This window comes from Erigeron canadensis, chromosome 1 (assembly GCF_010389155.1).
Source record: "Erigeron canadensis isolate Cc75 chromosome 1, C_canadensis_v1, whole genome shotgun sequence".
Taxonomy (NCBI): domain Eukaryota; kingdom Viridiplantae; phylum Streptophyta; class Magnoliopsida; order Asterales; family Asteraceae; genus Erigeron; species Erigeron canadensis.
In genome coordinates this window covers 7,401,232-7,473,320 of record NC_057761.1, presented here as the reverse complement: position 1 = coordinate 7,473,320, position 72,089 = coordinate 7,401,232, and the positions used below count along the sequence as shown (strand labels likewise).

The 72,089-nt window shown below is 32.6% G+C and overlaps 7 protein-coding genes and 1 pseudogene across 8 annotated transcripts; 5 read left to right on the top strand and 3 right to left on the bottom strand.

Annotated features, from left to right (window-relative positions):
- Nucleotides 1-2,544: 2,544 nt before the first annotated feature.
- On the top strand, nt 2,545-10,177 carry LOC122603149 (annotated as a pseudogene).
- Nucleotides 10,178-10,796: 619 nt separating this feature from the next.
- LOC122585983 (lysine histidine transporter-like 8) lies at nt 10,797-13,657 on the bottom strand. Of its 2 annotated transcripts, XM_043758098.1 has the most exons (6): nt 13,519-13,657; nt 13,092-13,284; nt 12,562-12,698; nt 11,854-12,284; nt 11,377-11,508; nt 10,797-11,282 (listed from the first exon to the last, which is right to left on the bottom strand). In XM_043758098.1, the coding sequence occupies exons 1-6, from the start codon at nt 13,637-13,639 to the stop codon at nt 10,797-10,799; spliced, it is 1,500 nt and encodes a 499-aa protein (XP_043614033.1). In that variant the 5' UTR covers nt 13,640-13,657. The 2 variants fall into 2 exon arrangements, with proteins under 2 accessions (XP_043614033.1, XP_043614032.1); XM_043758097.1 differs by having other exon boundaries at nt 13,092-13,657.
- A 3,333-nt stretch (nt 13,658-16,990) lies between these two features.
- Nucleotides 16,991-17,392, top strand: LOC122603053 (auxin-responsive protein SAUR68-like). Its single transcript, XM_043775698.1, has one exon. It carries the CDS (start codon nt 16,991-16,993, stop codon nt 17,390-17,392), a length of 402 nt encoding a protein of 133 aa, XP_043631633.1.
- Nucleotides 17,393-22,411: 5,019 nt separating this feature from the next.
- Nucleotides 22,412-22,768, bottom strand: LOC122602962 (auxin-responsive protein SAUR66-like). Its single transcript, XM_043775606.1, has one exon. It carries the CDS (start codon nt 22,766-22,768, stop codon nt 22,412-22,414), a length of 357 nt encoding a protein of 118 aa, XP_043631541.1.
- A 9,046-nt stretch (nt 22,769-31,814) lies between these two features.
- LOC122598512 (alanine--tRNA ligase, chloroplastic/mitochondrial) lies at nt 31,815-38,771 on the top strand. The gene is made up of 13 exons (XM_043771110.1): nt 31,815-31,972; nt 33,708-33,830; nt 33,925-34,133; nt 34,224-34,402; nt 34,818-34,896; nt 35,328-35,462; nt 35,549-35,698; nt 35,781-35,891; nt 35,962-36,879; nt 37,233-37,505; nt 37,580-37,789; nt 37,878-38,035; nt 38,309-38,771. The coding sequence occupies exons 1-13, from the start codon at nt 31,879-31,881 to the stop codon at nt 38,643-38,645; spliced, it is 2,976 nt and encodes a 991-aa protein (XP_043627045.1). The 5' UTR covers nt 31,815-31,878; the 3' UTR covers nt 38,646-38,771.
- Nucleotides 38,772-42,890: 4,119 nt separating this feature from the next.
- On the top strand, nt 42,891-44,822 carry LOC122585030 (expansin-like A1). Its single transcript, XM_043757130.1, has 5 exons — nt 42,891-43,043; nt 43,496-43,605; nt 43,707-43,885; nt 44,150-44,282; nt 44,383-44,822. Exons 1-5 carry the CDS (start codon nt 42,920-42,922, stop codon nt 44,626-44,628), a joined length of 792 nt encoding a protein of 263 aa, XP_043613065.1. The 5' UTR covers nt 42,891-42,919; the 3' UTR covers nt 44,629-44,822.
- Nucleotides 44,823-55,363: 10,541 nt separating this feature from the next.
- On the top strand, nt 55,364-60,497 carry LOC122611078 (cytokinin riboside 5'-monophosphate phosphoribohydrolase LOG5-like). The gene is made up of 7 exons (XM_043784042.1): nt 55,364-55,545; nt 56,867-56,964; nt 57,075-57,105; nt 57,320-57,419; nt 57,513-57,583; nt 58,916-59,059; nt 60,258-60,497. Exons 1-7 carry the CDS (start codon nt 55,426-55,428, stop codon nt 60,372-60,374), a joined length of 681 nt encoding a protein of 226 aa, XP_043639977.1. The 5' UTR covers nt 55,364-55,425; the 3' UTR covers nt 60,375-60,497.
- A 543-nt stretch (nt 60,498-61,040) lies between these two features.
- LOC122611070 (serine/threonine-protein kinase BSK1-like) lies at nt 61,041-66,675 on the bottom strand. Its single transcript, XM_043784030.1, has 9 exons — nt 66,197-66,675; nt 64,985-65,120; nt 64,113-64,246; nt 63,747-63,852; nt 63,203-63,288; nt 62,584-62,772; nt 62,323-62,493; nt 62,129-62,242; nt 61,041-61,428 (listed from the first exon to the last, which is right to left on the bottom strand). The coding sequence occupies exons 1-9, from the start codon at nt 66,611-66,613 to the stop codon at nt 61,171-61,173; spliced, it is 1,611 nt and encodes a 536-aa protein (XP_043639965.1). The 5' UTR covers nt 66,614-66,675; the 3' UTR covers nt 61,041-61,170.
- Between the last annotated feature and the right edge of the window lie 5,414 nt (nt 66,676-72,089).

Below are 72,089 nucleotides of genomic sequence, written 5' to 3'. Positions count from 1 at the left end.
CAAAAATTTTTTGGCTCCGTCACTGCTTATTGTTAAAGGAAAATCAAAATTGGTAAAGGATATTGTCCCTGCAAAATGGAAATCTTTTCAGTTAAGATTTGAAGCCAAATACTCGAAAAATAGATGATGGATTTGGTAGCTACAATTTCATAAATTTGTTTACAACACCATTTTTTTCTTTGTCATGGGTTGTTATTATGTATAACAATAACTCTATTGTGTACGAATTCTGCTTCCATCATGAACCAATGATCTACAATGTATTTCAAATCAAAGGTACCTTCATCTTTTAGTATGTAACGGTGATTTCCACACACATATATATATGCAAGTTCAAAGAGGTGGAGTGAATCTGATAAGATGAGGTTACTAATGATTCAGTTTCCATAACTTAACACATCCTGGTTAGATCCTTCCATAAATAAAAGGACTAAAGTTTTCACCTCTAGAGCTGTAGTCACGAAGGGTGGGTGGTTACTGGTTAGGGTTGTGGGTAACAAGATTTTTCAATGGTGTAGCTGTGAATGTGTTAACTGTATCGAAGTTAATTTATATATATATATTGTTAGTTTTTGGTGACTGAAGGAAACTATAGAACGACCAAAATAAAAGCATATATGGACTGTGAAAAATGTGAGTATGATCCTCGATCAAAGCTACTAAAACACAAATGTACATGCACAACACTTACATCGAGTTTCTGGTTTATAATATTCGATTTACAATTTACAGTTAACGCATAATTACTTGAACTAATTTTAGTTCACAATAGAATGAATGGGTATACAACTGGTTTTAATATGTGTGATTTTTAATCTTATTATGTGTTGGGAAATCATATACATTATTTTTGAGTTGTTTTAAGATTAGTATTTGTAAATGCAAATACGAAGTAAGCAGTTTTTCATCTTTTTTTAGTGAAAAGAAGATAGTAGTCAGTTTACTATACAATGTCAAAATGGGCGGGTTGAGTAACAGTCGTAAAAGGTTTATACAACTAAACCTGTTTTGTTATCCAAAGTGTATGAAAAAGATAACTAATCCTTGACTTTTTAAGGTAGATGCAAAGGTCGATGGATCTTTCTCTTTCCACGTAGGAAAGATGATTTTATGTTATTCATTTCATTTTGCCACTGGACTATAAGTGCAAACCTAATTATGGGAGATTGTTTCAATCGTTGCCTCTGCGTCGTTGAAGGAGATGATAAAGCCTGGAGCTATGGCCGTTCCATCACCTATATTTATTGGTGTGTCTACCATCCTTTTGTAACTGCTAATAAGTGCCACTACACTAACTATAAAATCGATTGCAAGGAAGATTTTGAATTTTTCAATATATGGATCGAGAAAGGAATCTTCAAAGTTTTCAAATTTACCAAGTTGGAGCTACTACTAACCTTCCCAGGGCATTTGCCAATGGTGGCTATATTGCTATGCAAATTTTTGTTGCAAAATGTGCACAAGGGGATGGGTAAAAAAGTCAGTTAACTTTTCCAGCTACAGTGCTTGGGTTTTCATAGAATAGGAAAAGTTGATAACATGTTACCAAAGGTTACATCAGATCTAAATTATTTGGATCGGGGTCTGTCATTTTTTTTTAAAACTGCCTACTTTTACATTGATGAGATATTTACATATATTATATACTTCCAAACTTCCAATAACAAAAATTTATTTTATAATTCAAATACTTAGATAACTTCGCATATTATAGTAAAATAGTTAGTTAATCATTAATATCATAATGGATTATAAGAAACGTGTAGGTCATCACACTCAACAAGTTCTAAAAACTTACCTGCAATTTTCTCCTTTTTGACCCATTACTAGTGACGGCTTAAGGTTTTTAGAGGCCTCAAATGAGATTAATTTTGGGGGCCTAGTTCATTACCATATAAACTAAAGTAAAAAAAAAGTAGCTCGTCTTTTGTTATTGAACTACAAGTAATAAAAAAATATACAGATGTTGATGCAAAAATCAAAAAGGCGTTACTGTAATGCAAATTATATAATGATACTTAATCCAAAATTCAAACACTAAGTCTAATATACAAGATTTTGAGGCCTTGGAAATTTGGGGGCCTAAAGCGATCGACTAGTCCCATAGTACTGTTGAACCACCTCAGCTCATTACCCATATTTTGTAAGTACTGGATCAATTGCATATGTTATGATATATTTTGAATACTACATAAATATATAATGATAGTGTAAGAAGACGCTGCTATATATGAGTTTGCAAACGGGTGATGGTCTTATACCTTTGAATCCCGATGCACCAACTAGATAGGGTAAGAAACCATGAGATTTTATTTGTATCTTTAATTTAACCCCACTAGGTTGTATCATGCTTCAAGCTTTCATGGCTATAACAATATTTGCTGATAATGTAGTTATTATGTGGTGTGGTTCGATTACGTTCGTCATGTCTTTCTGTTAATTAAATTTTATAAATGCATCTCCTATATACAGAACATAGCTATTTGCATTAATTGGCCCATATATAAATCTGTACATAGCTATTTACATAGCTAATTATAATGCATGGAGTACATATCTGTACATTATCTTAACCAACTAACATGTAAAAGTAAAAAGAAAAATGTATCGTTTATATATATAAGAGTTAATTGCACAAATCATCCCTAGAACCATTTATGTTAGTGTATAGATTTGGACTGGTTTTGTTATATATTGTTTGGTCTGAGGTGGTCCTAAAATGCACTTTCCTGGCACCATTTATGTTAGTGATAGATTTGGACTGCCTAAGTTATAGCTTTGTTTTTTAGTGGTGTTCATGTCCAGGCACACTGCTTGCCGATTACTGAAAGCCACCAGAAAGCTGGGGTTATTGGAGCAACTTTTACAATAGGCCATGGGTGAAAAGAATGAGGAAAGTTTTTTTCTATAGTATAGAGTATGTTTGCCCGTACATTTGTTGACTTAGATGTTGGATGCTCCCTGTTAATTATGCAAACCACAATCTTTCGAAACACAGTGGAGATCACACACATTTGAACTGAAAAAAGTTGGTTCAACTTAACTTTCACAAGTGGGAAGTGACAGAAGGGAGTTATGGAAGTGATTGGAAGTTTTGGTGGCACACCTATGACACCAGTGACCAGTGTCACCTTTCCCTTACCAAGGTATGGTCCCCGACACTATACATACCCCTTGCATTAGTCGTGCTTAGGACTTTTAAAATATGATCACGTAAAATGAACGTATGTCTGAAAAGTATTTAAGCCTACGGGGTCACACGTTCAACACGAATGTAAATATAATTGATTAATATATTAAATGTAAATTATTAATTAATTAGATCACAAAAAACTAACGATTGTCCGTTAAAAGGGTAATAGTTAACGGTACTTGATTAACGGACTTAACGAATGAGAGTTGTAATTAGGAAACAATTAGGAAATCCTCTAGAATATTCTATAGGGGGGCCGATCGAAATAGGTGAAGGAGGGGGTTTCACAAACCCTAAACTTGGTCATCAAGTAAACCTAATCCTATATATAGAGGCCTAAGTTAATTGTTTTTAACATACAAATCTTAAGGTTTTCTAAAACCCTAAAAATCTCTTCTTCTCCCTCTCTCTTGGCTTCGACTGATTCTACCAACAACAAAGGGTTTCGGGTTTTGGTTAGTTCGAGTTAAAGGGGTGTTAACAAAGGTTGTTCGGTTCGTGATCAAGTACTAGCATACCTATATTCTAACGTTGTGTGTGCGATTGTAGAGAGGTTTATTTTAAACCTTTTCCATAATGTTTCTTGATTTATTCTCTTCAATCTAAGACACACGTTTTCTATCTTGGTTAATTAATTAACTACATAGAATTAATATTCCGCTGCGTGCTTTGTGATTTGATTTGATAATAGTTATATAACCCAACAGTGGTATCACGAGCCTACTATGTATGTTTCTTGATTACCAATAAATCAAAACTTGAAGGGGGGTTAGGGTTCTTGATTTTTAAAATTTTCGGCTATATATATATATTTAAATTGATTTTGTAATTTAATTACATTATTTAAATAAGAAAACGGTTTTATTTAATATATATATATATGGTTCGAAATTTTTCCAGAAAAATAATATAAAAAAAATTGTTTTTTAGGGTTAATAATCCAAGTTTTGATTAATTGCATGTTTATGTGATAAATTGCTTGTATTTATATGGTGTACCTTTATTTTTAATGGTTAAAAAGAAGTAAAAATCATGAATTTTTCATGAAAATCATTCATGATTCTTACTTAGATATATTGATATGAAATCTTGATCATTAGGGTTAATTATGCTAGATAATTGAATAATTAATTGTGTGACTATGTGAATTTTTCATGTGATTTTTCTGCTTTGCGATAGTTCACTAAAAAATTCATATATTTTAATCCGTAATGAGTTAGAGGTCGTGCTTTGAACTGTAGATGCTCAACACATAGGGATAAAACTTTGTAGTTCTGGTCGAAGTCTGAATCGGACCAGAAACAGGTCTAAACAGGTCGTGAAGCTGCTGGAAATTTCCAGTGAGCAACTATGTGCTTATATAATAATTGATTGTTTTATATATGTTTAAGGCTTACGCAATCAAGGCAACTTGATGTATGTGGTCATCTTCTTTGAAGGGGGAGCCGACTTAGACATAATTAAACTATAGTGACATGTTTAGGTTGCCTACCATAACTCGTTGCATGCTTATAGTTAATAGTTTACTGTTTTGCATATTTATTGTGATATAAATTGTGATGCAAAATTGTTTTTGAGAAAATATAAACTTGACTAAGCAATATCGAAATAGAGATTTTTAATAAAATTTGAGTCTTACAACCTTGAGATACACCGGCTCACCCATTTGAACAAACTCTAAGAGAGGTATAAGTCGGAGTGCGTTAGCCTTCTTAAAGGGTGGGTTTTTAATTGCGTCCATCACAAACCTTTGCCCTTGCGCTTCTTTGTGCGTTCAAATGGAGCTACCGAGCTCTCTTGTGTTGTTAAGACTATAAAAATGATTTTATTAAATATTATGTTTAGAAGATATGCATGAATCTTCGAAACATAACCTTTTGAGCATACATCAAATTGAATGACCCAATAAACTTAAGTCATTTGCCATCCAATTTGTCAAGGACAAATGTGGCTGTTGTTTTACTCACTGATACACAGTGGTGAAATGGCAGTTCCATGGCAAAACCCATTCACTGGTACACAATGGTGCTCCCCCTCACAAAGACAATCAATATCAACCTTTAACACATTTCTCCCCCTCATGATGAAGTAGGAGATTGTGCATAGCGAATGATTCCAGTGGTGGAATCCTAGTGTCTCTGGCAATGGCTATTTATATGCTTGAGGGGAGATCCTTGCGAGGTGTGTAATATGGGTTCATTTGTTTGAAAGTAGAATGGGGTTTAGTTGGAATGGTTTTTGTTTTGATGAGATGAGGTTCTTTTGAGTAGTTGGGAGTTGTATGAGCTGGTTTGGAAGATGGTTGTGGGTGTTTAGTGTTTTGGTGAGATGTTTTGGTATTATAAGAATTTGTTTTGGTTTTGGAGGAAGGGTTTTTCTTAGTATTGTTTGATAATTTTGGGTGTGTGTGGTTTGATTGGGTATTTGAAGGAGTGGATTTTATTTTAGTTGGAGATGAAGTAGTTTGGTTTAGAAGATGTGATTCTGGAGCACAAGTTGAAGTATGATTCATTGGATATGACTTTGTTGCAAGTTGAGTTTCCAATGATAAGGAATGAGCTTGAAGGTGTTGGATTAACTTCAAACTTGTTTGCTCGTTATTCCTCGAAGAAATGGATATGTTTTGCAATTCACGATTGAGCTTCGAAAATTGCTGTTGCAAAACAAGTTCATTAACTTGGGTTCGAGTTTGGTTTCAATGAGCTCTTTGTGAGAAATATCCAACTCATTGGTTAAATTGAGAATCTTTGACTGCAAATGATCATTGTCTTTTCGAAGACTTTCCATGTTTGACAAAATAAGATCATTAGCAGATTTTAGCTCTTTGTTCTCAGATTTGATTCGGTCAACTTCAGATTGAAGACTTTTCATTGCAGACAAATGGAGATTATTAACAGATTTGAGCTCTTAGTTCTCAGATTTGAGTTGGTCACGTGTAGATTTACGACTTTTATCATATGTGTGAAGAAGGTTTCTCATTTTCTTGGTCATCTCTAAGAGTTGTTCTCCCTGTTGAGAGTTTACAAGATGACAAATTGAACTGTCTTTTTGAAAACATGAACACCTTTGATTTTTATGTAGTGGATATGACTCCATGTTTGGTTTAAACTCGAACTCTTTGGTTGACATTTTGAAAATGAATCTTGATGACAACTTAGTGAAAGAACAACCACACAACAATACTCAACAGAAACCGGTTTTGAGGAATGGATTCACTGATACTGGTATTCGAATGGAAGTACAAATACTGGTTTTCGCAAACACAATTGGACAGAGTTTTTGTTAACAAAATGATTAACGTAAGAACAAATACCGGTTTTGGAGTAAACCAGGTATTAACACATTCAAAACAACCTCACACAACAATGCTTTAGTAATACCGGTATTCAATATTAATGCACTAATACCGGTTTTCGGGGAAAAATTTGAAGATTATAACGGTTTGGAAATTGGAGAATAGAAGAACAAATACCGGTTTTGGAGTAAACCAGGTATTAAAACATTCAAAAAAAAATCCCACACAGCAATCCTTTATTAATACCGGTAATCAGTGATAAGAGCACTAATACCGGTTTTCGTTGAAAACCTTGAAAATTATAACGGGTTAGAAAATTTTGAGAAAAGGAGAACAAATACCGGTTTTGGGGTAAACCAGGTATTATAATAGCCAAAACAAGAAATTATGAACTAATACCGGTTTTCTACAATGGAAGTAGGAAAACCGGTTTTCGAAGATAAAGTCGAAAATTATGAAGAGTTATTAAATTTAGGAAATGGTAAACTAATACCAGTTTTGGTGTAAACCAGGTATTGAAAGTAAAAGAACAATGAAAATTTTGACGGAAAAACGGTACGAATTCCGATATGAATCCCGGTATTAGAATAATGGAACACACTGAGGAAACCCGGTATTAGACCTACGAAACAAGAAATCTGTAAACCGGTATGAAACCCGGTATTCAGAACAGAAAGTTTTTTTTTCGATTTCAAGACATTGTGAGTTGAGTTAGGATTTGAAACTTTATGGGTGATGTTTTAGGAAGGTAAGGAGTGGATTAATGCGAGAAATTCGATTACTTTAACATGTTTAGAGGATAAAGAACAAAGCTTTCGGTTTTGGGATAAAAACACAAAATAGCACACAAAATGAACAAAATCAATCCATGGATCTTTCACAAGTTGTGATTTTGCTCTGATACCAAGTGTAATGTATGCTTATTGTGTAGTGAACCTTTAGGTGAAATGAGGAAAGTAGGTATTTGAGAGAATGTAGGTATTAATACATGTATTGAATTAGTGCAAAAAGGTTGGTTTTACATTACATGTGGGGGTTTATATAGTCATATAAATTGCACTTAAACCCCCTTCATAATTACAAGCAAGTACATAGTGAATTACATGATAAACCCTTCATCTAAACAAGCTAAATAACAAGGACATTACTAATCTATATTTACAAAACATGTACTAACAAATATAAAAGCTAACATACAAAGACTTGGTTGGCTTTTGATATCATCTCTACAATCCCTTCTGAACTAGTCTACAAGATTCCTACTGGTTCCTGGCATTTCTACGGATTTTTCAACATGTTTAGACTATGGCGTTTACGCAGAGTTAGTGCCTTGTTTTCCAGGTACCCATCTACTCAGGCTTGCAGGGTTCCTAGGTTCTTAGACTAGAAGGAAATATTTCTTCACGGGACTAAGGGGTATCTGACCACTTGCCGTCATAATGAACCGGAAATAAGTTAAAATGGGTTTAGAGTGAGTCACGTTGATCAACTAACAGTTTCTTTTTCTTTTTTTCTTTTTTTATTCTTATGTGAGATCATCTTGGATATTCTATCGAACATTATATTATAACGATAATATTTAAAGTTTTGAGTTTTCCAATAAAAAAATATTGAAGGTTGTATGCATCAATAGTATTACCTTGACTCCTTATTGCACTTAACCAGATTTTATGGTTTGGCAAATCTGACCCGTTAGGGTGAAAACATAAGCGATAACGAGATACCAAGTAATGTGATGAACTCGACAACTCTATTCAGTTGAAAAAGAGCACAAGATACATTAAAGCCGTAATTTCTATCTGATCTTTTCATTTTCTTTTGGTGTTGGAAACAGATTGGAGAAAGAAAGGAGCATCAACTATTTTTGGGTTCGATGTGCCAAGCTTGCTTTTGTAAGTACTAATTACATGTGATGTAACAAAAACCAGCAATTTTGAGGTTACTAACATTGTGAAACATGATGATTGTAGGTTACTCTCTTTGCTGTACACAGTGCAGGATGTTTCTACTATTATCTTGCTGCTCATCATCATAAACCCGGCAATACCTGGATAGGCCTCAATGACGCGGATTTTAAGGAACAGAGCTTGGGGATCCGTTATGTAACATCCATGTACTGGTCCATCACGACACTCACCACCGTGGGATACGGAGATTTGCATGCACAAAACATAAAGGAGATGATTTGGGTCATCTGCTACATGCTTTTCAACCTTGGATTGACACCATATCTTATAGGAAATATGACCAGCTTGGTTGTCCACGGTACCAGTAAAACTAGACAATTTGTGAGTATAATTGTACAGTTGTGTTCGAGTTATCATTACTTTACTTGGTTTTACTGACGGACTTTGTATGTAGAGGGACACCATTCAAGCTGCCTCCAGTTTTGCTCAAAGGAATCAATTGCCTGTTCGGTTGAAAGATCAGATGCTTGCACATTTGTGTCTCAAGTTTAGAACTGATTCAAAAGGACTTCAACAACAGGAGACTATTGATTTATTTCCAAAAGCAATACGATCAAGCATTTCTCATCACCTGTTCCACTCGCTTCTAGATGAGGCCTACTTGTTCAGGGGTGTGTCCAATGACTTGCTCTTTCAGCTGGTACGTTACAGTCCATCACTTAACAAGTATATCTACTAAACATACTATTTTGTCAACATCTTTAAAATTATAACAAATGGTAATATTTTGAAGGTTTCAGAAATGAAAGCTGAATACTTTCCTCCAAAGGAAGATGTTATCTTACAGAATGAAGCCCCCACAGATTTTTACATTCTTGTAACTGGATCAGTGGTGAGTGTTCTAAAAGGAATTGTTGATATATTCTATTGCTTGTTAAACTCAAGCCTAATGTTCGATCATATCTTTAGGAACTACTGGTTATGAATAACGGAGTTGGACAGGCTGTTTGTGAAGCAAAACCTGGTGACCTTTGTGGTGAAATCGGGGTTCTTTGTTATAGACCTCAACTTTTCACAGTTCGCACTAAAAGATTAAGCCAGTTACTAAGGTTAAACCGAACAACATTCTTGAACATTGTTCAAAACAATGTCGGAGATGGGGCTATTATCATGAATAATCTTCTCCAGGTTTGTTGTAGTTCCTCTCCAATCAAGCATTTGTCTGTGTTTCTGCTAAATGAAAACTGCAATATTTCCTTTTCCGTGACTCTTAATCTAATCTATCTGATTGCTAATTAAATTCTTCCTTGTGACTCTAAAACGTTGTATGATTAATTGTATATCTGAAACATGATTGTTTTTTTTGCGAGTAGCATTTGAAAGACATGGACGATCCATTTATGGATGAAGTGTTGTTGGAAACAGAGAAGATGCTGTCTTGTGGCAGGATGGACTTTCCCTTGAGAGGTGACAATTTTCATAATCCTCTGTTTGGAATGATGTCCAATAATGCTCGAGAGGGTGAGAACAGTATAGACTTGGTGTCACCGAGGCCCAAAATTGTTGGCGAGAGGGAAAAACCTTGAAGGGTGGTTGTAAGTTGCCCCAAGAAAGGAGACACGGCAGGGAAACTTATCTCTACCAAAAACATTCCAGGAATTATTGGAAATTGGTGTAAAGAAATATGGTTTTTTGCCTTCAAATGGTGCAAACAAAGAGGGGGCTGCGGTAGAAGAAATAGAAAGAATTAGGGATGGTGATCATCTAGTTTTTGTTAGTTAGTGATTCAATACAGACAGATGAGGAATTAGAATCAGAAGAGGGTGGCTGCAGTATATGAAATAGCTAGAGGGGTACCATTTTTAGTATTCTATCATCTACCCCATGAAATAGATTTCTAGTAAGGTTTGCATATGAACTAATTATGGAGCAGAAGTGTTAGGAAACATTTTAAAGAATATAATCTAACTATTCAGGAAGTTGGAAAGTTCAAATTTCGAAGATTTGATTCTATTTTTATTGATTTCTGGGTAATTAAATAGGGCTAGTCATATGCCCGCTTTTTTTTTTTTTTAACAGCTAGTCATATGCCCGCTTGATGTGGCAATATAGTGGTGGTGGCGACGGCGGTGACGGCGACGGATTGAGCTCGATGACTCGACGAGAAACCTTTATCACCAACAGATTTGCAGGATAAATCTCACTCAACTAACCATAGTTAAGAACTAAATATGTAACCACTGATATATGTTCTAATAGATAACATTATTTATATCTGTTTATAGTTCAATGAATTTGGTTACAACATATAGAAATTTCTCTTCTATATTTTGCCATAATCAACATAAATTTAGATCAACAGCATTATTTCATTTGTTCTCATGAGAAAATCATCTTAAACTTATTGTGGTTTAAAGAATTTACCTTGAATACCAGTGTTAATAATAGTATAAACCCCTCCAACAATCACAAGAACACTTAAACCCATTCCCAAAACACCTAGCCCGAAATTTAACCACCAATCAAAACTATAGACTTGTAACTTTTTGATCTTAAGCCACATGAAACATGGATAAGCCAATGTCACAGGCAAAGCAACTCCTCCAATCAAACCACCTACCCCTCCCGCGAAAGGAAATGCAACTGCCAAAAAGAAGTTAATAAACCCAAACAATGAACGCATGACCATCCGGAACCACCAAGAGCATGGCTTTTTGAAACGTATCACATAAATCGACTCCATCTCATCAAACGCTGGCATTGCATATATCTGATATGAAGTAAGACAATTGATGATCACAAGCAAGCATACTAGAGCTTGGATAGACTTTGCTAGATCTTCTATGTGGAACATGAGCAATGCAGCCAACATCCCAGATGCAGGAATCTATATATATCAAGTAGTTTAGTTTTATGATATTATTAAAGGATTATAACAAAAAAAGAAAAAAGAAAGGAAGATTAAGGAGAGAAGAACTTACTAATTGGCCATAAGCCCAATATCCACCAATTGCAAGGGGGAATAATGATGCGGCTATAAGAGTATATGAAGCTTTGACACCCTTCCACATTGGGATTCTAGATGGATGTTTCTCACTTGATGGCATTGTAGCCTGTGTGAAAACAAAGTAATAAATTTGCATTATATATTTCAAAATCATTAAGGATGCAAATTCCATTTTTAACATATATATGTACATTGAGATGTTTTGTTATAAAATAGTCATAAAGTCAAATGCCATCTACCGTGGCGTAGTCAGAACAAGATACTAATAAATGTAAAATTAAACAACATATAGTAAATATAGAGTTTTATAAACGTTGTGGGTGATTCATGTCCTGATTGGTTGAAATTTATGCTGTCTCTGTGTTTACACTAATCTATACACTACTATGTTATTTAGACAATATTCTTCCAAGAAAAAGAAGTCTAATAATAATAAAACAAAATCACTTACCTGTATTTCTAGTATAAGATTGTGGCCTCTAAATGCGAAAGAAATGATCCCAAGGGCATTAAAAATGTTGAAGATCTTAGCAGAATTTGATGTAGCTTCTAATGGGTCATACGACACATATGATAATCTACCTTCAGCCACTGATACGACCCATATGGTCATACAATATCCAAGAGCTGTAATAGCACCAACGAGTGAGATCCCAGCAATTGAGTTCATGTTGGGTAACTGAGAAAGTAGCATTGCTCCACATGTGAAGACCAAGTACCACTCTGTTGCTGTCAATGTTTCAGCCCTACACCGCGAAGCACCACAAACAACTTGGAAGAAGACTTTGGTTGTTGATCCGGCGATGATGATTAGCGTTAGGCAAGTTCCGGCAGAAAGATATAGAATCTGAAATTTAGCTAGGGCGTTCCCTAACCTTTCACCTGATATCCATCGTTTACAGGCAAGATTATCATCATATGCAAGAGAGTTCTCTAGTACAAACATATTAAAGAGTCAAACATATTAAATAGTCAAATAGTTCCAAAACATACTAAAAAGTCAAACATATTAAAAGGTCAAATAGTTCAATTAGGCGTCTTACTTGTAAATTAACCACACACAAAAAGTTACTAGTTATTTCACTTTTCGGTTTCTAAATTATGACAAACCTTTCATATCTTGTGGCATTGTGGAGAACATATAAGATTGCTAGCTTACCAAAGGCTGCTTGTGCTAACTGCATGTATCTGCTGTATCGAATCCCAGTTTCAGTAGATTCATGGAGATTTACAAGCAAGTACAAAGTGTAGAGTTGCCATATGAATGCCATAACCAACGATATAATACCCCATGCCCTGTAACCAATAAAGAATATTTATTATTGAAATTTTAAGAGTTACGGTCGCGACAGCTGAAAATTTATAGTGTGTATCAAACTTTAATTAAACCGGTCTATTGTTTGTATATAACTTGTTAAAATAGACAAATGATGTAGCTGACTAAGCAAGAGGTGATACTGGATACACACGTACTATAGACATTTGACGTATAGTTTGGATACACTTCTAATTAAATCTTTGCCCTTAACAAAAACTCGTAAAAGGTTAAGCGGCTAATGTCTCTATCAACAGGTTCCCCGCCGCTACATCATTCTGTAATTTTAAGTTTTTTTATAGATACAATAGACCGGTTTAAAGTTTTGTTAAACACAAATCACACCATAAATGTACTTCTGGTCTCATGCTTACCAGCCAAGAAAAGTGAAAGCAACAGGGAGAATAAGTGCTTGAATCCCAATTCCAGAGCAAAGTGTGTGGAAGGCTGCATAATAAGCATTTCCATTCCTTGATTGAGTGATAGGAAGCCAAGCATCATGTGGGTCTAGCTTGGTGAGTCGTAGCACCTTTGTAAAAGGACTAGCTAAAGGTGTCAAGAATTTTGGTGTTATATCCCTAGATTTGATATAACTAAGGGGTCTTCGAGATCCACTAGGAGGCATAGTGATGGGGCGGTCTGGTGTCCCAAGAAAAGGTGATCTGGATAGTGATGGCGAGTGCAATTGTGACGCTGGAGCAGAAAACACTGGTGGCGTTTGTGATAAATTACTCTTATGGCTCGTTTTAGTTTTAGTGGTCGTACATGAGTGCTCTGGTGGTTGAAAGAATGGTAATCGATATACGGATGGTGATTGGGGCTGAGAAGGAGGAGCCGAGATTGCTGGTGATGGCAAACCAGCGTCCCATGGCGAACTTGGGGATGTTGGGGAGGAGTTAACTTGATCACTTGACTCTGTCATGCTAGAACTTATTCTTACCTTATTGATGTCTCTTTATGTATCTTAAATATTTTGATCAATAACTACAAATATATAGAAATAGATGTCTTGATGAATTAGCTGTCCAATTAGGTTTAGACTGTTTAAACTGACCATAAAATTTGGCATTTCTAAACACTTAATTTAATAACTTTATTGTATACTTGTATCAAGTTTCATTTGTTTTAACAAATAATTCTAATCCAATAATTAAGACGAGTTTAAATTGAATCGTTACTCGAGTAGTTTTTGTAGGACTTAGTTAAATTATGTTAGGGTATATAGAATTGAGTCACTGACCCAGCAATGATTAAAGTCATTAGATGCGGAAGTTCTTCATGGACTTCTTTCTTTAAAGCTTCGTATATGTTCATAAATGGGCACGCCCGGTAGAGAACTATAGTGGCTTGATTACCATTCTATCTTTAGCCCGTCAGTTTAAATTATGCGACTTTCTTAGATCCTAATCTATTATTTAGACTTAATTATAAAGCTAAAAACTCAAAATAAGTCAAACTAATATCACTAATTTTTTCCTAAATAAGAATTAATATAATGTTTAGTGTGAAGTAATCTAGTTAGCAGGGTAACTAAATACTAACGAAACCAGATGTACTTAACTTAATTCCTTGAAAGTGTTTTTTGCTGGACATAAGAGCCTGTTACCAAAAAAAACTTCCTTGGAAGTCAATAACTCAACGTTAATTATACTAGGTTTTCTTTGGCCCCAAGTAATGTTTGAGTTGAATACAAGATTGTTTTGTTTATTTTGCACACAATTGATAATTGTTTTCAGCAAGAGAATGGTAATCAAGCCACTTAAACTCAAGATGCAAGAATGAAGGGTGATTAATTAAGAGCCCCATTGGCAGGTATCTGGCAGTAGCTTACTGATAAAATGAGGTTGGCCTAATCAATAAAAAGGATGACCAATTAAAAATCTTGCATTTTTAAATGAAGGACGTATGAGTAATTGGCTAGCCTCTTTAAAAAAGGTACGGAGCAACTTATACAGGCTGATAATAGTAGAACTGATTGAGACCACCAACAAAGAACTGGTAAAATTATGCTGCAAGACACAATTATATATATATATTTAATTTAACATTCATTTAGTTATATGAACTATCATTAATTGTACAGTTAACCTCGTATTAGAAAGTTGTTAGATGCTGCATGCAACAGTTAGTTTTGTTGATTTGGAAAAACGAATGTTATGATGTTACATGAAAATCGGACCCGGTACATTTTGACCTGTACAAATGTGTTTGAGTATGAGAGATGCAAACTAATATACAAAGTTCCAAAATACTTATTTTTAACAATACATTAAAGCAAATAGAACACTAGCCTCAAATCCTCAATGTCCAATTTAAAGCTTAATTAGTTTAGCTTGGAAAACCTTAAGCACTGCTAGCTAGTGATGCAACTTACAAACTCAAAATTAAGTATATACAACTTTGTCATCAACAAATTTACATCATTTGACTTAGGACACAACATCAATACTTAGAGAATATGCCTGCTTTTATTTTCAGTTCCCCGCCTTATAAGCTGTTAAACTTAATTTTTTTGATTGCATAGAATATTATTACAATTACGTTTTGGATTAAGGGTTAATTATCATCTTCCTTGTGTTTAAAATGTTCAGCCTATATGTTGTTAATTTAGACCATTATTCCACCTAAGTTAATTAATAATATTAGCTCAAAACATCAAATTTTCATATTTCACCATCTATCTAGCTAGTTATTTATATGGTTAGTATTTGAAAGGAAAAACAAACACAAAACAAAACAAAACGAAATGGCTTTTAGAATGTTGATACTATTTTCACCAACAAAAATAAGTGGCATACTATAAATATGCAGTTTAGGGTTTAGGCTATGAGTTTGATGAGATGTGCTGCATACAAAGTATAGGCTATGAAATCGATGAGATGGGCCGAATACAAAGTATCATTGCTGCAGTTTAGGCAGCCATGGGCTGGTACTATATATACATTTGGGCTTGCTAGTGGGCCAAAAACCGACCACCCCCTTAGTTACTACAAATACTACTTACTAACTCCTATTCCGATAGACTGATACTATTTCGTTGAATTATTAAATATTAATTCAATACTAATTCTATCTGTAGCCCTCGTTCTCGGCCAAATTATATAAGCCAATTTTGTGTGTGGGTTAACTCTCTTGGTAGCATGAAAGAAGTTTTTAAGGGGCCGAGGGGGGCCAAGTCCTTACCTTTTTCATTTAATAGGGTAGTTTATCTACAATTTGCTTGAAAATTTATTTTTTCTAGTTTATTTATGGGTCATGCACATAACTTTCAGCTCCCCAAAAGTAACATGGTTGCATCAGTGTTAAACACCCTGGCCTCTGAAGACAGAGGTTATGGGTTCAATCCTCATCCCATACAAAGGTTGGAGGGTCTTTTCTCTACCATTTAGGTAGAAAAAATGGAAGCAGTCTCTCTACTTAGGTAAAGGTAAGGTCTGCCTACATCTTAGTCTCCCACATACACCGTCAAGGTATTGGGGCTTAAAACCCGCGAAAGGCGGCACTTGGCAGTTTCTTTTATAACTTTCAGCTCCCCGTTATTATTTTTCTTAGTGTTATTGCTAGGTTTCTTTCTTACTAAATGGGTAAAGTTTCACCACTTTTTATAGAAATTCTTGTCTCTTAGAAAAAGATCAAACTTTAATCCCTAACGTTAGTGATTTTTAGTGTTCGATAGAGTATTGTTCTTTGGAGTAGTATAGGAATATATTAGTTAGATATACGTTATAAAGCATTTGGGTTATAATTCTATTATGGGTCCTCACAATATACACACTACACGTTACCGATACTTTTGGCCTTATATTGGGTACCTTATTAGGTGTTAGCGCATTTATAAACTAAACACACTCATATAAATTAACTAACCTTTCTAAATTAAAATGGCTTTTCAATTAAGTTCACTTTGATTCTTGTGGTTCATATGTAGCATCACTAGCAAAATGGATATGAGCCATTTGTTCTAGGACCCATGTGTCAACCAAATAAGCTCTTCCTTGTCATTCACAAAACAAAAAACACACCCACTATGTCTTACTTGCCTCAAGTAGATACATCTATATCACATGGTCTTGCCTCTCCATTTTACCCCTTTACTCCAAATTCTCATAAATGATATAATCCTTTTCTTGCCTTAACCACTATATATATTATGACCATTATATCACACTTTTGGCACAAAAACAAACCAAATCATAATTAAGCATTGTATTAATATTTTTTGTTATAGACCTTATTGTATTACAACATGATCAGCATCAAGAAACTAGTCAGAATGGCAAGAAAGTGGCAAAATCTAGCAGCAATAAGGCGTAAAAGTATCGCCCTTCCAAGAACAAGTGATGTCAGTCATAGTGATATAGCTAATGTTGACAAGGGGTTTTTTGTGGTATACACTTCTGATGGAATAAGATTTGTGATACCACTGAATTTCCTGAAGAATGACATTTTTAAAGAGCTCTTGGATATGGCTGAGAATGAATATGGCCTGCAAAACGACGGGCCGATTAGGCTGCCCATCAACGGTACCTTTATGCAATACACGATGTCTATAATAAAAAGCCATATGAGAAAAGATGTTGAGAAAGGACTTCGCATGGTTGTCACTTCATGGCAATGCTTGCCTAATTCAAACCGGCACTTTGAACGTTTTCAGACTCAGTTATTAGTATGCTAAATCGCATAGGAATTGTATGTTGTACATAATTAGCAATTAGAAACTAGCAATAATTTGTATAGTTGATATTGTAAACAGAATTGAGATCGATTTTAATGAACATAGGTCATACGATTTTAATATACATACGCATTTCATTCAAGTCATTACAGAAGTTGCTGATTTGCCAATCAAAGAAAAAAAAATCTTCATATTATACCCACATTTTTAAATTGGTGATCATTCACATGGTTTGGTCTGCTTTCTTTCTAGCATGTTGAATAAGTAACGTTGACGGCTATTTCCATTACCTTTATACAACATCGATCAGCCACACACACAAAATGGAAAAAAAGAAAAAGAAAAGATCTATTTGGTCAGCGTATACAGTCATCCTAAACTGATATCTTCTCTGTCACATAGTATAGGAGTCTTTATTTGTGTACTGTATCACATGTCTTTGCCTCACATATAGGTGATATAAAGTAGTTAAGAGTTACATTAAAAGAATTTGGTGTTGCTATGAAAGCTAGCTAGCTCTCAGACATTTTTCTTATAATTAACATGTTTGACCATGCTGTCTATACGGTTACCAGCCTTGCTAATAAAATGATCCATTTCTTAGTAGACCATTTATGCAGATTGCAGATCATCCAAGATCAACTTATTTGTGTTTGGTTTGCCGTACAAAGTTCATGCATCTATTTTTTTTGCTTGCGCCTTCCGCTCAGTTGCTATACTCTTCAAAAATCTGCATTTTTGGCACTATCAGAGTCCTATTGTGTATAATAGCAATGCACTTTACTATAGTTAACTAAAAAATCTATCATATAAGAAACATTTTACTTATTTTCGGTAACAAGCGTATTCTATATATTTTCGGTAACAAGCCCTTTTGTTTCCGGAGACTCAAGATCGCGTGAATAAAAAGGCTTCGCAAAAATGACTATAACTTGGGCAACCGGATTCTGTTTTGTGCGTATGACTAGTCAAAACGACTTTGATAAGGCTTGTTAATCATCTTTTGCACCCAAAAATGTTGTATTTTTATGAGTTATTTGCATTTTATGTTTTTATTTTATTTTTTGGACTTCATCTCACTTGGGCTAGCTTCGGCCCGTTAGTCCTTTTTAAACCCATTTGTAATTGAGAGGTATAAATCAGATACGCAATTGTTTAACATTAGCTGAAAATATTTTTACATGATCCTATTTTGTTGAAGTTCCATATATAATTCAATTTCTTTAACTATGTCATCTACAGGCAGGGGTTCTTTTATACTGTTGGTAAGATATATAGCGCAAAGTTGTACTACCAAATACACATTCATATAATCATTTTGTGTCATTTTAGATGAATTATGAAATGAACATATTTCATACTTTAATTCATAACTATACAAAAGTTAGTTCAATGTCATTAAGATGGGATTTAGCTAGGCACAGTCATGGTCATCCAAAAAGGCATTTTCTGATGGTTATTAATCAACTATGCACATGCTATTGTTCAATATCCCCCTCAGTTCACATAGTAAATTTTCCCATAGATACACAACCTCATCTCATTCCGACATATAGCACAAAACACGTTTTTGTAGATCTTAAAACAATCCACTATACATATCTTTTCATTTGCGGATACAAAGTAAAACAGGATGAGTAGCTTGATGATCCAGGCTTCAAAATTGGCTCACTTAGTGTTTTGCAGGTGATTGTTTGTACATATATTTGGTAAAAGAAAAAAAAGGGCGCGGCTGTGGTATTGTTGTTACTAAGTTTTTGAGATTAAATGTGCGCATAGTTCTCTTAATATATAATGTCATAGTATTTGACGACCATATATGGATCGACCTTAAAAGGAAAAGAAGGTGGTTGAAGTATCATCCAAACCTTAAAGAACAAGAAAATTACATCTATGCAGATTTGAGAATAAGGACTCAAACATTTGGAAAAAAAAAACTATGATATATTACTCGTATAAATTAGCTAGATCAAAACTTTTTTTCTGGCATTATCAATAAACAAGGCATTACATTTAAGAAATCTTATTGCTACGATGTATGTATGTACAACCTATATCTACAATATGTTGTGCTATACAACTAGAATAAGTAAATAGCTAGGAATACTCCATCTTCTTTCAGAAGCTAGAAATTGGCACTTGGAGATGATTTTGTTCTAGTTGAGCGTTAGAGAACGAAAGGCACGTTTCTGAAGTAATTATAGACGACAGAAGTGCTTTTTCGAGATTTTTGCACACACATCTTTCTATCAAAGATATCACATAATTTATCACTGTGGCTTCAAAGGGAAGTCTAATTGGCCCATCATGCAATCCATACTCATCCTCGGCCACTTTCAATAGTTGTTGGAAAATTTCATTCTTGAGATAACCCAAAGGCATCACAAACCGTTTCTCATCACATGTGTACACCGCAAAATGACCCTTGTCAATAGCTCTGGATGTGCTTGCTCTTGGAAATATAAATCGTCGTTTCTGCTTAAGGGATGGAACCCTTGTTATCAATTTCTTGGCGTTGATCATTTTGGAGTAGACTCGTTAATAAACAAGCCAAAAGATGTCTTGAATATTTGATTTGTGTTGAGGGAATTATGCAATTGCATATATATATAGCATTTGTTTATATACATATCAACATATACGAACTGTCATAATTGTTGGCTTTAAAGATGTCTAGAGAAAGGGCAAAGCAGGGACAAACAATATGATAGGTGTACCAAAACGTTGTATGTTAAACCTAACATCAACTATGGTTTTTGCAAGAAGAAGCACCAAACATAAGTAAGCCTGTTGACGGATGGTTGGGCCTAGACAATTACTAGTTCACACAATTAGCCTTCTTAGCTATGGTGAATGGTCTGAGCTAGGCCCTCACCTTTGGTTGATGGGGACAGATTGGATTTTGAATAGTGTTCTTGTGAACTAGACAAAAACATGTGATATATGTTCAACAATTTGGATTTTGAATAGTGTAGTAGTTGAAAATCAAGAAGTTATATTTAGACATAAATCTAAAGCAAATATATGGTTATCTATTAGTCACATATAGATCCTAGACACAGGGAGTATTTATTTTTTTAATCATTGACTGAATTAATAATGGATAAATAATTTCTGTATAGATTAAGTCATTACAGTTGTTTTTTGTTTATTAAGTCATGAAAAAAAACACTTTTGATGACATAATCGATTAAGTATTTTTGATTAAGTGATAACTTAATTTATTAAGTCTAAAACAAACACCACCCTAGTAACTATCACTTTATCTTGTAAGAGGGCCTCCTATGTTCTATTCAGTTTGTTCGTCCGTTTGCAACTTAAAATCAAGAAGTTATATTTAGACATAAATCTATAGCAAATATATGGTTGTCGATTGGTCACATATGGATCCGAGACATAGTAACTATCTATCACAGCTGTCAAGAGGGCCTCCTATGTTCTCTTCGGTTTGTTCGTTCGTTTGCAACTTAAAACCGATACCATGTCAGTTTTCAAATATAAAGTGATGAGCACGTAATTAATAGTGTTGTTTGATTTATTTATTTTTGGTAGAGATTACTCCAATGAACTATATTTTAGCAACATTTTAATCAGCATCGTACAAGTAATATGACCGATTTATCGCATTAGTTCATACACACTTCAAGTGGTGAATGTATTATACAGTTATCAAACTAACATATCCCAAGCGAATAGCACAACCAAAAGAAAAAAAATTACAGGAAGAAGAATATAATAATCTAGCGAGCACGGCTTTATTATGCAATCGAACGGCTCCAAGATATTCCATCCCTATTAGAAATCACAATCGATATAACGCCTTGTTCAATCTTGAATAGTTGGATAAATGGATGTTTGTTTTGGTATGGTGGGTGTTTGATTACATCATATAAATAAGAGATAAGGTCATAAATAGGGGAAAGGATCCTCTCAAGTTGCATTTCGTGCTCTGTATTTTTTTTCATTGCTAAATCTCCCTTAGCTTTTTATATTCAGAGTGCATACAACATATAACTCATTCTCGATAACTTATCATCTTTACACATGCATTGCAAGATATAACTTCTTCACCTACCTTTAGCAAATTTCAAACATGTGATACGTAGCCTTCATATATGAGCTCATGTATTCATATCATCATCGATCATCATCATCAAGTGAGTGTCACACATCACTCAATATAATTTTCTACGTACTTTGTAGCCACAAGGATCGTACATTTGTCACATTATTATTTGGACTCATTTAGATGATTTTTTATTTATTTTTGATAAATCTTACTAATTAAAAAAGAAAATAAATAAGATCATGTTGGATTAATCGGGCTCAATCATGGGTCATGAGTTACGGCCCAATTAAATGGCTTGGTTGTAGGTGAGATTGTTTGTGTGGTTTCTAGATAGAGTAATATTTTTGTAACTGTAATTGTATTTATTTTTGTATTTTGCATTGTTAGAGGCCTGATTATTTTTATATATTTTGTCCTTTAGAAGGAAAAGAAAAATGGAGGTGAGATTGTGCTCTGTAAGTTTAGTTTGATTTAGTGATAATCAACAATGTTTTGAGATTACAAAATCATCATACTATTAAAGAGCACATAGTAAAAGTAAATATATTATCAACTCGTATATATATAGAGACCAAAACTCATAATTCATATCTATGAAAAAATAAAAAATAAAAACACATTTGGGCCTTGAAAAATCAGCCCCTAACCGTCGTCAATTTTATCCTATGCCGAAACCACCCACGATTGTAACATGGGCTTTCATACGCCTTGCCTTGCCCCTCCTAGAAACCTACTTCCGTATAAGAAACATTATTTTGGTTTGGCCTTCACAAGTGTTGAGTACCGCCAATTATACAGAACTTGTGTACCGTACATTGCCTGTCATGGCATAAATGCAAGTACATACAATGTTTTTGACACATTGTTCTTGTCATCTAACATACAAAACTTGTATATATTCTAAATCCTAAGCATTGTACAAAAATTAAAATACAACTAACAAATATTGCCTAATATCCGTAAACTAAGCACCGTCTACCACTTCCACCCCTTTGATCTAACGAACAACGATTACCAGAAATCGAGACTAACAAAGCCTTCTCTAACTCTCTAGACAGCCCTCGCTCAAACACGTTGATCAAGTAATTCATGAGCGTAGAGTCACAAACTAGAGTAATAGGACCGTCTGTTGGAAGACCAAACTCGTCTTCAGACATCCTCAATAGCTCTCTAAATACATTTATGTTTAGATACCGCAATGGGATCACAAAACGATTCTTGTCGGTTGTGTAGACCACAAAGTGGCCCTTGTTTGCCATTCTTTCGTTGCGATTTTTGGATGCCACTTTCTGCCATTTTCGAGCCATTTTCACTAGCTTCCTTGGTGTCATCATGATCGATCAATGGGTTCTTTTTAGTTTTTTCTTCTAGTTTTAAAGTATTAGTGGAATAAGAGATGTTGTCAATGGAAATGGAACCGAAAGTTGTCCACTTATTTATAGTGTAGATGTTCTTGAAAAGTTGTCACATTCAGGGTATCTTTCATTGATGTCTGAAATGTCTCCTATCAAGATCATGTGATTCGTTAAATGTGTGTTAGGCAAATGGCAGAATCCACAATGAATTCATCACCATCTTTTTTCATGCTATATGATGATTTTTTTTGTGCAAAGTATAGAATCTATGAATATTATTGTTTAATAAAAATCGCATTTAGTTGTGTGAACCTCTTTCTTTAGTTAAAGTTTTTGTAAAACACTAGCAAATTTAAGAATATGATCATCAAATTGGTGTTTTCCCAAAAAGATTTCTAGGAAATAGAAAATGTCATTTTCCAACTTCAAATTCTAACGACAATTTGGAAAAATTAATCTTAAATTTAAAAAAATAATAATAATAATTTCTAATATTGGCTGTAGGGATATTAGCTATAACAACCTTATAAATCAGATAGGAATTGTGAATATCTATATATTAAAAGGATTAATGTGTAATTTTTCCTTGAAAAATCATGCTTGCAATTTGATGCAGATGTTATTAATTTATAAGTGTGTAGATGTATGTTCAAATTCACTTCTAAGAGCATGAATTGTGGTTATACCAAAAAGTCGTATTATATTACACTTCTAACAATCATATAAAAAATATACTCACTATACCCAAATTGTTATAAAAAAAAAAAAAATTCAAATAATCACGAACCTCACCTGAAATAGCATAGGTGGAACAATTTCACCCCAACGAGGTCTTACACCACACCACTGCCGTCCACTGGCAGTGGATAAAGTCTCGACATCGTTGACCACGACTCCGCTGATGTCGTCAGGCCATTTCATTTACTTTAATTGTGACTTTAAATTTTATATTTTCAATCTTGTATCTGTAAAATGTAAGATAAACAAACTTTTGCACATTTCAAAAGTGTGAAATTTTTTTATTGTTTTTATTATATTAAATTTTGCCCAAAGTGTTTTTAATTTTTTTAATCAAAATTAAGCTTTGGTCTTTGGTAGATAAGAGTATAATTCTTACAACTTTGAAAACATGTGCTAAACTTAAACTTGCAACACTAGCTAGCTAGTAGCTAGGTTACCACTCATACACCCACAAAAACAACGAAAAGTGTTCAATGCACGAAAGCAAACTTGAGCGTGTTCATAATTCGTCCTTGAAGTACTTTCACATTTCAAGTAATCTATTAACGAGTTTCGGCATATTCGAGTGGTCGAAATTTGTTGGGTTGGTAGACCATTTGGAGACACAATTCTTGTTCGACCTTTTATGTGTCCTAAAAGTTATATTTATGTGGATAACGACAATGGATGCCTAACCTTCAATAACCTATGACTTATGGTCCAAAATTAGTAGCCAAATGTATTGTGTACGTTTTGGTTAATGTAATCTAATCTTGACATTCGTATATGACATCGTACATGTTTTTGTGCAAAGATAGTACCCAAAATGGAACCTCATTTGACATATATATGTCTATATATTTTCGACATTATATTTGATATTTTTGAGAATTATATGGTTAATAGATCTTGTGCATTAGTAGTAGGAGACTAGTAGTTGTAACTTCTATTTCGTCAATCAAGATTTTTTAAGTTCAGAAGTCCATTATGTCGACTGAATTGCAAAATAATCAAAAAAATTTGGTTACTTTCTTCATGTGTGACTCAATAGTACTATGAGAATACTATGAGAATAGGCGATCGCTTTAGATCTTAAAAATCTGAAGGTCTTAATATTTTGTATATTATACTTAATATTTGAATAGGCGATCGCTTTAGATCTTAAAAATCTGAAGGTCTCAATATTTTGTATATTATACTTAATATTTGAATATTGGATTAAGTATCATTATATAATTTGAATCGCAGTAATACTCTTTTGGTTTTTGCATCAAAAACTGCATCTTTTTTATTGCTAATAATTCTATAACAAAAGTCGAGCTACTTTTTTTTACATCAATTTATATGGTAATTAATGAACTAGGCCCTAAAATTGATCTTATTTGAGGCCTTCAAAAACTTTAAGCCGCCACTGTTTTCTTCTCGTTTGAAAACATTGATTTAGCCTTGTCATTTTTATGAAACTCGGTATTAAATTAGATGTTTACATAAAATATAATAAAAGTATTGTGAAAAATAAGTAAAGTTCACTCGTATTTGTTTATCAAACAATTATAAGAAAATCAATAGTAACACAGAATCTATTTAAAAAAACCCATTATATTTAAGGTGCTCTTAATGGGTTCGTCGATTTGTTCATCACTTTCGTCACAAACCTTTTTCATGGAAAATGATATTTGTAAGGGGCTATTGGGAGCACACCCCTTTCAAACATAGCATATGTATGAGACCACGTATAATGCCATTGGAAATTGTTCTCTTTTTTTTTTTTTATCTTTCACCATACTAACACTATCATTTCTGTACAACAATGATATGACCATCACATGTAAACGTAAAAACTTTAAAACTATATACAAAAGCTTAGGACGCGTTTAGTTCGAGAAAATACCCCATATTTTTCATTTTTATTCAAGAAAAGCATGGAAAACAGGAAACGCGTTCAAATGATATTTTTCTTTAAAACGTATTCCAGGTAAATGAAAATCTCGTTTACACTTTTATAACAAAAATTAGAAAAGTGTTTTTTTTCTGTTTTTGATTTTCATCCTTTTATAAGCTAAAATCACTCATATCACTCCTTCCTCGGTCACAGTTACCGCACGCGGGTCTTCATTTGCCCCACCGGCGCCAATCTCCGGCCGGTTTCTACTAGATCTCCAGCGCCGCCGGTCTCCACCAACCCCATTGTGGCAATCTCCATCAACCCCATCATCAATCGTGTCATCAATTAAAAGTATAATGAGTATGTCATTGGGTATCTTTCTATCTTTGTTTCGATTGTTATGGTTTAGCCTTATATCGGTATGGTTACTATTATTTCTTTAATGAGTATGGTCGATTGTATGTGTGGTGATAGTATTTGATTTAGTTTAGTTTCAATTAGCTCGATGGTGACTATATATATGTTTTTATGCATATATGTATAAATGTGTATAAATATCTTGTAATGTTTAAATTTTAGGCGACATATATATGGGTGGACAAAATGGAAATAGTGGGGATACATGGAGTGGACTAAAGATTGTATGAAGTATTTTTTAGACCTTTTAGCCGAGAAAGTTAAGGAAGAACCCAATTCGGCACCAACTTTGAAAATGACCGATTGGAAGGAATTGGATGACAAAGTTTTTGTTAAGTCTGCATTGAGTTATTGTCCTGAAAAGATGAAAGCTAAATACCATCGGCTAAGAGCTATTCATACTAAATTTACTGAACTAATAAAAAGGACGGGTGTCACTTGGGACTCTAAAACTGTCCATGTGTTTGCTCCCGACGATGTATGGAAGGTCTTCATTCAACAAAACAAAGCCTTTTCAAGTACTAAGAAAAAGGGTTGCAAGATATATCCATTATTGAGCAAGGGTCTTTAGTAAAATTACTCATTCAGGTACTTTTCATAATGCTTCGACCACCGCTCCTCTAACTTCACCACAAGAACATAGACTTGAGGAAGATTGGTTATGTTTCTGTCTGGTCCAATACAAAGTCAAATCTTGTATTATCATCTAAGCATAGGTTAGTTTGATCGTTACATGTTACAAGTCTCATGTGTCGTTGAGTCAGGTCTGGTGCTTAGCGTAGTTGGTGAGCATGGAAACTACACTAAAGGAACTACATCATATATTGCAGTTTCCATGTATGCATTATGTATGCCTCATATATTGCACTAAAGATACTACATCATATATGCATTGTATTGGACCCGACTAACAGGAACTACATCATATATGTAACATCCCAATTTTAAGTTTGACTATTTGACCTTCCGTTAGTGAACATTAAGTTTTGTTAAGTTTATGTGCCCTATATGGGATTATGTGAATAAATGCATATGTGTTTATTATGATATGATTAATATGATGATTAATGAAAGTAATTGAAGTAAAGTTAAGTAATTAAATGCTTGTTAGAATGTTAAGACTCCCGATAGAGGTTTAAGTTAAGAAAGTCAAGTTTATAAGTTGAGGGGTCCTAAGTGTAACTTAAAGGGTTGTTGGCCAGGGGTTAGAAGGCAATTAGGCTGCCCTAATTGTCATAAAACATCTGCTTTTGTGCGTGAGAAATCCCCCAGTCGATCCCCTCCCTCTCCAAAGCAAAGTTCCCTCCAAGATTTCATTGTTCGTGCCGTATTGGTTAAGTTTTGTTAAGATCTTGAATCCCCGAAGTCATCTACAGATAATATAGGTAATATTCTCTTTGAAATCTGATCTTATAAGTCATAGATGAGTATTCAATCCAGGCCATAGGGTTTTGGTTGGGTTATTTGATTAAACGTTTACCGAATTCATGTTATTCGGGTGTTTGAATGATTGATTCATATTGTAAAGGATTAAAGGATTGATTGATGGATTAAACTTATTAAAAGTGTTGTTGAAAGGGTCAATTTTATGTCCCCGAGTCGATTTAAGGAGTTAAAGTTGTTTAAGGTTTGAATGGGTATTGTTCAAGAATGAAAAAAGGGGTTTTTTCCAGTCCAGCAGCAGGTGCAACGCACCCATGTGGGAGGTGCGGCGCACTGGCTTGTTCTGAGGGGAGGTGTTGTGTTCTGGTGTGGCACACCTAGTGGTAGTCACTGGGGGGGTGCAGCGCACCCATTAAGTAGGTGCGGCGCACCTAGTGTATTTTTGCTGAGTTTTGTCATTCGATGCTTAGATCATTTGTGCTTCATTATAGGTAGTCGGGAGCACTTAGCAAACACTATAATCAGTTCATAACAGGTTCATAAGTTGTACCAAGGTAAGATAACATCTTTTGTCACCTGGTGGTACAACAAAACACGTTTTTCATAAGTAAAACCTTCCAAACGTTTATGTATGATTAAAAGTAAAGTAAAGGGGATTATGGGAGGTTGATATGGGAGATGATGCATACCTTTCTATGATGAATGACATGTATATGCAGGTTGCAAAGGCATAAGGTAAGTTCCCATATTATGGAATGAAGATATGCATATGAAATGTGAATATGAACATGTTATGTTATATGATCATGATACGATGTTATGCTTAAGCTAAATGATCATGATATAATGTTATGCTTTTGATATGTGAACACATAATGGTGACATGTTTATGATATGATTACATGTGTGGCTTTATCACCTAGTCACTAGTCCTTTGATTAGGATTGTCATGTTCACGTGCACGTTAAGGGCCCTAAAGTAAAGATGATATGTGATTAATTTAGGTGAAAGTGTAGCCTATGTTAATATAAAGTAAAGATAAAAGTGATTAGTTTAGGTGAAAGTGTGGCCTAAACTAATGTAATAAAGAAGTCTCGAGCATATATAAAGTTGTGTTAAGCTTAACCCGTGCTAGTTGTAAAGCTAGTGCGTACGTGGTCACTTGAGTTGCTCTTTGTGGCATAGTTATGTTTGTTTATTCCGGGTGGAGTAACTAACCATCAATGCGTAAAAGTATAAACGGTTTATTCAGTTGGAAATGACTTTGTCTTTCCTTAACGACGCCGATGGACCCCTTATTGGTTACCCATCATGTTGGGTGTGAGGACTCCCTGTATGGTCTATGACCGCCTACACACAACCCCACATCCCTAAGTATGTGTGGCTTATGTCACATAGCCTACATCTAGGCAAAAGAAAATTAAAGAAATAAAGACATATTTAGAACTACGATGAATTCCTGATGTGTTATGCTATATGATGCTTATGATGTTCATAGTGTTTCTTATGTTTATGATGTTTATGATGCTCATGTGATATTAACATATAACGATGATATGCTTTTGTTAATATATCTAATTGACAAATGTTTTCAAATATGCTATTCATACTTAGCTAATTTATTAGCTAACACTTGCTCTTTGAAAATGTTGTGCCATCAAATTAGATGAGTTTGGAGCTAAAGAAAGGATAGCTTGGTGAGCATAGGTAGAGACATTAAAGACGATAGCATTTATGTTCTTGATGCTTAAGCTACCCTTAGCCTTTTGTTTGGCTACTTCATTTACGATATTATGATTAAAGACTATGTAATAATGCTTGACATTTATGTTGGTGCCAAGACTTGGATTTTCTTTTATTATTTCGATGATGCATATAGTAACACCAAATGTTTTCAAATGTTTTATCCGGTTGCGAATGGGCAGCTTTATATGAGATCCTTTTCCGCTATTATTAAACGCCGTTAGGCGAAAGTTTTTGGAAATCCAGGTTTTTAAATGACGGGTGTTACAATATATGCATTGTATTGGACCCGACTAAAGCACCAACAACACTAAAGGAACTACATCATATATTGTAGTTTCCATGCTCACCAACTCAACTAAAGCACCAGACCCGACTGAAAAACACGAGACTTGTAACATGTAACGATTAAACTACCCTATGCTAAGATGAGAATACAAGATATGACTTTGTATTGGACCAAACAAAAACAGAACCAATCTTCCTCAAGTCATTGTTCTTGAGGTGAAGTTAGAGTAGCGGTGGTCGAAGCATTATGAAAATTAAGTACCTGAAGAAGTAGATATACTAAAGACCGTGCTCAATAATGGATATATCTTGCAACCCTTTTTCTTAATACTTGAAAAAGCTTTGTTTTGTTGAAGGAAGACTTTCCATACATCGCCGGGGAGCAAACACATGGCCATTTTCAGAGTCCCAAGTGACACCCGTCCTATTTATTAGTTCAGTAAATTTAGTATGAATAGCTCCTAGTCGATGGTATTTGGCTTTCAGCTTTTTAGGACCATAACTCAATGGAAACTTAGCAAAAACTTTGTTATCCAATTCCTTCCAATCGGTCGTTTTCAAAGTTGGTGCTAAATTGCTAAAAGGTATAAAAAATACTTCACACAATCTTCAGTCCACTTCATGATATCCCCACTATCTCCATTTTGTCCACCCATATCTATGTCACCCAAAGTTTAAGCATTACAAGATATTCATACACATTTATACACATATACATAAAAACATTAATTTTCAAAATCGAGCTAATTGAAACTAAACTAAATCAAATACTATCACGACACATACAATAAAAAATACTCATTAAAGGAATAATAGTAACCAGAACCGAAAGAGGCTAAAGCATAACAATCGAAACAAAAATAGAAAGATACCTAATGACCATACTCATTATACCTTCAATTGATGACACGATTGATGATGGGGTTGATGGAGATCGCCGTAGTGAGGTTGGTGGAGACCAGTGGCGGTGGAGATCCTGTGGAAACCAGCCAGAGATCGGCGCCGGTGGGGCAAATGGAGACCCGCGTGGGGTAACTGTGAGTGAGAAGGGAGTGATATGGGTGATTTTAGCTTATGAAAGGGTTGGAAAAAAATAGTTTTCTAATTTAAGTTATAAAAGTGGAAATGGGATTTTCTTTTTCCTGAAAAACGTTTTTAAGAAAAATATCATTTGAACGCGTTTCCTTTTTTCCATGTTTTCTTGAAAATAAAAATGAAAAATATGGGATATTTTCTCAAATTAAACGCGCCCTTAATTTCTCTCAAAACTAAAATTCAATTTTCTTTCAACATTTCTCTCTTGTCTATGATCAGGCAATCACATTTAAAACCTAGTTTTATGAATAAGTACATATTTCATTTCCTAAACAATATATGATTTTAACCAAAAAATAAAAGAAAAGTAATATTTTATTTTATCTCTCTTTTTTTTTCCCTTCATAACTCATATATGATAAAAGCAAACAAAAACTAAACTATATGTTTCAATTAACTCAATTAAACGTCATCAACATCAAATCCAACCACCAACCATGGTAGATCTGGCAAAGATAGTTGTTGACGTCAATCTGATTAGAAAAAGCATATATATACGATCAATCTGAAAAAGTAAAGATAGTTGTTACCGTCTTGTATCTAATGGGACAAAAAGGGGATGATTGCTGCAGTCACTTTGGTCCAAAAAAATGCTACCGAAATCTTCATTGGTGATGTGTTCATAACCAATGATGAAGAGAGAAATGTTAGGTGAGGGAAGGAAGTAGGTGGAGAAATTGGGAGAAAATAAAAAGTGGAAGGGAGAGAAGAGTGAAATAAGTAGAAAAACACATGATAATGTTTACAGTTTACAAAAAAATTTAAAAAAAAAAATGTACGGACCACTCTACTTTTAAACATTAGCGGTGTGCATGGAACATATCCCTATTTGTATCATAACAATTGATATATTTATCACATATGTGCTTTACTAACTTGTCCAAGTGTGATTAATAAATTTTTGCTTGTGTTACTAATATTACTTCCCTTTTTCCATAGTGAACTTCTCATCACGTTACAAAATCGGTTCTTATCCCTTTAATGAGTGAGTGGGTCCATCTTTAATCCAAGTCACAAAGTATTTTATTTATATTTATTTTATATAAATGAACAACACTCTATTGTAAAAATAAAAATAACAAGTAAATGATTAAAGTATTGATGATCAAGTATAGTTGGTTAATTAGTACGGACCAGTTTGGTATTTTTAATCATTAAGTGACTGAATTGATAAGGTGACTGAATGAATATAAAATGTCTGTATAGAAAGTTGTTTTTTGTTTATTAAGTAAAAAAACAAATACTTTTAATGACTGAATTAATTAAATATTTTTAATTAAATTATGATTGTTTTAATTAAAACAATATCAAACACCACCTACGTATCTTTAACCATTGACACGACATCATAAAATTTGGAAGTTACAAAAAAAAGTAAACGCAATACTAAGCCAAGATTATTTTGAACGCAACTAAGAACACCCATGATAATTATCTTTTCTCCTAAACCAAAATCGTGTGGATTGCGTTTGCTTTATCTGTTTGTCACTCCCTCTCCCACTGAGCCACAAACAGAGAAAGAAAGAAAGAAATGGAAGCCTTGAAGCTTCAATGCTCATTTTCCCCTCCTCTCATTTCAAGAACCAACTTCCGCCCTGCCAAATGCTACCATCCTGCGTCCCCTGGTATCTTCTTCACTCAATTATAAAACCCCTTTTTATATTCCATAATAATAATCCTACATATTTATGGACTTCATATTTAGATTCCTTAAATGTTATATATATATACCTTTTCTTGAATTAGTTTATGTTGACTCCCCTGTACAAAATGTTTGAACTTCTTCGCATGTTCCAGTTCTTGAGAAGGGAGGGGGGGGGGGGGGGGGGGGGGTCAGGCAAGTGGCAACCCGAGAAAAGTCGGGTCTTTTGACTATGATGTAAACGGCCTAACCGGCTAATTGGGTGCGCGTTTCATACACTTTTTCCTTAGTCATGCCAACAGGTGTTTACCTAGTGAAATTATAGTAATTGATGTAAGAACATAGCACCACCATGTCAATTCTATAGTTGTTCAGAACTAGGTTTGAAACTTGAAGCTCAAATAATTAATTATCTTGATGGGACATTTTTTAATCTCAGCGTGCGGTGTGTTAACATAAAAACCGCCAAAGAATTAAAACAAAGTTGAAAGGGTTAAACTGAGCAGATAATGGGGTTAGTGCCTCATTGGTAAGGTCTTTGACCTTGGAAGGTTCCACCTTGGTTTGAGTCCTACTTCCTACATTTCTGGGGTGGATTTATAGGGGTTTTCTCAAGAGTCTTGAGGTTCCATCTCAGGCATTCGTGTAATTTAGAAGTAGCAGTAGAATAGTACGCCGTTAAAAAAAAAACGAGAAAACATAAGATTCTTGAACGGTTTTGAACTGCACAACATTTATATCAAAGCAATTTCGTAACGTTTGTGGACATCTATAATGCAAATAATGGAATAAGTAATAGGGATGCAAACTAAAGAATGTATGCAACTTTAATCCAAAGTATCCAACTTAGGGCGTTTCTATTTTGTGTATCAACCTTTCAAATATTGCTTTGGTTTGCTGACGTTACATCCATATAGTTTGTCATGTGGCATTCACATAAGCTATCATGTTAGCTACGAAAAAAAAAAAAAAAAAAAAAGGGGTAAAATAGCAGGATTTAAAAGTTAACAACATATAATGCTTGACATACTACGGATGTTGGGCTAGAGTTGGATACATTTCCAAGTACTTAACCGGTAACAGTTATAGGAAACGAAACAGTTGGACATTGGTTTTTTGTGGTTCATCAATTTGCTATATTCATGACCTGGATAGTATTTTATTATAATCCATAACTCTATGTAGTTGTGTTAATACATTTAAGGAAGGCAATTGTGTGATTAGGAGAAAAGAAGAAAAAATGAATTAGGTAGAAAACTTGTCACTCTTAGCTATTGTAAGTAGTTCTTAAAAAAGGTCATCCTTCATATCACGATAAAGATACTTTCACTCTTGAACCAAAATAGTAAACGGGTAAAAGGAGAGGTATTCCCGTCTACGCTACCCGGGGAAGTTGAACCTAATGAGTAATTTGCTAATGAATTCAAGGCTTATCAATGACTTGGGCGTGTATGTTTTTTTTCCTTGGCTTTGGTTACATGTTAAGTAAGAAACCGGAAAAGAAGAAACAAGCTAATCCCGCTAATAGACTTACGTGAATTGTAAAATTTGAAAAGCAATACTCCGAATTTGAAGTTGGAAATTGTTCTTTTAAAAGAAAATGAGGAGTATCACTTGTTAAGTGCCAGGAGATATAAAGTTAAATTACTGGTAATACTGATTTACATTCAACCGTAACTAGCCGCTAAATAAGCTTATGATACAGAATTTACATGCAGGTTTCAGGAGTTACAGAGATTCTATTGTACAAAGTTTAGCACTAATCTATCCTAATGGCTTTCTCTCTTCAAACTCTAAAAAGAAGGGTGCACGTGTCATACAGCTCATCAGAAATGCGTCAGGTAATTTCTTATATCATGCTTCTTGGAGTTGGAGCCATAACACTAATGTTGGACATTCAAAACACAAACTAAAACTATATGATGTTTATTTCAGCTTCAGTACAACCTCTGACCGAGGAACCTGTTGAGAAGACATCTCAAGATCTTTCCACGAGTGGTAATTCTATCCGTAGACGATTTCTTGAATTTTATGCTGCAAGAGGCCACAAGATTCTTCCGAGTTCTTCTCTTGTGCCTGATGATCCTACTGTTCTACTGACTATTGCCGGCATGCTTCAGTTCAAGCCTATTTTTCTTGGGAAGGTACTTGACTATGGTGACACGCTTTCTTCTCACCAACCTAAGATTGATCAACTCATTCAACTGTAGTTTATATCATCAAACAATGTTCAGGTGCCAAGACAAGTAGCATGTGCTACTACTTCTCAAAGGTGTATACGTACCAACGATATTGAGAATGTTGGACGTACGTCTCGACACCATACATTCTTTGAGATGCTTGGGAATTTTAGCTTTGGTGATTACTTCAAGAAAGAAGCGATCAAGTGGGCCTGGGAACTCTCAACCTTAGAGTATGGATTTTTGTTCTCATTCCTTCAATTCCACTTTTGTTTCTACCTTGCTGCTGTTTTATCTCTTCTTGGAAAACGCAAATGAAAAAGGACAAGACCGAAGAATTGCATTTCAAACTGTTAAGGATAACAACGTATAAAAATTTTCGAAGTGGTAATCTAATTTAGATTCTAAATCAGGCTCCATATTCACATAAAGTTTTTAGAACCCACGGTCTCATTTTCAGTCTTTCTCACGCCATATAGAAGAAAATGCAGATGCTGAAATGTTAAATAACCTGAAAGTATCTTAGAATTGTTGGGCCCTTGTAAAACTTATTATAAGCAGTACTATTATAAGTATTTAGAATACTATCATAATAAGGTAGAATTTCATCTAAAGTTATCCTTTTTCTTGATTGTGCTTTTCTTTCAGATATGGATTGTCTGCAGAAAATTTATGGATTAGTGTTTATGAAAATGACGAAGAAACATATGCAATATGGCACAATGAGGTGATAATTTTAATTTAACTTGATCTTCGGTTTCTTACTGAGCTAAGACATATTCACTCTATCCCTTAACATTACGACTAAACAGTATGTCCTAAATGGCTAAATTGCAACGAATTTTAGTTAAATGAATTGATCTTTTGAGCCACAATCATAGTATCATATACTCCAATGCACAATGGTACATGGAAGGAAGGTTATACAAGTGCATAACCTGGAAAAGAAGTTGTAGTGCAATATAATATTTTTTCTTGTACTGGAAAGTATCCTTCAGATTCTTGTTTCGTGAGACTAATGATGACACTCGTTAAGCACACATATCTACTGTTAGAACTTTCCAATTTAGGGAACATTTATTGCAGTTTTTATGGGACAAAAGGAGTATATGCTTGTTTGCCTATATATGTATGTTACTGTTGTCCCGTTTGCTTCAGATAGGTGTGTCTGCAGATCGTATAAAGAAGATGGGTGAAGAAGACAACTTCTGGACAAGTGGCATGACAGGTCCTTGTGGCCCGTGTTCAGAGATCTATTATGATTTCCATCCCGATAGGGGAATCTCAAATGTCGTGAGTCTTAATCTTGTTGGCGCTTTTGTTTTATATTGACCTATTTATGTTGTATCTTACTGGTCACTTTTAAATTTTATACATAGGATTTGAATGACGATACAAGGTTTATAGAGTTCTACAATCTTGTGTTCATGCAATTCAACAAAAAAGACGATGGTTCATTAGAACCTTTAAAACAGAAGAATATAGATACCGGCATGGGCTTAGAACGTTTGGCTCGCATCTTACAAAAGGTACCAAAAGAAGACTTCTTTTCAGTTTCTCAAATGAGGGAATTTGGAGAGTTACCATTTTTGTTTTGCAACTTTTCTACAGGTTCCCAACAATTACGAAACTGATTTGATTTTCCCAATAATAGAAAAGGTGTCGGAATTAGCAAATGTCTCGTATGCCCGTGCTGATGATTCTACAAAAACCAAACTAAAAGTACGCTTCTTCAAGATTCTCTATTATATACTAGTATTGATTAAAAGATAATTGGTTTTGTAACTTTCAGGTTATTGGTGATCACATGAGGGCGATTGTCTATTTAATATCAGATGGGGTTTTCCCATCAAATATCGGTAGAGGTTACGTGGTGCGAAGGCTCATTAGGAGGGCAGTACGTATGGGAAGGTTACTTGATATAAGAGAAGACGAAATGAGTAACCTCGAAGGGACATTTTTACCAATAATTGCTGAAAAGGTAATAGATTTAGGTAGTCAAATTGATCCTGAGTTAAAATCGAGAAAATCCCGTATTCTTGAAGAACTGAAACGAGAAGAGTTGCGTTTTGTTGTGACATTAGAAAGAGGAGAAAAGCTTCTTGATGAAAAATTGGACGATGCTTTAGCAAATGCAAAGATAAACAAGACCGAACCCTGTTTGTCAGGTAAAGATGCCTTTCTTTTATACGATACATATGGATTTCCGGTTGAAATAACTATGGAAGTAGCCAATGAACGTGGTGTTTCTGTGGACATGACTGATTTTGATATTGAGATGGAAAATCAAAGACGGCAATCACAAGCTGCCCATAATACTATCAAGCTCACGATTGAAGATGGGTCAGAGTTGACAGAAAACATTCCTGACACTGAGTTTCTTGGATACGATACCCTTTATTCCAAAGCAATTATCAAGGGGCTTCTATTGAGTGGGAAACCAGTAGCTCAGGTTTCTAAAGGAAGTGAGGTTGAAGTCCTACTGGATCGGACCCCCTTTTATGCCGAATCCGGGGGTCAAATTGGAGACCGTGGGTTACTAAAAGTCACCGAAACAGAAAGCCAAAAGACAGCTGTAATAGAAATAGCTGATGTCCAAAAGTCTTTAGGCAACATATTTGTTCACAAAGGTACAATAAAAGAAGGAAGTATTGAAGTTGGTAAAGAAGTCGAAGCTGCAGTTGATGCAAAGTTAAGACAACGAGCAAAGGTAGTATTGAACACCTCTTATATTTTTTCTTCCCCAACTTGGTTATACGTGGCCATTTCTTTCCATTCACGTATAAATGAGTTGCTTTGGGTTTAGCGGGAAAAGCGGGTCAAACGTCATCTGAAATGCTTCTATATGCATAAATCATCCCAAGTGGCCTTATTAAAAACTTGTTCAATTATTATCGGAATAGAATTGTATTCTAAATCATTATTAATACTTTATCCACTCTAAAAATTTTCAATAGCTAGTCAAAGAAATGCTTGCCCATCGGCCCAATATGACCCATTACCTAACCTACTCTACCCTATTTTGCTTTCCCTAAGTTATATAATTCTTCACGATTTCTACAGGTCCATCACACTGCTACTCATTTGCTTCAAGCTGCATTAAAGAAAGTTATAGGACAAGAAACGTCACAAGCTGGTTCGTTGGTGGCATTTGAGCGGCTACGATTTGATTTCAACTTCCATCGACAACTTCTTGATCATGAGTTAACAAAAGTTGAAGACTTGATCAATGAATGGATAGGAGACGCCACGCCTCTTCAAACTAAAGTGATGGCAATTGCTGATGCTAAAAGTGCCGGAGCAATAGCGATGTTTGGAGAAAAATATGGTGAAGAGGTATTTTAATTTGTTCACTTAATTATAGCGGGTTTGATTCTCTGTCCGGGCTTAACAAAATTATCATGTTTTAGGTACGTGTCGTAAATGTTCCTGGTGTATCAATGGAACTATGTGGAGGCACACATGTTAGCAATACTTCAGAGATTCGTGGCTTCAAGATAATCTCTGAGCAGGGAATATCCTCAGGTGTAAGACGTATAGAAGCTGTTGCGGGTGATGCGTTTATCGAGTATGTTAGTGAACGAGATAACTACATGAAGCAACTTTGCTCCACACTTAAAGTAAGTTTCATTACTAAATGATGAAGAATATATAGTCTATTAGATAAAATCTATTTCAATTCAATATTTTCGATCTTTTGTTGTGCAGGTCAAAGCAGAAGAAGTGCCAACGAGGGTAGCAGGAATCATGGAAGAATTAAGAATTGCAAAAGGCGAAGTTTCGGCCACCCGTGCTAAAACAGCTGTCTATAAAGCATCAGTTATTGCAAAGAACGCCTTTCATGTGGGAACTTCAACTCAAATCAGGTTTGTTTATCATTGCTATAAATTTGGCCCATGATAAGCTGAAGCAAATTGACTTTGTAAAAACAACTAACGTCAAAATTTTATATTACCATAAACTGTTTGAAATAATTAGCATCTTTTTGGAACATACATATGGTTTAGCCAAGTACACATTTCAGTGATGTTCATTTTTGAAAATATTTTTCTTTAAACTAGATTTTGCAAAGTGAAATAGAGCAGGTTTGACCTCAAAAGTCAATTATAATGACAATTTTGAACTGTGATCTTGTTCAGGGTGCTTGTTGAATCTATGGATGATACCGACGCTGATTCACTAAAAAGCGCTGCTGAATATCTTGTTGATGTTCTACAAGATCCTGCAGCTATAATCTTAGGGTCGTCTCCTAGTGAAGATAAAGTGAGTTTAGTTGCCGCATTTAGTCCATCAGTAGTTAGTATGGGGATCCAAGCCGGAAAGTTCATTGGACCGATTGCAAAAATTTGTGGAGGAGGTGGTGGTGGGCGCCCAAATTTTGCTCAGGCAGGTGGTAGAAAGCCGGAGAATTTGTCTAGTGCACTCGAAAAAGCAAAAAATGATCTTGTTTCGGTTTTATCTGTAAAGGCAAGCTAGCTATACACCATATATCTTAAACTTTTTAATTTGTTACAAAAAAAGGAAAATGAATCTTATAGCTGTGAAACATAGTTATATTGTACAGTCAGATTATGACATGCAAGGAAATATTTTTTACAAACATTTGATACCTCTTTGACATTTTACATGTTCGTTGACTGTAACATACAAAAAAACGGGTCGGGTTATAAATGTGGTTCCAATGTGGAATGGTTATGTGATGTTGAGCACCCAGAACTTGTTTAGTTAAATGCTTTAATGATATTGCAGGAGGATAAGATTCGAGACGAATCAGATGCTTATTTTAAATTGTTATTAGTGATTATAAAATCAGATTATCAGAACCATTATTAGGACTGTTAATACATTAAATGAGTAGGTTTAAATTGCAGTAGGTTTAATTAATTGATGTGTGATTCTTCTTCACCAAAGTTTCCTATGAATTATTTTATGAATGTATTTAGTCAATGATTTGAAAATTATCAATATTATAATAGTTAAAAGGTTTTAGTGACAGCCCAATTGGTTGATAATATTATCTAAATGTTCCACTTTTATTGTTTTAAACTTTGAAACAAAATCTGAACTAGTTGGAATTTATATATGGGTTTTGCTAAACGTACAATTTTGCATGATTCATTTACGTTATCTAATCTTCGTCCAATATCCGACATGTGGGGAGTACATAATAAGTATCCAACAAAACGAATGATCGATATAGATTATGAAAGCAACCTATAGTATTTAGTGACCCTTTTAGAGTGCTTTCTCATGCTAGGTCGATGCATCTTTTTTTTATGTTGTGTTCTCAAGTTTTATTTCTCTCCCGTCCTTCCCTTCTCTCTTTAAATGAAACTCGAAAATATGGAGTAAATCTTTTATACCTTTCTCTATTCAGTTGCTACGTCATTTTTTTTGTACACTTTTTTTAACAACTGAATTAATTATCCATTTTAGATGTAAAAATATTGTACTCTTTAAGAAAATATTAATTTTATTTTGATTCTCTTGACAATAAACCCAAACGATAATGTTTGTCTAGATGGACACTGACTCATTCTTAAGCACAAGCAGTATGATTTAACTATTTTAAGTTATACAATAGTTTCGTTGATGACTTGATGGTAATCCAAAGAACAGTTGTAAATGAGTTGTGTGACTATGGTCCATTTTAAGTGGGCCAAAGGAAAAGGATGGGCAAGGAAGATATCTATTAGCCAACAAATAGCTGGTTTTATTTTGGAGTTATTCAATATTGACTTTCTTCACATCTATCTTTGCTCTTAGGATTTGACCAAACTTCAACGTTTCACATTACTTTTGTGCCTACCCGTACCCTCACTCTAAAGCATTACCATATCCCAAACTTTACTTGCCCATCTAAATTAACAAGAGTAACTTGGTCAATTACTTTGTTCAAAATATTTAATATAATATGTGCATTTTCACTCTCTTTCTTTCTTTTTTTTTCCCCATCAAAATCATGTACTACTTTGTCTAGTTGTCCAAAAAAGGAGTGTGGAAGACTTTGCTTATCTGAAAGTCCCGAATTTAAATTCAGACATTGATGCTTAATTACTAACTTAAAAAAAATTAACTACTAATAATTAATATTTGTCATTAAAATATAATGATGTACTACTTCGTCTGATTTAATTTATTCGCAAACCAAAAATGTTCAACTTGATATGTAAATTTGAATAATTTAATGTAAGTTGTGATTACTACTAGAAATCTAGAATGTGAGTTTTGATTAATCAAATGTCAAATATTCCCTGTATATATTACATTGACTTTGTCATATAGGTTAAACTGTAAAGGATTAATATTTTAATAAAAAATATCTATATTGGATGTAAAAAAAATGGTTAACTTTTTACCTTTTTAGGGTAAACAAAAACAGTAACAATAGAATTGTGATGGATAAATTAACAATGAGAGATGTCATACATTATAACTTTCGATCCATATGTTATTGTTTGGACTTAAATGATCATGCAATTTGTTGTAACAGTTATAGAATGATATGTGAATTAAAATTAAGTTATAATGTCTTTATCATCTTTCCTTTAACCATCCTTGTTGAGTTGAGTAATATTATTCATAGAGATAGTGTGGAAACGAGCCAAAATGATTTTAATTCTATTGTCTCGACTCGATGTCGTATTCATGAAGTGTCTAGTTGTTTTAAGAAGTTGCGAATTTCTTGACCGTTGTGAACTTGTGGTGAATGAGCCTTTACCATATTGTACCTATTTTATTTTTAAAGTTTTGACATCTTGTAAAAGTGTTACTAATAAAATTTTAAGTAGTTATAGTTTCCGGGATATATATGTATTACTTAATAAAATAGATGTAAACATCTAATGATTTTTTTTTATGGATATTAAGTCTCAATATCTTGACGGTATATGACGGAAGTTGAGATATAAACAGTTTAATCATTATAGAAATGATAGAAATGAACTTTCAGCAAATCCTTGATTTTTATTTATAAATAAAAAATTGTTAACTATTTGATCCAACCATATCACCTAATAAGTACATAGGAATACAATATGGGTGTCGAACTAATTAATGCAATCAACAAAAATTTCCTACTAAACGTAGTATAATAATGATAGCAAACAGAAGAAGAAAGTCGGTGATGATGAGCTCCATTAGCATTTGTTTTCCACTGTCTCCACTCCGCGTAATACTCCTAAGTGCCACTTTTCTTTTTCTTTCTCACTATTGATATGTAATAAAAATTCAACACACCTTTATTGTTTGAACATATAAGGATATAGTCGACATTATTATTTAACAAAATATTATAAAGGTTTTCATAATGATTTTTACTAATATGATTACACCAACACAATTGTGAACTTGCATTTTACATTTGCTTTTTGAGTGGATTTGTTAATGGCTAGACACCTTATTAGATTAACATACAAACTACATTTGATTTATAACAATCAAACTCAAAACCGTCATACAGAAACCTTTGTAAAGCAAACCTTCTCATATCACTTCGAATAACTTAGATCGGGGATTATTGAAAATTGCATTTTACATAGAATTCATTGTTTAAACACAAATTTGAATTCACGACATGTAATTTATGACATTCAATATGCAATCTATAAATATGAGTATAGCTGATTTTTGATAATGACATCAATGGTATAAGTGAGTAAAGTGAGAAACCAAAAAGGAATGCATAAGAAAAAAATGTCCTCAAAAATCAAAACCGAATGCATAGTGTATATATCCCTTTTTTTTTTAGAACGACAAATATATCCGTATATATGCCCTTTAACCCATATATGTCTACATTCGACCCAAACATGTAATCAATAGATTTCCAAAGTCGGTATGTTTAAATCTTTCGATTTCTTTATAATAAGATACTTCTAGAACTAAAAGCTCATATTTAATTTTTGTTGGTTTGAAGTTTTTCTCGTGTGTTGGGTTACCGTAATCAGTAGGAGTTTTTTTTTCTCCTTTTATAATCCTTGCTTTTATTATTTCGGGATGAGTCTATATTAGTTGTATTGGCCTTTTTCTATGGTAATTGAGAGGGAACCACTTAGCCCCTTATACCCTTTTGAGTACCATGTCGCACTACCGTATATTGGCATCCCGATGACTTCCCCAGGTAATAGGTGGTAATAACGAATACTGGGTTGCGCCAATATTCGAACCCGTGCCTTATAGACTTCTAGATCCCTTGTGAAGGGGGTGGTGGCCACTGGGCCTTCAACCCAGTGGTTATTGGCTTTTTTCTAGACTTACACTGTAACTGTACTTTTGGCAGCTAGCACCTTGCTAGTTGCTTTCATTATATAAAATTTTGTTGTTTGAAAAAAAAATGTAATAGACATTCATTTCATATATGTAATAGACATGCATTTTGCGTTGGAAGATTGAGAGAGTAAAGGATATATCATATATGGAGTGTTATATAATATAGACAAATATTTTTACTGTCAAAGTTTAAAGGAGAAGACTTGGCAAGTCAAAATTGGACATTTAATATGGGACGGAGGAAGTATATAATATAATAGTAACTACTCCATGCCTGTAATTTATAATCATTAGAGAATACATTTACATAAACCAAATTTTAATGACAACCGTGTTGTAGTGTAATCCATTTCTTAATTGACCTTTACGCGTCCACTATCCAAAAACTAAAATGAACTAACCTATAAATAGACATGCATTTCATATATGATATATCCTTTACTCTCTCAATCTTCCAATTCTCACACAAACACAAAAATATGGATTTCTCCAATCTTTGCTTCCTCTTGTTTCTTGTCATCTCCATTTCTTACACAAATGCTTGTGATAGATGTCTTCATCAAAGCAAAGCTGCCTTCTTTTCTACACCTTCTCCACTTTCTTGTAAGATATCTTTGCCTTTCCATGTTCCAAGATCTTAACAAAAAACTTTTTCATTTCATTTCAAAGTCCTTAACCACCATTGTTTGCAAAAATTGTTGTAATTGAATATAAATATTACTTGGATTATATCTTTTCTAATTTTCCTTTTTGGAATTTTTATGGTAACTTGAAATAGCAGTCTCTCTACTTTAGGTGATCAGTATTCAGTATTCAGTCATGACCCATATGTATATATAATTGTAATATTCATTTCTAAGATTGACTCCAATAATATATATGGTGTGTACGTGTTTTTATATATATTGTTATCTTATATTTGATGAATAATCATTCTATCATTATGGCCCGTTTAGTTTTTTAACTTAAAAAATCAATTTTGAGATTGACCCATATAATATTTCTTGATATAATAAAATGGGTATTAATTAGTAGTTTTTTTGGAATCAATGCAGCTGGAGCATGTGGGTATGGTTCATTAGCTACTAGCTTCTATGGTAGTCACCTTGCTGCTGCTGTTCCTAGCATTTATAAATCCGGGTCGGGTTGTGGAGCTTGTTTTCAGGTTGAAATTTAAATAGTGCATTTTACATTTTTAACCTCGGTCTTTATCAAATAGTGGTGTTTTTGTGTGTTATATTAAGGGGTATGGACGTAATTTCGTAGGTGAGATGCAAGGATTCTAAGCTGTGTACCAAGACAGGGACTCAAGTGATTGTAACTGATTTGAATAAAAGCAATGAGACTGATTTTGTGATGAGTGGTAGAGCTTTTATGGCCATGGCTAATAAGGGTATGGGCCAAAAATTGTTGAAACTGGGTGTTACTGATGTGGAATATAAAAGGTTAGTCTTGATTATGTCATTGGTAGTTTGAAACATATACATCCATTCTAGACAATTTAGTTACCATTTAAAATCTATCAAATGCCTAAAATATACCATTTGTTTGAAATTGTTTGATGACTTGTTATAACATACACATTACCATAAAATGGTTACTTTTATATAGAAAACGTTTAGACATTAGGCTATATATATTGTTTGGATGGATGGATGGATGGAAACTATGATTTTGAGTTTTGACCCATTTTGTATAATGTAAAACAGAGTACCATGTGTTTACAAAGGCAAGAATCTGACTATCAGAGTTGAAGAATCTACTCAAAAGCCCAATTATCTTGCACTCAAATTCTTATACCAAGGTGGTCAAACTGAAATTGTGGGAGTTGACATTGCTCAGGTATAATATCTACAAAAACCATATCTATGCAGTATGCAACACATTTATAGTTTTGGACTTTTCTCTAATTTGTAGCTTGACTTTTTTTTTTTTCTTTTAGGTTGGTTCAACAAGTTGGACTTTTTTGTCCAGAAACTATGGGGCTGTTTGGGACACTAGTCGAGCTCCGGTGGGAGCTTTACAACTTCGCTTCGTTGTGACATCCGGTTACGACGGAAAATGGATTTGGGCTCAGAGTGCATTGCCTGCAGATTGGAAAGTTGGTGGTGTGTATGATTCTGGAGTGCAAATTGATGACATTGCACAAGAAGGATGTGATCAATGTGATGATCAGATTTGGAAATAGTTCCATATGAAGAAAAAAACACAACATTCTAATTTGGTCATATACAAACTATGGAAAGGTGCAATAACAATTTAGATATAGGATAGTAAGTAAACATAATGAAGTAGTATATGTATTAGGCATGAGTGGACTTGAAATTTATAGATGTAAACTTTGTTACATTACATGATAATATAAAAACTTTTATTCAGTAATATTGCTTATAGTAAAACTTATATGAATATGTTGTTAGTGCCGGTTGTTAATAAACAAAATCAAACAATTTATTTCTTTTTATTCAAAATGAAATTAACTTATACAGTATTTAATCAAATAAATCAATTCAAGATTGCCTAGTGGTTAATATCATGAGATTTTTACAAGAGGTTAATTTCATGTTAGAATCTCATCAAGAGGTTTCATGTTGGAATTTCACTTGGTATAAATGTATAATATTAGGGTGGTCAAGAAAGGTTCATAAATGACCAAGAGATTTTTTGGCACCAAAAGACTTGCCTCCCCGGTTAGGTTGCATATATTTATACATTAGACTAATCTCTTCTTATAAACTGAATAGAAAAAACCTTATCTGTATTACCTTTTTAGTAATTAGATTTTTCCTCCGAATATTTGTAACGGCTCATGGTCAACATCTCGTTGTCTAGGGTACGTGCATGGCTTCACCATTATATGGTGAAGTTCACTGATATCGCATACCGACTTTATGTTAAAAAAAAAAAAATTAAAAAATAAAAATAAAAAAAAGGGTCCATTTTGTTGCCTCTACAATTACACAAAACTAGAATGGAATAAAACAAGTTTTATTGGATCAACATAATAATATGATCCGGCCTCATTTGGGGGGACTGGGTATACTATATGGGCTCAAGCCCACTAGCTTACTAAATGTTGCCTTTCAATTAAACAGGCATACAGCGGTAATTGGACTACGCTTATACTCTTTGATAATCAGGCCCATTAGCTTATATATATAAGTTTTATCAATTGAAACTTGAAATTGAAAGGATTAAAATTTTTATCGTACATTATTTTCTGAACTTTCATAGTTCATTATTGATTCACTACAACCAAAATGTCTTTTAGTGATCCAGATTTTATTGACGCACCAAAAATGTCACCAAAAGGTAGTTTTAGCTTTTAGGGATACTTTTTAGAAAATGTTATACTTGTAAACTTTTACTTTTTAGTGATACAACTTGCTTCAAAAGTGTCGCTATATCTGACTTTGAGTGTTGCGTCTTAAAAAGCACAAGTAAAACTTAGTTTTCGCTTACACTTGCAAAATTTTAGGTAAGGGTGAAGTAAGATAAAAGTTTTTTACCACACCATATCCACACTTTTTATGTATCCATAAGATGTTTTTCATATTAGTAACACTTTTATTGCTTTTAAGTATCACTTTTATAATTTTTAGTGACACCCGACACTTGTTAAAAGGGTCCTTCAAAGACTCATATTTTGTAGTGTGGCTTTTGTTTGACTTAATTTATGGAAATATAAATGATATATCGAGGGTCAACCCGGGATGGGTCAAGTGGGTGATGGCTCAAGGCTAATTGTATCGTGGAGAAAATGACATAACATAACCTTAATGAAGAGAAGAAAAAAATTTGGCTTCGACTTTAATAGAAGAAGTTGCAAACATGTCTCAGTGGAGAAAACGACATAATTTATTAAAGGTAACCTTGAATTAATGTTTAAATATCTGATATTAAACAGCTCATATATTATCTACTAGCACGGTATCCGCGCAATGCGACGGTGGTCGTGGCGGCGACGTTGTGGTGGTGGGAGCCACTGTTGGTGGTGGAGGCGGCGTCAAGTGGTCTAGATAATTGATGTAAAAGTAATTGATTTAAAAGGTTAAGAAGATATTTTAAAAATGTAAAGAAGTGATAGCATAATTTAATCATTAATGTTATTTTAGATAATTTCTCCATGTAACATTTAAAAAGAGAGTTGTTGAATTTTTTTATTAGATAGTATAAAAGTATAAATTAGGTGTATAGGGGAATTAGGATTAAGAAATATGGATATTTTGGATATAAAAAAATGTTGAATTTCCTAAAACAAAATAATTCAATATGTTTCGTTTCGGATAAGGATCCTCTAAAGTTGTACCAACTTCATAGGTGAAATTGGTACAATCTCAACCTTTGGAATAAAATCGAAGGTCAGGATTTAACTTTGAGTTTTGAATCCTAACCTTTGATTTCAATCAAAGGGTCAAAGGTTGTCCAATTTCACCTATAAAGTTGGTACAACTTTAGAAAAACTTTATCGGTTTCATAAAGGGTTTATAGAAGAGTTTCCATGTGCTTACAAGACATATAGCTAAAAATAATTAAATGAAGTTAACACTTCATAAAATACGAAAATAATAATCTGGAAAGTTTATGTCCGAATAACCCATGCATAAATAAACTCATCCCCTCATGCCGAAAAAAATATATATATTTTTGTAAAACTTAATTTTGACACTTTAACACATTACATTATACTTGTCGTTTTGATGGAAAAAACAATAAACGATATAAATGATTTTAGTAAGTAAACAAAATTTTAAATATGATAAAAACTAATGAGTAACTGATTACATAGAAACCCGTTATTTGGTAGTTAGTAAGTAAACGAGGACCTGTCAGGTATAAATTTGACGAAAATTTTTAATCAAGTATAGGTTTGAGATGGGTTAAATTTGACTCACACTTCACCTATTGTCACCCGGCCTAATGATATGGCATGTTGGACTCTAAATTCTTAATCATCAAAACAATTATCAACTTGATTAAAAAATTTAAAAAAATAAATAAAACTCTTATAACAAAATGATTGGAAAATGGGCTCTTTTTACTTTAGTTTTTTCTTCAAACCAATCTATACATTTTTTATCTTACGAGAAAAACCTTAAAAACTCAACCAGTTTATAGATAGAAACTCTTTTTGTCTCACACTAGCCATCGAATAATTTTCGGTTAATTTAGGCTATCGCTATTTTTTATTGTTTTTTTAACAGATCGTAACATCATTTTAGCCTATTATCATTCTTGCTATTTTACTCATGTTATGCTTCTACTATTTAAAAAAAAAAATAGCCAATATTAGGCTACTAGGACCAAATCTTTGTCTACTATACACAGCAATATAATAATACACTTAAACTTGTGTCCATATACGTAATTCCAGGAACGAAATTAATTACAGTATACCGAGACTGAAAAGTCAGTTTTTAGGTACAATATAAAAATATTATTCTGCATGCCTCTAGCCTCAATGGTGTGACAGACAGTAATCATCTTATCAACCTCAAAATTAAATGCAAAAGCAATCATGATAAAAAAAAAAAAAACTTAAAGACAACCGTCTGTTTAACATCACCACAGTAAATATGTTTTAAGTAGTGGCGCCTTTGGCTTTCTTTTCATCCACATTACTAAGCAATCTGCTTTTAACAAGTTACCTCCCATCTCTCGTCAATTCAACCTTTTCACAATTTCTTTTTTCTTTAGCGAATGAGCTTATTCGACTAGAGCAAAGGAATTCCTGCATGACTGCCACATATATCTCTGGATTTTTCTAATAGTGACATGTTTTCCAGGTCTTTTCTTAGAGATTTTAACGATAAAAACAACATAGTCTATCTTGAGTCATGTACAAATAATATTATAATTATTCATATTTTTTATTAGAGTATATACATTATAAAAGTTTGTTACTTTTTTATGTGCATAAAACTATGTTAAACTGAATGTTTATAAAAATTTATACACATTAAAAGGTGTAAAGTGTTAAAAATAAGTGTTAAAAATCCACAATATTAATTAAATGTGGACTTTCATGTTTAATTTTGCATACCTTTTTTGTATACGATATACTTTTGTCCACATTAACTGGACAAATTATATATCAAAGTCCATAATTAAAATTGTGGATTTTTAAAACTTCAAACTTTTTATTGTAGATAACGTTTTACTTCCATATAGTTTTACACAGGTTAAAAGAGCAATAAACTTTTATTAAGTCTTACAGTAATTAAAAGTGTCGATAATTGCAAAACTATTTGTAATTTGTGACATTAACCGCCATTGTATGATGAACTAAAGTGTAATTTGGAACAACTTTAAAATAGGTTTATTCGATAAAGATTATTGTTGCTTTCTTGGAGTGAAATAATTAAGGTTCAATTTTAATACGAGTGATTTTAAAGTTATTTGGAATAATTTAAGAATGGATTTTTCAATTTTTTTAATCTTTATTATTTTGTTGAACATCGAAGTATTAATAAAACGATAGCTACTCCTATCAGAAGTACAAGATATTTTGATGATTACCGTTGATGTAAAGTAATCTTTATATATACTAAAATATAACTGATCTAACTTCATTAATTACTTCAATTTCTTCATATTAATTAAATTAATATATGTCTTAATTAATTTATACTTTTTAATTTTCTATCACTAATTTACACTTTTAATTTTTTATTAAAAGGTTAATATTTTATTGCTTAATGTTTAATCTAATAATAAAACATAACAAATTCGGATTAATACAAATTAATATTTATACCAATATTTTATTTTATATTATTAGTTTTTAATCAAATTAAATATAATATTGTTATTATTAGTAATTGTAATTAGATTATAGTTATGATAATCATTGTTATTATTAATAATTGGAATCAAACTATATTTATGATAGAGTCCTCTTATATAAACTACACCCTACAAATAAATTCAACACACGAAATCATTGAAAACCCCATGAACCCGCTGATTCTTTTATTGTTCTTAACAGTCATGACTAATAAAAATAAAATTTCTTTTTTGCAAGACATCAATGAAAACTCTGTTAATCGTGTAATCAAAGTCAAAGTATTGCTTCTTTGGAAGAGTTTGAATAAAAATCTCTGATACACTTTCAGCCTTGATATAATTTAGCATTTATTATTAAGATTCTTTTTAAATATGTTTTTACATTTAAAATATAAGTTTTTTTTTTTTATTAATATACTAATTTTTATATTGATAATGTTATAAACTCGTGTATTTGATACGGTTCTAAAATCTAGTTTAAGCTTTAAAACTAAATTTACTCCACGAGGACCAATCGATTTGATTTATGCTCGAGCGGTTTTGCATGTAAAAGGCTAGCTAGTAGCTTTGAGTTTTTGGACATAGTACCAAGACTTACATAGTTACATGTTGTTTTCATATGGGATTAGTTTCGAGGTTTTCATATGGGATTAGTTTCCTCGAATGTAAGAAACTTTACATAAATGTTTATAGTAGGAAATAAATAAAGTTGTGTGTATTATATGTAAACAACTTTGAAATAATGTTTATTGTATGTAAGAATTTCGTTTCAACCAATTAAAATCTAACAAGTGACACCTGTATATGGTTGCCACGTATGTTTTCTTACATACAATAAACATTTTTTCGAGTTGCTTACATACAATACACATAACTTTAGTTTTTTCCTATTATAGACATTCGGTCAAAGATAGTTACATTCCAGGAAATTAATCCCTTTTCATAGAGTACAAGTTATTGTTACTTCAGTGTTTAATTTGGATATTATTTTATTTTTCTTTTTTTTTATATGGCATTTTATTCTACTTCTACTCCTAAATTACACGTATGCCTAGAAATCAAGACTCTCGAAAATCCCCTCGAACCTAGGTGGATCCCCCCAAGATCAAAGACCTTACCAATGGGTCACCAACTCATTGGCTAATTTGGATATTATTATTCTGAAAGTATAAATGATCATTGAATATCTATAATTAATTTTTTTTCCCAGTAATTGTACTATTGACATAATGTCATAAGAAACGAGTAACCTCAAATTATCAAAACAAAGGTATTTTTTCGGTAGATGATTCCTCAAGTTAATTTTTCAACTCGAGTTAAGTTGGGAAAATTTTGACCTTTGAATGAAAATCAAGAACTAAAATTCAAAGATCATCTTATATTTGAATCTTGACTCTTGATTTTTATCTAAAGGGTAACTTGAAAAAAATTTCACCCATTTTCCCTAACGTTATATATAAGATGAAAAAAGATAGATTGATTTAAATATATACCTATAAATAAACCAAAAATATAAGAATTTAACATGTGGTTTCACTTAGGAGGTGTTTGGTTCACTGGATTGGAAACTGAATGGATTGAAATTTGATAAAATTGAAATTTGACTGAATTATAACATGTATGTGTCTGGTTGACCGGATTAATTGAAATGGAATGAAACTCATAATATAAATAACAATAATAATAATAATAATAATAATAATAATAATAATAATAACTAATAAATATTTTTATAAACTTTAAATAGTAGTACTTTTTATAAATTAAAAAAAATAAAGGTGTATAAAATATTATTAGTTTATATAATGTAACATAATTATTTTATAAATTAAATAAAACTCTTTATTAATTAAAAATTGTATATAAAATAAATATAAAATTTTATAAAATTGAAACAAATTTATATAAAGATATGACGAAATATGAAATAAATAGAAATAATCATTATATTAATTAAAATAATAATAGTAACAATTATTAAGTATAATTTTTATTATTGATATTATAAATAAATATATTTATATAAATTAAAATTTATATTAATTATAATAATAATAGTAAAAACTACTAATAAAAATTATATAAATATATTTTACAAAATAAAAAATAGAATTTATTATAATAATAATAATAATAATAATAATAATAATAAATTATTATTATTACTATTATTATTATTATAAATAATACTCGTCATTTTTATTAATAGTTATTACTTATATTTATGTTTATAAATAATAGTAATAGTAATTAAAAAAATACAACGTTAATGAAATAAAACATAATAATAATTTTTAAAGAGTAAAATTTTGAATTCCATTGAAAATCAAAACTTTCCATCCAATTTGCCATGAAATTTTGAATTCATTTAGATGATAAAATTCAAAGGATTCCAATTCCAATTTCAATTTCTTACGAACCAAACAAGTCCTTGAATTTAATCTGAATTCCATTCTATCAACCAAACATGATATGTAATGAAATTCAGATTCTAATTCCGTCAAAATTCCAACGAATTTCGCGAACCAAACACCACCTTAGTGTTATATTTAATCTTATCTTTTAATATGTCAACATCTTATAATTAAAATGATTTTTAGCTACAGGAGTTAAGTTAATTTATCGTTCTATTAAGATATCCGAGGATAAAAGAATTTTAATGCGTAATATGCATCATTTATCTTTTCGCAACCAATGAACATGTTTGACAAAAGCTTTTTGAAAGTTTTAATTTTTAATTTTGAACAATAATCTCGTATTACGTTTAAATTTTGTTTGGATGCAACTAACTATAACTTTTATTTGAAAATTAATGCTTTAAAATAGCGTTCCAGAATATTTTAAATTGGATGAAAACATTTAATTTTAAAATTTTACGAATAACTCTTGAAGTTGTAGTTATAGTCACCATACCAACGTATGTAAAAAACTTAAAAGCTTTGGTTATCAACCTTACTTAAAACCATAGTTTCAACTCAAACTAAAAGCTACTAACTAACGAATACTTACTATTTTTACCAAATATACGTAAATCAATAGTGGACCATAATCATGATAACTTATTTCTTAACTAAATCAAATGTTGATAGTCTTATTAGCTATATGATTTACGAATTGTTGATTTTATTTTAAAAGGAAATTAATAATTGAATATGGGTATATCACATGTAATTCAACTATTAGATTAATAAGGGGAAAAAAGGTATTTGAATGAAAACTCCTTGATTCCATGTATCATTTGGTAATAACTAATCTCTTAGCCAGACTATTATACAGGTGAATGTCAACTACTTAATAATTCCTTCATGATCTCAAGTTTGCCTTTGAGAAGACTCGAACTCAGGACCTCTCCTGGAAAATAGCGGCTGGTGGCCACTAAGCTATTACCTACTGGTTAAAATATTAGATTGATTAGGTCTCTCTTTATAAGGAACCGATCTAACCCACTTCTAACACTATTCATCACTTCCAGACACACCAAAAACACCCCCTCCTTATAACCCTTACTTCTAACTCACTTCTAACACTATTCATCCATTATTATATTATTTCATTTTTATTTTTCATAAAATTAAACATACACAATCTATTATAAATAAACAACATTACAACACTTAAAAAAAAATAAAACACATAAAAATTTATTCTAAAACTTAAACATTAAACTAGAAAACATAAATTGTGAAAAATCACTTTATTAGAAAAAAAAAACACTACGCATCAACGTTGACGGCCGTGTTCCGGGAGGTTCCAAACATGTTCAACCAGAGCATTGCGGAGTTCATGATGAGTCCTTCTATCGCGCAACTCCTCGTACATACGAAGCTGTGTTGAACACCTTTCAGACCACGTGCGAGTTGGGAGGACAGTATTAGCTATCAACTCTTCTTCAAACTCTGTAATTATGGCCTCGGGATTGAAAATTGCGTTCATCTTGGGAACAGCCCGATTGATTGATTCGTATTCGGTTGATTCATAATCAGAGCCAGAGGAGGAGGATGCTGATGAATCAGACATTTTTTTGGGGTGGTATGTGCTTAAGATGGTTTAAGATAGATAGAAGTATGTATGTTTGATAGTGTGAAATAAAAGGGTAGTGTGATAATGGTATATATAGGAGAAGAAAAAAAAAAACAAAACTAGCCGTTTTATATGAAATATTTTGAAAAAATCATTTTTTTTTGTTTGCAACGGATACAAACACAAGAGGGAGCCACCACCACCACTTCTACTGCGTTTGAAATTAGAAGCAACCCTCGGACGCAGCCTACAGACGCCGCGGTGCTAATAGTGTCTGAAGCTTCTTGCGCGTCGGACGCAGATTAGACGCGGGCTAGAAGCCCTATAAGGAGCGGCCTTACAAGGACGTATGATTGTATTCAGTATATACCAGGAAAATGATTTGTTTTATAACCTCGAGATATGTTTACAACAAGCTATACATATATTACGAAGAATTGTCCGAATATGAGAAGTTATATTCTTATCAAAAATATTGATATATTTATTCTTAGGGCAAGGATTCGCCAGTTTTAACATTGACTTGTAACATACATGTGTTCTCAACGTGCCCATCCAAACATGAGTCGAAGATAAGTTTAATAACTCATCCCCAATTTTGTATGTCGAATATGGGCAAGAAGTATGAATAGAGAAACTTATTCCCAAAGGGTCGAATGAATAACATATGGCAGGTCATGTGACTTACTTTATCTATTTATAGATAAAACCAAGGATGTTTAAGTCTGGACACATGCTTCTCTTTCACCAAAATGGAAAACAAACAAGTAGATTTTTTAAAAACGTAAGTTGTAGAGATTATCATCAATGGAGGTTTGCCAACATTCTACACATCAACATCCATGCCTCAAAATGTTTCCCTCCTTTTTTGTTTTTTTAAGAAAAGACAACAATTGTGAAAACAATTTTTCTTGTTGCCCCGTAATTACTAAGTGTTACTTTCTGTTTTCTTTTACATTAGTTGTCCTACCAAATAGAGTTGGATCTGTGTCTTGAGATCTATATAACTAGCTAGTTAATCTAAAGATAAATTAAACATTGTATTTAAGTTAGTTTATCTAACTTTAACATAGTAACCCTCTTTCACATTTATAAAAGAGAGGTCATACAAGTTATCTTCTTTACCTATTAGTGTGTAAATTTGGGAGCCAATATTTAGTTATTTACCACACAATATAACTTAGATACTGTACAAACTAAGGTTGTGAAACTCGGCCGATACAGTCGATTTTATTGAGTCGGATCGATCGTGTATCGGCTGACTGGCGATATGAGTTTGCCATACTCGGTATAAAAATCGGCCAAGGTTCTAGACTCGGGTCAACTTGGTCAAGACTCGGCCGTATCGGTCAAGACTAGGTTGTATCGGTCAAGACTCAGCTGTATCTGATCGGGTCAACCAAAGTCAAACTTTTTTTTTTTTTTTGTTAAAGCTTTTATAAATTATGTTATTTATTCTCGACAATTATGTTTAAGTTGAAAATTTTTGTTACGTTTAAGTTTGAACTTTTTTACATATTTTATACTTTTTCTTACATATAATTTGAAAACTAATATTTTATACATAAAAAACTCTTTGATCACCGATCCGATTCTGATCTAATTTTTAAAAAAATTCTAACTCCCCCTTTCCGATCCGATGCCAATTCCCGAGTTCCGCAACGTTCCTTGGTACAAACTAATAAAACATGTTTATGGCAAAAAACTTAATTTTGTTTGTAATATTCCCCTTTAAATAAAGTCACCCTTTCATAATGTTTTTTTCTAACAGTAAGTTAGTGATCAGTAATTAACATTCGAAACATCACAAAGACATACAATTGGCAATATGCGGAGCTTGGACCACACATGTTTGCTATGAAACACAGGACTCTCAAAACGCTTCTAATAATCCACTTCTACAAATATAGGAAGTAGGATTTGAACACATTAAGTTTCTCCAATGTCAAATATGTTATCAACGAGCCAACAACTCATTTACAAAGAGATAATGTGAAAAGCAATTTTATGTTTCGCTAGAAAATAACCATCTTTGAGGGACTATATATGCACAACACTAACATTTCATTTCTTTACATTTTAAACAACAATAATATCTATACATGGTGAGTGGTTAGGGTTCATCATCATTATTTCACATAGAAAGATAAGCTTTCAAAGGGTCAAAAGAGAATCTACGATGGAGAATGAGGAGCAACAAAATAAGTCAAGATTCAAAAGTGTTTGTGTGTTTTGTGGTAGTAGTTCTGGTAAAAGGGATGTGTATAGAGATGCTGCCTTTGAGTTGGCTCAAGAACTGGTATCATTAATTCTTTCTTCCATGCACGCACAAACATACACACATAACACATTTCTCTGATATTTAAATTAACTTTGTGATTATTAGATTATATGATTTCTTTTTGTATATGTTATGTTATAAGAATCTAACACTAGATCTTTTACAGAAAAAACTCTTTTTGGGACTTGCATTTTCACTTTCATTCACATTGGTTATTATCTAGCTATTTGATCAACAAATGGTGTTTAAGAAACAAAATATTTAATACAAAAACACATGAACTTCAGTTGTGTATGTAATAATGTAACTTAATTAATGAACTTCTTGAATATCAAAATGAGTTGGTTTTAGCTTAAATATCAAAATTGTATCTGAAAACATATAGATTTCAATCTATTTATGTTACATGTGAATGTGAACATTTGGTGTAAAATATGAATAACTTGACATAGAATGTATTCTATATATGTTTGTACTTATATCGTACTAACATAAATATAAGTATAAGTATATATTGTATTTTATAATGTATCTTGATTCTTGCACAAGTCAATCACTAACAAGAGATGGATAGTTGGATACTTGGATTTTACTAAAAAAGAAGAAATATTCAGTTTTCTAGCTTTGAGCTAGAATATTTTATATTTTTTCATTTTAAAAGGCAGAATATATTATACTCCGTATTTTCTTATTTTAAAGTTTAGATATTTCGCATGTCATGTCATTATATAGATAATACGCATACTTCAGTACTAAAAAGTTATATTGGACCTATCAAATCAAAACAAGTAATCATTTAATCTACAAATTTAGAGTTATTAATTGTTTTTACCTAATTGCATGTACTTAATTAGATGCTACGTACTAAACATCGATTAGAAGCATATCAAAGCGTGTACATATAGTTATGATAATAAAGCTTCAACAATTTCTTTTTATTTACAACTTGTATATAACTGTCTAGAAGAATAATTGTTATATATTACGGAGTATAAAAAATTATTAAGGGGTGTTTGTGATCGAGTTTTGAGTTGATTATCTGATTATTGCGTTTGTATAACGCAAATAATCGAAAAATGTGTTTGGCAAAATAACTGATTATCTGCGTTTAATTAGAAAAAAAAGCAGTTTTAAAAAAGCAGATAGGGACATGCTTTTTCAAAACGCAGTTTTTAAACGCATAATCTTTTATGGAAACGCAAACACAAACACCCCTTAATTAGTAAATTTACCATCACACACATATATTAATTATGTTAAAAAGTTTATAATTATTATTTTTTATATTAATTATTGTATATATGTACATATATAATTTTTTGGTTGATAATGATTGAAGGTAGAAAAAAGGCTTGATCTTGTCTATGGGGGAGGAAGCATTGGTTTGATGGGGTTAGTTTCTCAAGCTGTTCATTGTGGTGGTGGTCATGTCCTGGGGTATTATTTCCATTTTGTCTCCATATGTTTTATTTATTTAAAATAAAGTAATAAACACATGTTAATATCAAGGAAATTAATATATTCTAAGAAAATCTATATTTTTGCAGGGTCATACCAAGAGCTTTGATGGGGAAGGATGTAATATTAAATCACTAACTTAATTTCCAATTCTTAGTTTTATTTTTGAAGTACTTAATGAAAGAATAATGTTTTCTTATTTTTTAACAGCAAATTTTATTAATTAAAACATTAAAAATATGACAAGATAACTAATACATAAAGGAAACACAAAATTGTATCATTAAATTAGTTCCAATTTTTTTTTAAATTTATTAATGTGAACTAATTACAGAAAACTGGAGAAAGTATAGGAGAAGTTAAAGCTGTAGGTGACATGCACCAAAGAAAAGCTATGATGGCCCACCACTCTGATTGTTTCATTGCTCTTCCAGGCAAAGCTTTACTCTTTTTAAGTCAACTATCATGATTGTACAACACTTTAGTGCATAACATGCTTATATTGTACTACTCTATTATGCATTCAGGTGGATATGGTACCCTTGAGGAACTACTTGAAGTCATTAGTTGGGCTCAACTTGGAATCCATGACAAACCTGTAATGCATTCATTACTTGTACTTTGTGCATAAAATATGTACTTTGCTCTAGATTTTGTGTCTATAAGTTCTTTTTTAAATTAATTAAATTACTGTATATTATTTTCAAAAATGGAGGTTAGGGCATCTGGAATCAGAGATCGATGAAATGCTTTTTATGGACAAAAAAATCTTCAAATAACTTATTACCATTAGAATAAATAACTTTTTTCTTAAAAAAATTTGAGAATCTTCGACCTATTTGATCAATGACTTTTTTTCAATACTAAAAAGCTTTTTATGGACAAAAAAGTCTTTGAATAACTTATTACCATTAGAGTAAATAACTTTTTTCTTAAAAAAGTTGCAGAATCTTCAATCTATTTGATCAATGACTTTTTTCAATACACTCACACTAACTTTTGAATTTCATTATTAAAATACTTTTTATATCTTTAGCTAACACTCATAATTTAATATCATATATTCATATAAGGGACATTAAAAAAAATGTCTTTGATAAGTTGATACCATTATGAATGCTCTTATGATGGATTTTAGGGGAGGGGAACTTGCACCATTTGGCGTCAAGTCACACCCTAAAACGTCACCAAAAAATGGAGGGTAGTTAGCAGGCCTGTTGGTAAATATCTTTGAAGGCATTTTGTTTGATAACATAGAAAAAGGAATGAAATGAGACATAGAGAAAGAGTTAGGCGTCTTATACAAGCCGTACGACCAAATTTTTTTTTGCCAAGAAGCCTAAGTGGGGTGGTGTAATAGACGGCTTCATGGCATCTTGGAGGGATGCCGTTTCCTAAATCGCTTCCTAAAGTCGTCAAGTATGACGTCTTTACAAAAAGACATGAATTTGCCTCGGTTCATATGATAATGTGAAATTTAAAAATATCTGGTAATACGGGTAACACTGAAAATATCTTCTAAACTATGAGATCATGACATTTGATAAAATCAAAATTTGAAAATTAAAATAAAAAGAAAGTGGTTTGTCATGTTTTAAACTTTTTAGACTTTTTAAAAAGATTATTAGGCTATTTATTAAAAATATATATCATTTTCCACAAACAAATACTTTAATAATACGATTACGATATAATATATTGGGTTGTGCTAATTACTTCGAAAATTATATGTACATAATTTGCGCACGTGGGCGGAACTTCGAAGGTTGTTTACTTCGAAAATGATATGTACATAATTTGTGCTAATTACTTCGAAAATGATATGTACATAATTTGTTACAAGTTGGTCTCTCCAAGTATTTTAAGACGATATATATGTTAAGACGATTTTAGTCACGCAATTAAACAGTAGTTCAAATTGTGTGTGCAGGTGGGCTTACTGAATGTGGATGGGTACTACAACAATCTGCTCACATTCATCGATAAGGCAGTAGATGATGGATTTATCAAACCTTCTCAACGTCACATCTTGGTCTCTGCACCTAATGCCAAAGAACTTGTTCAGAAACTTGAGGTTTGTATGTGAGTGAAATTTTCATTCAAAAACTAATATTTTTGTTAAAATTAGAAAACTGTTCAAAACACATTGTGATTTGAATATAACACAATGTATTTTTTTATTGTGTTATGTAAAACACATTATGTTAGGTTTTAATCACAGTGTATTTTTGATAACACGTGAAAATCAGAAAATTGTTCAAACAGGTTGTGATGTGAACTTAACACAATGTGTCTTTCTAAAAAAAAATTTTAAAACACATTGTGTTAAATTCAGATCACATGTATTTTAGCCAGTTTTTTTGTTTTTACAAAAAATTTAGTTTTCAAATGATTAAAACCCTTGCATGTGATCATCAAATATAATTACACACATATATGTTTTATTTTTTTTTATCTTTATGTTATTTTCCTGAACAACTATATGCCTATATATTACCCCAAATCTACTGCTAGCAACTTATAAGTTATAAAACTACATTTTATAACGAAAAATTATCAATAAAATATTTAAGATTATCATTTAAAGCTTTTGACTATAAACATAAGATCAAAATCTAGTAGCTTATAATAAAATGTACAACAAAATTAACTAAAGCTAGACGGGTACGGTTTGATTTCTTATGCGAAACTAAAACGCAAGAAAAATTTGGAGTTAAAAAAATCAAAACCAAAGCCTGAGTTAAATACTGTAGATATGTACATCATTTGTCAGTATTTCAGATAATCTATTAAGGGTTTCTCACTTTACCCTTGTATGGCTTTTACATATTCTTGGCCGGAGGTTCTTATGGAAGCAGTCTCTTTACCTCTGGGTAGAGATAAGACTGTCTACAGCTCACCTCCCCCATACCCTGCTCAGGGATTGGGTACAGTTGTTGTTGTTTGGTTTCTCACCATATAATTTGTCTTGCAATTGAAATGAAAAAAATGGATACATAGAAAGTTGAAGGGATCAAGATGTAAAAAGATGATAGTTATGGGGAAATACAGTGGAAGTTTATAAAATAAATGTCTGGTCAGGGGAATACCAAAAAGGCAATAATTCATGAAATATCAAATATATTCATATAAATAGCAGAGACAAAATGTGTATGTAATGGAGAAGAATCTTGACAGATACAAATATCCATTTAGTTGGTCTTGTCTTTTATGTATTTGTTAAATTATTCTGTTGCTTTCATTTTAATTTAATAAATTTTGGGGGGGACCAGGAGTACATCCCTGTAAAAGATGGAGTAATTCCTCAGGCCAAGTGGGAGGTGGAGAAGCAGCCAGTTCCAGTTGGGTTCAATGCTTTGCGTCCTGAAATAGCTTTTGTAGACGCTTAGCCGAAGAAGAAACAAGGAGGTGTTGTTCCTAGGGTCTTTAATTTAACGTAACGTAGGGGCTTTAGAAGACTAATGAAGTGTATATACATGATCTCACTTTAGCTGCATCGAGTAGTTATATGGTACAACTTAGTAAAACATAATTAAAAGTTGTACCGTATGAATACTCGATGCATATTTGAATTTAAGCTAGATGTTAGTCTTTTGGAACAATGTGTCTTAGTTTTATGTATGGATGAATGGAAAATGAAATCTTTTGGATTATTGTATTTGTATATAAACTGTAAATCAGTTGATGCGAAAACATTTTAAGCTTGGGATTAGTCCAAGGCCCCGACCCAATGAATTTGATATATCAGGACAATAGTCAGGTACACGCCTAGACCCAGACCGGTTCTTATATTTTTTTAAAAAAAAGAAGACCTTAGATGACCGGGTCCCTAGACTAGGAAGTCCGATACAAGGACCACGACAGGGACCCATACCTTGCTACGCCTGAAGAGCCCTGAAGATCATTTTGGATTTTTGACTTTGAAATTGTTTTCCCAAATTCCAAAATGAGCTGGTAATTACCAATTTGAAGTTGTCAAAAAAGACTGAATGTATTTTTTTTGATATGTATTCTAACATGTATTTCTAATGCTACTATAAACACGAAAATACCTATGATCAACAAGCTTTGCATTTATTAAATATAACAACTTTTGTATGTCAAGTAACTCAAAAATTTGAAGTCAAGCACATTTGACAACAAATTATTTACCAATTTTAGTGAGAATGTGTACCCATGATGATATTATGAGCCCCGTCGATCCCTTTTTTGTTTCTTTTCTTCTAGTCCAGCAGCCTCATTTAACATATCGAGAGCGTCTTGATGCATGTCCAGCTTGCCCAGAGCCACTGATTGCATGTAGAAAGCAGTGGGCCAGTCTGCATAAACTATTTGTGCTTGCATGGCATCTCGAAGGGCGGCATCAGGTTGATCACAGAGCAAGTAGCACAGGCTCCGCCTTGCGTACACGGTTGGTGATATCATCGTTCCCACATCTATGAACTGCATATGCAGAATGCCCAAATAGAATTTCAGTTACAAAATTCAAAAAATAGATGAAAATTATACAAGCTGTTTTAACTAGTAAAACGTCAAAAAGTTGTGAACTTCTAGGATCATGAAAAGGTGTCTTAGTGTATATATATACACACATACATATATCGGATATCGTCATTTCAATTCTAGAGTAAATTGTCCCTATGTATAACTTAAGGGTGAAGCACGGACGAATTAATTACTGGTTTGTTTGCAGCTATATTTCTATGGATAACAAATGGATGATGAAATTTGTTTCATGAGCGTGTTATGTATAGTTGTGGTCAGTATCAAAGTGGTGAAAGTGAGTTTGACTAGTTCAACTCTTGTTGTATCTTCTATAGTTATCAAAACAAAGTGCACGAAATCCTCGAGGACCACTTGAAGCTTAACTTAAGTTCTAGGAATACGAGTGATGTTATTCACTATAATTGGTAACTGGTTTTCTTTCGTCTGGAGATAAGGTAGATTAGAAATATGCTTTTCGGGTCAAGATTAATTGTTAACGCCTACTAGGACCCAAATCACCTATTGAGTTACAGATTGTCACATCTCATCTTGGGTTGGGTCGATCTATTAATGCCTTGCAGTTCCAAAAAAACTTATAAAAGTGTGTTGAAATAAAAATGTCAAGATAACCTGTGCAACAACTTTCTTTTCACATTACCTGTGAATAGAAGTCGATGGCAGCTTTGAAGTCTTTATCACGGAATGCTTGGTCACCACGTTTCCTTGCCTCCAACATATCTCTCATCTGTTGAGTCCATTCTTGGAATGACAACTGAAATTGATCTTCCCGCCTTCATCAAACAATTCTAATCCATGTACCAAGAATATATCACAGGGTACAAAGCACATTACCTCATTGGTTCCAGTTCCATCATCATCACGATAGTGTGTCATAACCAAGATCTGATGAATTGCCGTAAGATCCTTCCGAGAACAAGCATCTCCTAAAGGCGAAAGAGGGCGTTGTGGAGTTGAAGGAGCTTCTTCTTGTTTCGAAATTCCAAGCATTACATGAGATGGAACCTAAAAAACAATAATTACAAAGACATTTCAACAAAAATGAGGATGAATAGTTGAATATCAAAGAAAGTTTCATGAGAAAGAAGTCCTTACGTCACATTTGGTTTGAAGAGGGGCAAGTGTTGCAACCAGATCTTTAATGCTAGGTCTATCTTTGGGTTCATATTGCAAACATTTGGAGGCAAGATCGACAAGTATAGTTGCTTCATCTGTTGAAAAGTTTCCTTCTAAATGCGACTCCATTAATAGTATGATATTTTTTCCACGGATCAAATCAAGCGCCTACAATAGTTGTTCAGAATAAAGATAATGAGCAATGAAATAAACAAAAATGTGGTGGACAAAGTACTATCAACCAGGTTACGTAACACCATGATAAAACTCTATTTCTTATGTTTACACTACAAAACATCACAATTATATTTTTCCAGAGTAGCTTCATGTAGGTCCGCCATTGTCTACATGTTTAAGTCTAGGCAAGAAACATTGATTATTGGAAAGATACAATATATTAGCACATAATTTAGATGGTGGACCAGATGCAAACTTCTCAAAGGCAAAAATGCTACTTGTAGAGTGCAACAACATTTCACGGTACCAATTTCCCATTTTAAATAAGTAATTGTGACCCACGCTCAAAAAGTGCGTCCTTACTCTCAACAAGAGACTAAAACAGAATGTTAAATTCTCTAATTGATTAGGAACAACTTACATGACTTGGAGGGATGTGTTTCCCACTTAGAAGATCTAAAAGGACCGTCCCAAAGCTGTAAACAACACTCTCCGGGGTGACTCTCCCTGCAAGATAAAGAATACAGGAGTGCATTTAGGAGAACCGTGGAAATATTATAATAGTGGCCATAGTATTTAATGTTTTCCATAGGTTGCATGTGCAGTAACTGTCTTGCAGAAGCAGAAGATGATATAACCATATATAAAAATATAATACCAACAAATGCATATGATCCATTGTTATGTCGTTATATCTGTCGTTATTTCTGATTAGAACGTATGAAAGATGGCAGTCATAGATTACGAAAAATTTGATAAGATGGCAAAAAAGGCACATTCTTCTGTTTATTATTAATATTATTTACTTGAAAAAGGCTCCACCGTTTCATTACTCAATCTTGTGAGTGATATTACAGGTTTCTCCGAGACTTGCCACTTATTTATAGTGACAGGGTAATTCCTACTAGAGTATAACATTTTAAGTGATTTAAAAAAAAAAAGAAAAAACAAATTTAATCAATTACCATGTTTGAGATATTCCGGAGGGGTGTAAGCAAGATTAGTACTATAACTTTTTCCATCCCTGCTGTTTCTCATTAATCCAAAACATGAAAGCCTGGGATCACCATCCTACAAAGTACAATAAAGCAATTAGCATATTATCTCTGAAAGGGCATCAAAGCTGACTATATAGAGATACGCGTATCTCTTGAAAACCAATATACTCGCTTCATCCAAAAGAAATGTGTAAAGTAAAATAAGCCTAACTGAATTATCATGATAAAACGTTTCCAAACACACAACGGTAATTGTAAAGAATTCCCAATTATACTTAATTTAATTTGGGACTGAGAACATTAGTATAAGACAATAATTAATTGATGAGGTACCTCATCAAAAAGGATCCTATATGCATTGAGGTCATGATATAATTCGCGGCCTTCTGTACTACAATAGTTTAAGGCTTCAGATATATATTGAGCAACCCTTATCCGCATAGCCCACTCAATTGTCTGGTTTTCCCCTATAAACATCATACAACCCATTAATATAAGAAATGAACCAAGCAAGTTGAATATGAAGTCTCATTTGGGCTGTAAACTGACTAGGACATAAAGGATACCATATTTGTAAGAAAATAGTTAATCCATTATGTGTCTCATATTTCTTCAAATGAATTTAATGAACTTTCTACTAAAATAAGTAAGATATTAAGGATTTTAGCAACAACTGTGGGAATGTAAACAAAATTTTGAACCACATAGGTGCTTTAGTTTTGATTCTTATTGGTGTCATGATGCCATAATCGTCGTCTGAGTTCATAGATGTTATTACTAGATAACCTTGATATAAATCAATGAAGAAGAGGCTATGCGACAAATTTGCAATCCCATGTAAAGCTTATATTGACAAAAAAAATTGACAAACTTTATAATCTCGTCTTAGTATATATTATGTTTTACAGAGAAAGTGAAGGAGATCACATGGTCATGCACCCATGATTAACTCTTAGCTGGAAAAGTATGTAAAATAACCATATATGAGATTTCGATTATACATATAGGTCTACTGTTCTTCAATTATCCAGTATATGTGTCCTATGTAAATTTCTGTAAAATTAGAATTGAAGTCACATCTTACATTCTTCTATTGCATATATATTTAGAGGCATTTATTGGATATATCGAATTGAATGACCATGATGACCTAAACTACAGAATGATATACAAGTGCATAAGTATATTACTACAAGTATACATACAATGAAATAGATGCTTAGCAAGAGTGTCATTAGGCATGTACTCGGCAACAAGCAACCTCTCTTCACCGTCACAACAGTATCCAATCAAATTAGCCAACCTTTTGTGTCGCAATTTGCCAACACCCCATGCTTCCTCCTACAAGTTCAAATAACCTGTCATTAATCTCCATTATAAAATACGTCACACACGTGACACGAGTCAAATCTTAGAGGAAAAAGGGAAAAACTTTACGCTCTTATTAATGTTAGCTTTGATTTCCTTAATAGTCAAAGGGACCAAAACTACCGTCTATGTATTCTAACATTAATTTAAATGAAAAGCCCGTGTAATAATCTGTCCTTCCAAACAAGTTGTATACTGCGTTTCATTTTCATTTATTTCTTGAAACGGGGAAATCATAAACTATGCCTACGATACGGTTTGAACCTAGAACAATGAAGTTAAGGAAACTGTTACCGCTAGCTAGGCCAATTGCATTACGAATACTCAAAATTTCAACAAACCACAACCATAGAAAAAAAATGAATACTCCTACTCCCCTCATACCAAGATTCTTGAAGTCAAACACAACACGTTACAAATGTGAAATGTGAAACCAATAAACAATTCTATTTTGTTTTATTTACTAATTTAAGCAACACCAACAAAATTCTAGTACCATATACACATGACAGTCTAACAAAACCAATTATTATGAACGAGTTTTTCAAACTCATACAAAGTTTTTGTAGCTTAAGTTACTTAGTTTGACTTTGGCGAAAATCATTTCCAAAATTCATACAAAAAGCCAAATTCCTTTTTCTTTTATATTTTTTTATATTTTATTTCCAGTTTATATTTACAAACGGCAAATGTTAGCTATTAGTCGTTAGTTTTCCCCAAGTTAATAATTAAACACTAATACATCCTCCCGTTGGACTTATTAGCCGTGAACCACGGGTCATAGGCACGGTTAAAGAAAACACAATAAAAAAAAGTCACAATGATCATTCTGGAACTTATATAACACGTAATTATTAATTGTCTGTAAACTTATTCTAGTACTACATGGTGTATCATTTTCGAAATTATAACACAAAAATATATATCAAGACTATGAAGTTTCCAAGAAACAATTTTCCTGAGAAATTTAAACACTCCAAACACAAATAATAAACATATATAATAAAAATTAAAATAACAACATTACTAACATATATATACAGAATTACCGCAAACTGTTTGGGGTCAGGCCATGACAACTTAGAGAACTTTTTAACAGCAATAAACCGACGATTTTTGAGCCTTCCTTTATAAACAATATTTGGTGCTTTTTCACCACTTTCAGATACAATCAAATCACTACTAAAATTTTCAGTAGCTGTTTTTATGTCACTGAATGAAAACTCAGAAAAAGCAGGGGTGGCACCACCACCGCCAGCTCCGGTGGTCGGTGACGTAACTTGCCCGGAAAACTTTTGTTGTTGGTTGTTGTTGGCTGACGGTGAAATATTATTATTATTATTATTATTAGTAGTAGTAGTAGTATTACTATTATTATTACTACTAAAAAGATTGTTTTTTTGATGGTTTTGTAATAATCTTTCTGGGGTTGTTTTTGATTTTGGAGCTGATGCACAAAGACCCATGATTTTATTATTTGAAAGAAAAATTGGAGAGAATTTTCTTTTGTTGAATTCAAGAAAATGGAAAACAGAAGATTTTAGAGAGATAAAATAAGAAAAGAAAAAGAAGAAGAACAAGAATATATTTGTTGTTTTTTTTGAATTATAATATGTATCTATTGTGTGTGTGTATGAATATATAATTTGTATCGAATTTACTTTTGTTTTTGATGTGTGTTCATGTACAAAATGAGGATAAAAAGGTTCTACTTCTACAGTTGTTGGATGCTTTTACAATCTAAAAAATTCAACTCTACTTTCTTTGTTTTTCTTTGTCTTTTAGACCCCATCATGTATGTTTGGTGAGGATGTATTTTTGGCATTCTTGTTTTGGAATTTGTATGGATGTTTCCTATATATTAAGTTGACATATGTCCCTTTTGATTTCTGTATTTTATTACAACTTGTGTCACCTATCATTTGTTGCACTTTTATTCTTTGCTAGCCTAGCTAGTATATATTGTAACAACTAACAACCGAAGATGTGTGTTTAATTGGTTTCGGCAACCAATATCTATGTGTACAAAAGTTTATTTCAGTTAAATGAATCGAGTAATTTGATATGGATTGCACTAATTTGTCTCAGAGATGGGCGTGGTAAAGCTCGTACCATATCGTATCGATCTGAATATCGGTTATTAAAAGTGTCAAACTAAGGCACAATCCCACCTTCATGTGTCGATCGGTCGGACCAAAGGGACCTGTATTGGTATTTTCCTGTAATTTTGGTATTCTTTGATATCGATTTCGCACACCATTAAAGTAGATATCGGTTCCAGACTACTTCTTAGATCTAGAATGAGGACGGGTGAGATTTAATAAGTTTTGTTCATCCCTAATTTGTATTTTAAATAGAAAGAAAATGAATATAAAATTATCACACATATATGACTTGCATGTGTAACATTTCAAAACAATATATGAGTGGTTTTTATTTTGGGGATTACAAATATGCCTCTAGAAGCACCTATCTTAGGTCTTTCCAAGGCATATTTGTAAAACAATTTTATTCTTTCGCTTCTCCAACTTTTATAACAAGACACATGTAATTCCTAATCTATCTTTGGAAGCATCTAAGTTAAGTGCTTTCAGAAACTGAAAGCACGTAGGTTATCTCCATTTATTAATACGCCTTGAAACTGAAATATAATGTCCTAAACAAATAAAAACAAAAACATACTCATGTTATCTTCTCTTTAGCATAGGGGGAACTACATACAATCTAGGGGTAGCCTGAGCTATAGGTCCGCTAGATGCATGTATTATAACTTTTTTTGAAAACCGATGTATTCTTTATTGATGTTACGGGTCAAAAAAATATGGGATACCCGTCAATGTAACTAGATCTAAACTTTGAAAAGATTATCCTAATAATAAAACTCATAAAGATGTACTTGTGCAATTAAATGATAAATGAAAACTACCAAAGTTCCAAAAACTCATTAAAAATAGCCAAAAATCCTAAAAAATCGCTAAAAATCGTAACAATTTAGTCGTTATCGTTATTTTATGGCGATATAAGGCCAGTGATAAAAAATTTGTGTTACCCATTCCTTTTTAATCCTGGTTCTGCCACTACTCTTTAAATTACAGGCAATTGTTTTGAGAAAACGAAAACCAAGATAATCTACGTTCAAATCTACTAAGAGTATATATAATGGTTCACACCACCACACCAGGTGGTGTGACACATCAGCGCCACATCAACATCACACAATACCACCTCATAACAACACCATACCCGTAATAATAACCATACCACACCATATTAAAAACAAATAAAAAAAATGAAAAATAAAGGAAAGAACACACCACCCAATCTAATCTCAAGGTGGACTCATCCACTTTGTAACCTCCACACCAAATTCACTTTGAAGTTTTAGTGTTAACACATCATGTGGTCAAGGTTATAGCTTCCACCTTGTTTACACCATACCCCATTACAAAGGCTCTAAGAGTCCAATAAAATTGAAATTTTAATGCCATTAAAGAACTATCAAATTTATAAGTATGGATTTAACCTTTAATTATAAAAACCAATGAAAAGTAAAATATTTACGAAAATAACTTGTTTAGTTATGAGAAGAGGATTTTCCATTAAGTGGCTTTTCTTTGTTAAGGCATGGGTACACTATAAATGAGTCAAATCTATGAACGAGACCTATTCGAATTTGATTAACAAAAAGCTCGTTTTGTGCCGAGCTTAAACGAGATCTGAATTCGAGCTTAATTATTGACTTGTTTAATAATTGAACTTTGAACACATTATTCGATTAAACTCGCGAGCTAAAATGGGTTTATATATGTATTATATAATTTAAAATGTATATATTGAACTACAAGTGATGAATATATGACTAACGAACTCTTTTCACAAGCTTTTAATAATCGAGCTTAGTTTTTATTACTTACAGAGCTTATGCTTGATTCAAGCTCAAGTAAAACATTAACTCTTTTGGTCCTTTTTAGTTTTTACACACGAGTCGATCTTGAGTCAAGCCCGAGCTTCCTTAATACATCATGAGCAGAGAAATAATAAGGTTAGCTCGAGCTACTAAAATTTAAACGAGCTCGAGTTCAAAGATTGTCAAGATCAGGTTCAGTTCAGCTCGTTTACACCCTTTTTCATGGTATAAGTCTCATTCTATCTCTGGTTTGCCTGGAGTAGATTATCATTTAGGGACAAGACGTTTGTTGTAATAAAAAAAAACCCAAAAAGAATTAATTGTTTACCTGTATATTTAACGACTATAGTTACCGCGCAATGCAGCAGCGATGGCAGTGACAGTGATGTTGTGGCATCGACGGATGGTGATGACGGTGGCGACCATTGGTGGCAGCAAATGCGTCTAGGTATTTGATATAAAGATATTTGATTTAAAAGAATAATGGACAATGCCGGTCCTGCGTAAGGGCAATCAGGGCAATAGCCCATAGCATCATACTCACAAAAGGCAGAAAATTTGTACTACTATCTATACTCCTTATTAAAAATTATCCACCCATGTTGAAAGTTTACAAGATTTGAGACATGCGATTTTAGGTTTTTGCCCTTCCTCACCCCTTTAGTATTCCCTCTCCCAATAAATATCTTCCAATAAATACAAATACCCTTACACATTAAACATTAATATATGTCTTCTCTATACCTTAAAACACACACAACATATTCATATAGAGTCAGGAATTATGGCGGTACGTCTATTAATATGGATCCCGATCAAGCAAAAGTCGTAATTAATGAGATCAAAAGATTTCAAGATCAAGAGATCGTAATTAACGTTATTAAAAGATTTAAAGATTACAACAATCGAAACTCTCTCAATGATATCCACCGCAACGCGCGGGTAACATGCTCATTAAATATAAACATTTATGATGTAGTCAAAATTTCCAACTTATGCATGAGTTTTGGAAAAGATAAAACATAAACTAATGAAAAAATATAGTTAATTCTCACCTCCTACCCCTTTAAATATACAAAGTTTAATTAAAACCCCTCCCATTTTTAGTTGTTCTGATTAATGTTGTTATTGTGATTTGTTAGTATTAAATCTAATTTAATGTAATGAAATATCATGAAAACCAACTAATAGATTAATTAATTAGTAAACTATATTTGTAAATGACTATGAATAACTACAATCCTTTGTCTCTAACAGAATACCTATGAATCTGTGATACTAAAATAGTCAAGGTTTTAGTTAAAAATGAGGTTTCTTATGATTTTAAATCTTTAAAAATAAATGTATCATTGTTTACAAAATTTAATAGGAAAATTTTAAATTGTCTCGCCCTGAGCAACAAAAAACTCAGGACCGGCCCTGATAGTGGATATCTTTTAAAAGATAATGGAATGATTGTTTAAGTCAATTTATTATGGATAAAATGGTATTTTCGCATGTCCCAAAATCTTAACTTTTCAACATGGGATGTTGGTTAGGGGGGGGGGGTATAATTTTTATATAGTAGTACGAGCATGGTACTCGCGCAATGCGACGACAATAATAATTGTTGCGATGTTGTGGGATGGTGATGGCGGTGACGACATCAATGAATGTAGGTAATTGACACAAAGATATTTGAATTAAACGAATAGTGAATATCTTTTAAAAGATAATGTAATAATTGTATAAATTAATTAGTTAAGGGTAAAATGCTAATTTTACATGTCCCAAAAATCTAATCTTTTCAACATAGGAATATAATTTTTATATAATAGTATAGATAGATAATGAAATTATTGTGTAAGTTATTTCTATAATGTTAATTTTGCATGTCTCAAAAATTTTAACTTTTAAAACGTGAGATAGGGGTATAATTTTTATATAGTAGTATATTTAATACGCAAATTTAAATTTTAAACAATTGGGTTTTGGTTAGTGATTTATGGGACGGACAATTACTTTTTATTAAAAGTACAATTAAGAATATGAATAGATACCTTCAATTTAGTTGAGTGTTAAACATATATGATACATTTATGCAAAAATGTCATTACTCATTTATATATCAGATATCAGTTAGAACAGATCGACCATGGAATTTTAGTTGTGTACGTAAAAGTCATTAATAATGCAGAAATTATCTAGTCCTATGACAAGTGATGTTTCGAAAAAAATTTTGTTAATTAGTAAGTACTAGATTTTAGACCCGTATTCAACACTGGACATGGGGTTACGATATTATCAATATTAGATCTTCATACATTTAATTCATAAAAGCTTATAATTTTGAAGATATACGGTTCTAGATGTTATACTTTGTAAGTTGTAATACAATAAGCACAGGTTCATCACTGTCATTATTAGCTAAGACATATTGATGAAGTTGTTTTACAAGACACATGCTACAATAATTTTCCTAATAGAGTTATTTGAAACCAGTTGTACTCATAATGTGATATTATTATGAAAGATAATTAAGAATTAGAATATAAATATGTTTGTGATCTTGTACTTGACATTCAAGTATATGTATTTGATGATATAGGCCGTAACACGAATAGGTGTATTTTCAATCACCTGTCCTATGATAATTAGATGTCAATTAGGATTGTTTTCATATTCTTTGATAACAATTAGGACTCTATTTGAGTGACAATTGTAACATTAAATAATTAAATATATAAATATTGTTGTTCTAAAAAAACAAAAAAAAAACTCTCAATTTGATGGTTACATATAATTATATATATAAAAAAGTTTTAAAGTTGATGTTTAAAAATTAAAATAAATTAAGTATTCAGGGTTAAAAAGTGTAAATTATTGATGGAAAACAAAAAAGTGTAAGTTAATGAGATTTTTTCTACAAATTAAAATAAATAGAGTAATATAATAATACATTTGAATAATGATTATTATGATTTTTAATTTATAGTTAATTTAAATGATGACATAAGCGAAAATCAATTTGATAAAATTGAGCGATTTGATTGTTT

What these genes read in the sequence shown, in the direction of transcription:
- LOC122585983 (XM_043758097.1), bottom strand. Translation starts at nt 13,639, where the DNA reads ATGACAGAGTCAAGTGATCAAGTTAACTCCTCCCCAACATCCCCAAGT. An exon ending in ATCTTATACTAGAAATACAG is followed by an intron (nt 11,509 to 11,853) that starts GTAAGTGATTTT and finishes GTTTTCACACAG; the next exon opens with GCTACAATGCCATCAAGTGA. An exon ending in ATTGGGCTTATGGCCAATTA is followed by an intron (nt 11,283 to 11,376) that starts GTAAGTTCTTCT and finishes TGATATATATAG; the next exon opens with ATTCCTGCATCTGGGATGTT.
- LOC122603053 (XM_043775698.1), top strand. Translation starts at nt 16,991, where the DNA reads ATGGCAAGAAAGTGGCAAAATCTAGCAGCAATAAGGCGTAAAAGTATC.
- LOC122602962 (XM_043775606.1), bottom strand. Translation starts at nt 22,768, where the DNA reads ATGGCTCGAAAATGGCAGAAAGTGGCATCCAAAAATCGCAACGAAAGA.
- LOC122598512 (XM_043771110.1), top strand. Translation starts at nt 31,879, where the DNA reads ATGGAAGCCTTGAAGCTTCAATGCTCATTTTCCCCTCCTCTCATTTCA. An exon ending in GCTCATCAGAAATGCGTCAG is followed by an intron (nt 33,831 to 33,924) that starts GTAATTTCTTAT and finishes TGTTTATTTCAG; the next exon opens with CTTCAGTACAACCTCTGACC. An exon ending in GGAACTTCAACTCAAATCAG is followed by an intron (nt 38,036 to 38,308) that starts GTTTGTTTATCA and finishes GATCTTGTTCAG; the next exon opens with GGTGCTTGTTGAATCTATGG.
- LOC122585030 (XM_043757130.1), top strand. Translation starts at nt 42,920, where the DNA reads ATGGATTTCTCCAATCTTTGCTTCCTCTTGTTTCTTGTCATCTCCATT. An exon ending in TACACCTTCTCCACTTTCTT is followed by an intron (nt 43,044 to 43,495) that starts GTAAGATATCTT and finishes GAATCAATGCAG; the next exon opens with CTGGAGCATGTGGGTATGGT. An exon ending in ACTGATGTGGAATATAAAAG is followed by an intron (nt 43,886 to 44,149) that starts GTTAGTCTTGAT and finishes AATGTAAAACAG; the next exon opens with AGTACCATGTGTTTACAAAG.
- LOC122611078 (XM_043784042.1), top strand. Translation starts at nt 55,426, where the DNA reads ATGGAGAATGAGGAGCAACAAAATAAGTCAAGATTCAAAAGTGTTTGT. An exon ending in TTGGAATCCATGACAAACCT is followed by an intron (nt 57,584 to 58,915) that starts GTAATGCATTCA and finishes TTGTGTGTGCAG; the next exon opens with GTGGGCTTACTGAATGTGGA. An exon ending in AACTTGTTCAGAAACTTGAG is followed by an intron (nt 59,060 to 60,257) that starts GTTTGTATGTGA and finishes GGGGGGGACCAG; the next exon opens with GAGTACATCCCTGTAAAAGA.
- LOC122611070 (XM_043784030.1), bottom strand. Translation starts at nt 66,613, where the DNA reads ATGGGTCTTTGTGCATCAGCTCCAAAATCAAAAACAACCCCAGAAAGA. An exon ending in TCCGGAATATCTCAAACATG is followed by an intron (nt 63,289 to 63,746) that starts GTAATTGATTAA and finishes TTTATCTTGCAG; the next exon opens with GGAGAGTCACCCCGGAGAGT. An exon ending in ATGGAACTGGAACCAATGAG is followed by an intron (nt 62,243 to 62,322) that starts GTAATGTGCTTT and finishes GATCAATTTCAG; the next exon opens with TTGTCATTCCAAGAATGGAC.